The sequence below is a fragment of the Apium graveolens genome, chromosome 2 (genome assembly GCF_009905375.1).
Source record: "Apium graveolens cultivar Ventura chromosome 2, ASM990537v1, whole genome shotgun sequence".
Taxonomy (NCBI): Eukaryota; Viridiplantae; Streptophyta; class Magnoliopsida; order Apiales; family Apiaceae; genus Apium; species Apium graveolens.
Window position 1 is genome coordinate 155,989,906 of NC_133648.1, and position 72,089 is coordinate 156,061,994.

General features: G+C 35.4%; 1 non-coding gene across 1 annotated transcript; it reads left to right on the forward strand.

Moving 5' to 3' along the window:
• The first annotated feature begins 7,757 nt into the window (after positions 1-7,757).
• Positions 7,758-7,864, forward strand: LOC141709839 (small nucleolar RNA R71). Its single transcript, XR_012570396.1, has one exon. It is a non-coding gene; the product is annotated as a small nucleolar RNA R71 (small nucleolar RNA).
• The last annotated feature ends 64,225 nt before the right edge of the window (positions 7,865-72,089 follow it).

Here is a 72,089-nt window from a genome sequence, read left to right on the forward strand (position 1 = left end):
AGCATACACTACCATAGGTCCGACACGCTCCTCAGCTACTGGGACCTCATCCGGGTCCTCCTCCTCTGGAATAGCAATGACCTCTGTCTCTGACTCCTCTGAGGGGTCCTCCTCATCTGAAATAGCAATGACCTCCATCTCTGACTCCTCTGAGGGGTCCTCCTCATCCTCCTCCATCTCAGGCTCCTCCTGATCCTCAACATCTAGCAGTGCCTCATCATGCTCACGCTCGAACATCTCAGGGTCCTCTATCTCAGGCGCCTACACATTAAACGAGCTAAGTTACTATCATGATACTTATAAGGGTTCCCGTAAGGGTTTTAACTATCAGTACTACTTTAAGTAGTCCGACCATGAACTTGGCAAGAGTTCTTATTATCTTTGTGAGGTTGTTATTATATCATCGCATCATCTCTGAGGTTTATAACGCTTAGCTCTGATACCACTTATGTAACACCCCCAAATCCGGGGTCGGGGATCCGGGTTGTCACGAGTTCCATTTCCCTTAATAACACCCAATCTTAATAATTAATCAACTACTCTGTACTGTGACCCCACAATAAACACACACACCACACGTTATAGTCTCAGAGATGAACATCCAAAAATAATCACAAGTCATTTTATTCCACAATTATCTGCCAATACACCTTAAAAGGTTTTCTGAATAAATTTACATTTCTTTGCCATTATTACAATTGATAAAGATACATAAGTCTGGTACATCAAAAGTTGAAAGCCTAGCCTATTGGTAGTTCCTACCTCAGCTACAGCGACATCAACGCCTATAGGAAACTGCGGAACGTTTCCTATCCGCTCGCGAATTGGGAGCTTGGTCCTGTTCATCTTTTCTATCTGTTGTTGTGTGATGAAAGAAGAAAGCAAGGGTGAGCAGCAAGCCCACCAAAATAATATGTATAATGATTAATTATAAATGAGCCTTCTCATAGTACTCATGAAAGTCTTGGTCAAAAGAAATGAACCAAGTTGATATCTTAATGCGATGAAGTCGCAAAATATTCAGTATATATGTATATACTTTTCAAAATATTGGAAGTCCTCTTCCATGCATAATACACACAGAGTTCCAGTGTATAACTGTATAAAAATACCGTTGCAAGGTGATCTCATATATCTAACCTTGTCTCAATGTTTTTCTGAAAATCTTTGTCATGCATAAGATAATCATTTACTAGATATAAGTTTAAAAGATGAAGTTACAAGATACTCCAATATACTTATATCTTTTCCAAATACTACTTGAACTACCACCGTTCAAGTTATAATTAGTTCAAAAGTTCATCACATAGATGAGACTACAAGATAATACTTGAATAGATTCAATCTTTGAAATATTATTAAATGAAATGAAGTTACAAGATACTTCATTAAGTCCCGATATATATGTACACCTATATATATCTCTCATACATTTCCTGAAAACCTCTGTCATGTAAAGTATGAACAGAGTTGCAATATCCAATGAATTTGGAAAGAAAAGAAATTTTGGCATAAACCTGATATCTTGCTGATCAGGCAAAGATACCAATAAGTAACCTTTTCTACTAGTAGATGGATGAATCCCCCACCGGTCATCACCCTGGCCACATAAGGACCTTGTGCTGGACCGCCACCCGGCCTCTTACGCGTTGATGGACTGCCACCCAGCCACTTACACTTTGATAGACCGTACCCCGGCCTGTCGCTTATGCTTACTCAATTAGATGGGCTTACTTCCCGAACGTTGGGTAAGTAATCAATTCATTTGTTTTCTCAAAACAGCAACCACATTGTGAATGTATAATGCACCACAGAGCTGGATCCTCCAGGTTTTGAGCGAGTATTTAAATCCCCTTTGAAAGGAAGATCTTAAATATAAATAAAATGAGTTTTGGGGTCCACTCTAACTTTAAAAATCATTTTGAAGACTTGAAAACATTTTTAAGAATGTTTGGAGTACTGTTGATTTATTAAAATAAATCAGTCCCGATATATTAGAAAATATCTGAATATTATTATTTAAATAATATTCTCATAAAGATAATCCTTATAAAAATAATCGAAGTAGAAGTTTTAAAACTCATACTTGAAATGGATATTAAATAACCAAAGATATACTTATATGAAAGTACTATCTTTATTTGAATAATCGAAAATAAGTTTGATTATTGACACCTTATTCTTTAATAAAATAAAGAATATATTTCAGTAATAAGCGGAGTCATAATACCCCGAATGAATATTATAAATAATATTCATTAAATAAAATAAAGGAGTCATACATCCTCAAATAGATATTCAAAAAAATATTCAATTAATAAAATAAAAGGAGTCATAAGCCTCGAATGAATATTCGAAATAATATTCAATAATAAAATAAAGGAGTCATAAGTCCTCGGATGAATATTCGAAATAATATTCAATAATAAAATAAAGTTATCGAATAAACCTTATTCGATTAATAGTTTTGAAAACTATAACCATATATATATAAAAATATATATATTATACTCGGGAACATCGACTCCCGGTTTAGAAATATGTTCACCTTTGGGTCCCTATACTAAGGGTATATGCAAATTACCGCTATCCTCTAGCATAGGTATTATCAACTGAACCAACAGATATATATGGCAAGAATACGAAAAAGGCATGCATATATATACCATATCAGCATGCTTCAATATATCGCAACATTTGCTAATTATCCAACATGCATCTATCGCAAGATAATGCATATACAAATATACATCACAACAACAGTATAACGGGTAGAAAACTTGCCTGAGCGACTGGGGGTTACGAATGGCTCGGGACGAGTCTGGTAACCTATAAACAACAAGTAAGTTGGAATTAAACCAAAGTCACTTGTAAATCTATACATTAACCAACTTAGACTCTAACGCTCGCTTTGCGCTTACTGATTCTCTTAAGTCACTCGAGTACCCTCGGCTCCACCATTTTTAATAATTTAACCATTACGGGTTTTAAGGCGATTCTTTCGCGAGTACCTTACCAACTGCCTAATCCACTTAACATAATTGTTTCATACCCCAATTAGTCCTTTAAGGTCTTTAACCTATGTTTCAAAGTAAGGCGAGGGGAAAAGTTTCGTTCGCGAAACGCCGTTACTTGAAACGGTCGTTTCTCCTAAACCGTACATCGGAATCAAACGAACTACATATCAAAACGAAGCTCGTAACCTGAACTATCTAAACATGGAAATGGTAATAATCTAGCAGAGAGTTCTCGGGTCCAAATGTTATGAACAAAAGCAGTCTAAAGTAAATCAGACATTACGACGGCTATGTTTACGCGATTTCCCAATTTTAAACCATTCAAAAACCATCACAATTCAACCTCAATCCATTCATACAACCAAAGTCCATCCTTATCACATCATAAAAGCCCCAATCAATTCAATATTAACATTTATACTTATGCCTAAGCTTGAATTTAACTATACTTAAGTTCTTTTAACCAAAACAACAAGATTCACCATTCCATTTCACTACCACTCCAACCCACACTCTAAACCACAAGCATTAAGCTACTATATCACCATAATAATCAAAATCATCTTATTATACATAGGAATCTAGGGTTTGGAGATGATATACCTTCCTTGAAGTGGTGGGAGTTGCTAGGAAGCCTTAAGAAGCTTTGAGAAGTCTTATGGATGCTTGGATCTTAAAGGAAAACAAGAAAAAATTCAAGTTAAAACCTTGAAAACACTATTCATTGTCTTCTTCATTGATTTATTGAAGAAGATTGAGAAAGAATTGAAGGCTTAAACTCATGATATAGCCATAACTATGCATAAGGATGATTAGGGAATTAACTCACCAATTTAGGAAGCTTGGATCTTGGATTTTGAAAATTCTTGCCTTTAAAAAGTGAAAAAGCCGAGAGCAAATGAAGAAATAATGCCTTGGTTCCTTTTTGTTTTGATGAAGAATGAATTATTTGGCTTGGTTGGTTGGTTTTGTTTTTGTTTTAGTTAATTACCTATTTAACCTTGGACTTTGTGTGGTTCTCATTCAACCACACCTCCTTCCTTCCCATGTCATGCTTGTGTCATGCTATGATGTCATCTTTCCCTCCTTGTCCTCTTCTCATTGGTTGGGTGACATCATCCCCACTAATCTCTTTGATTAACTTCCTAATTGTTTGCCTAATGACCGCTGATCTGTTATACGGTTCGCTTAACTTTCGTTTTCGTTTATCGTTTGAGGGATCATACCCGGGATCTTATTACTTAGGTTCCCTTAACCTTTCTCAATATATTATATTCCTTTTATGATCCTCTCTTATAATCCTTTAATTTAAATCCTTTTTATCCTATTACCTTATACTCAATTCTTTCCGTATCTAGTGGATTTCCGGGAAAAATCAAAGTGTTCGGAATTGGATTCTGGTGATCTTTACATACACTTATATACCATGTAGAGTACTAATAAAATCTCAGAATATCCATAACAGAACCCCTACATAGTGTGGCATGAAAAGTTTTCTCATTCAGCTAAAACACTATTCACAAGGGTTACAAAAAGTTCAAAATTTTGGGGGTTATTACATAGGTCCATCGGGTCGTACGAACAGTTGAAAAGAAAGTTTCTGAAGTACTATTCGCACCTATGCCGGAAGGCGAAGGATACTGAATCTCTGGTCCACTACCGATAGAGGGAGAATGAAGAATTGGGAGAGTACCTGGCTCGGTTTAAAGAAGAAGCAGGAATGGTCACTAATCTGGACAAGGTTAAGGCAATGGGCTTCTTGACGGCGAGGCAGGACCCCTATAAAGGTAAAAAGCTTCGCTCCTCTCTTTACGATTTCCCCCCAAAATCCCTAATTGATATATATGTGAGGGGCGAGAACATTCGACAAAAAATGGAAAGTATTGGGGGATATAAGGACCCCCGAAGGGACGACCAATCGAATGGAGCTGATAGATATGAAGGCTCAAGATCAGGCTCTGACCGAAGGGAAGGTTTGATGGAAGGGAGAAAGGATGCGGATCGTGGGGCCGAACGACGCTGAGATAGAGATTCAGCCGTGTTCACACCTCTGAATGTGCCCATCTCCAAGATTCTCCATGAGATAAAGGGTAAGCCTGGGTTCGTTCGGCCGACCAAGATGGAGGTTCCAAATCATAAGAAGAACCCCGACAAATATTGCGACTATCACAGGGACAAAGGATATAACACCGATGAATGTGTTAGGCACAAAACATGCGCTAATAATTCACGCAAGTATACGCGTTCGCAAGTAATATAGAATAATTTTTAGTTCGCTCCCACAGAGACTCTGACTAATTATGTTCAATTAACACTTACTCACCAATGTATGATTACTTCTCAATGTCAAGACAATAACACTTAAGGTTGATTAACTAATTATTAACTACGATTAACTACGAGAATAAAACACTTAAATTAACACTTGAATTAATAATATTAAACACACATGAGATCATTACTTTATTAATACTTCAATCAATAGTTATTGTTATTACCCTTATCATGTAACAGTGATGATATTAATCGAACAACACGAAACTGATAAAAGCCAACTTTCGTTGCACAAATACGATTCTACCAAGCATCCATAATTAAGATAGAAGTTGAATAGGCATCAATTATATTGAGACCCTATTTATCTACAGAATTTGACAACATAACGATTTAAGAGCAAGTTATTCATTATGATTACACAGGGCAAGTAAAACGGTTAGAGTTACCCACTAATCATGCATACAATACATGAACCTATGCTAGCATGGCAAGTTCTAAATCTCAAGATTCACTGTCACTTCACAAGAGATTAACAGGCTATCTTATATGTTCGTGACGCACATAAGACAATGGTAGATGCATCACCTAAAAAAAGCATACCTCAAGTGTTCAGGCAATGGTTTAAGCTTCAAAGTAGATGCTTCCTCAATAGATGGTTTGAGCTTTCCCTCAGCATTCTTGAGATCAGTATTACCAAGAGATTCAAATGGCATGTCTAGCTTTCGCTTCCAAGGAGAAGCATTTAGATATTGTAGTTGCCCATTGCCTTCCTCATCTTCACTGTCAAATTCCCCCAATAAAGCTTTTTCTAAGGCATCAGACCTTAGCACATGATCAAGTTTTGAAGTTACCGCATAATCAATCAAATCCACCTTGAACTCCTCATCTTCTGTAGGGAATTTCATTGCATTGAATATATTAAATGTTATATCCTGATCTTGCACCCGCATAGTAAGTTCACCTTTTTGCACATCTATCAATGTACGACCGGTAGCCAAGAAAGGTCTTCCCAAGATTATGGGAATCATCTTATCTTCCTCGAAATCCAGAATGACAAAGTCTGCAGGAAAGATGAGCTTATCCACCTTTACTAACACGTCCTCCACGATGCCTCGTGGGTATGTAATAGAACGATCAGTCAATTGTAGAGACATATAGGTGGGCTTTGGTTCAGGAAAATTCAGTTTTTTGAAGATAGACAACGGCATCAGATTGATGCTTGCTCCCAAATCGCAAAGGCACTTGTTAAATGACAAATTGCCAATGGTGCAAGGAATGGTGAAGCTAACTGGATCCTTAAGCTTTGAAGGTAATTTTTGTTACAACACAGCACTGCACTCTTCCGTTAGAGCAACGGTATCAAGATCGTCCAGTTTCACCTTCCTTGAAAGAATACCTTTCATGAATTTCGCATAACTAGGCATTTGCTCCAGAGCCTCAGCGAAAGGTATATTGATGTGAAGTTTCTTGAACACCTCTAAAAACTTACCAAATTGCTTATCCAACTTTTGTTTTTGCAATCGCTTAGGAAACGGTGGTGGAGGATAGAGCTGTTTCTCCCCTGTATTACCCTCAGGCAGAGTGTGTTCAACAGTAGTCTTCCTTGGTTCCCCCTCTTTCTCCTTTTGCTTCTCTTCTTCATCTACAACTTCAGCTTTTCCATCTTTTGCTTTTTCAGCTTCAATAACTTGTCCAGACCTTAAAGTGACAGCTTTGACTTGCCCATTAGCTTCCTTCCTGCCTGACACTTCAGTATCGCTGGGAAGTGTGCCAGGTTGACGATTGAGCAAGGTGTTGGCTATTTGACCGATTTGATTCTCCAAGGTCTTGATAGAAACAACCTGACTTTTGCACAACAGCTTTAGCTCCTCGAAATCAGCACTAGAAGGTGGAGCAGCACCTCCTTGTTGAGGATATGATTGCTTTTGAGCATACTGCTGAGGTTGCTGGAATCCAGGTGGATTAAACTGCTTACTTACAGCTTCTTGATATGGTTGCTGAATAGTAATCTGATTGTTGCTCTAGCTGAAATTGGGATGATTTCTGTTATTAGGATGATAAGTAGCTGGCACAGGCTGCTGCGGTTGCTGATAATTGTTCACATACTGAACAGATTCATTAACAAGAGAACACTGATCCGTAACATGAGAGCCTGCACAAAGCTCACAGACCATAGCTATCTGAATGACTCCATAGTTGGCTAAAGAATCGACCTTCATAGACAGCGCTTGGAGCTGCACTGCAATAGCTGTAGCTGCATCAACTTCCAGAATACCTGCTACCTTCCCATACATCATCCTTTGAGTTGGGTTTTGATACTCGTTTGCAGCCATAGTTTCAATGAGATTATAGGCCTCAGTATAGCTTTTGGCCCATAAGGCGCCTCCAGAAGCTGCATCGAGCATGGGCTGAGATTGGGCGCCCAAACCATTGTAAAACCCAGTGATCACCATCCAATCAGGCATACCATGATATGGACACTTTCTCAACATCTCCTTGTAGCACTCCCAAGCTTCACACATAGATTCTATTGGTTGCTGTGCAAACTGAGTAAGAGCACTCCTCATAGCTGTAGTCTTGGCCATTGGATAGAACTTCACCAGAAACTTTTGCGTAAGATCTTCCCAAGTAGTGATGGACTCAGCTGGTAAAGAATGTAACCAGTCCTTAGCTTTATCCCTCAGAGAGAATGGGAAAAGCCTCAGCTTGATAGCCTTATCAGTAACACCATTATATTTGGGATCTTCAGTCGCAGCACCTCCGAAAGAAACAGAATTCTGCACCATCTGAATAGTGCCCGGCTTGATTTCAAAATTATTGGCCTCAATAGCCGGATGAATGATGCTTGACTGAATGTCATCAATTTTAGGCCGAGAAAAATCCATAAGAGCTGTATCTGCTGGAACTATACAATCACCCATGATTACCGGTTCTTTCTTTTCACTTTATGTATCCGAATCTTTAAAATCTAACTTCTCCGGAATGTCTAGAAGTGAATTTGTCTCCTCAGCCGTATCTAGAGTCCTCTTGCGAGTGCGAAAACGTGTTTGCATAAACGCTCGCTAGAGTACCTGAAACACAACCGGAAATAATAAGTAACAAGTCTTAATCAATGAGTCCTAATGACCACTGATGGCAAGTACATAAACTAAACAAATTAATACCGAGTCCCCAGCAGCGGCGCCAAAAACTTGTTAGGCACAAAGCATGCGCTAATAATTCACGCAAGTATACGCGTTCGAAAGTAATATAGAATAATTTCTAGTTCGTTCCCACAGAGCCTCTGACTAATTATGTTCAATTAACACTTACTCACCAATGTATGATTACTTCTCAATGTCAAGACAATAACACTTAAGGTTGATTAACTAATTATTAACTACGATTAACTACGAGAATAAAACACTTAAATTAACACTTGAATTAATAATATTAAACACACATGAGATCATAACTTTATTAATACTTCAATCAATAGTTATTGTTATTACCCTTATCATGTAACGGTGATGATATTAATAGAACAACACGAAACTGATAAAAGCCAACTTTCGTTGCACAAATACCATTCTACCAAGCATCCACAATTAAGATAGAAGTTGAATAGGCATCAATTATATTGAGACCCTATTTATCTACAGAATTTGACAACATAACAATTTAAGAGCAAGTTATTCATTATGATTACACAGGGCAAGTAAAACGGTTAGAGTTACCCACTAATCATGCATACAATACATGAACCTATGCTAGCATGGCAAGTTCTAAATCTCAAGATTCACTGTCGCTTCACAAGAGATTAACATGCTATCTTATATGTTCGTGACGCACATAAGACGAATAAGCACAACCTATGCTAGATATCATACAATTATCACATACCAAGGTATTAAACAATTAACTAAAGAATTCTATAATAAATCCGCTACGACCCCATGATCACGATTAGCCCATGATAGAACTCATCGTTACCATGAGTTCATATAAAAACATGATAATAACACAATGATATAAAATAATAAAAATACTTAATAAAACCAGAGTATGTCACAAGAGTATTAAGGTTCAAAGTAAAGAAAACTAGCATCCACTGTTACAACAAATAAAAGAATCACAAGATAACGTATGCTTCCTCTTCTTCGTTGTGGTGTGCTAAAACGGTCTTCTTAATCTTAAAATACGAAGGGAAGCCCAAGGAGCAGATGATTGCGAGACTTGAGACCTTGGTTCAGTACGTCAACACTAAGCTTGAGGAGATGCCAGCGCACCGGGACCGCACCAGCCAGTATGTCAATCAGATGGTGGCGGATGAGCTCCAGAGCATTGTGAAGACGCTTCGAGAGGAAAAGACTACCAAGCCCCGTTCAGATGGAGTGGAGCCTTAGTTCTTTCCATTTACCTTTCATGTTGTTGTACTATCAGACTCTGTGGAATCCCCAGTTGTTTCCGTTGTTTCCTTTAAATAAGCCTGTTATTCCTAGAATCAGACTTTGTCCTAATCCTATGTATTGTGACCTTTAAAATTTCAATAATTATGTGGTATTGTTCCATTTGCTCTCAACTGTTATTTTACGTTTTTATCATCATATCTGCTTAATTTGGAAACTTGACCCCATATGTAAATGAGAATGCCATGCGATACCCTCGAATCATTTTACCATTCATATCTGTTTTGACACAACTCTTATTTCAGGATCATGCCTCCCAAAAAGAAGAACCCAACAACCACATCCACCACAGACCCAAACATTCTTCGACTACTGGAAACCTTGCAACAGCAGACCAATGCTATAGCTCAACAACAACTAACTCTTCAACAACGAATTGAAAACCAAGATAACTGACATTAGAATTTGACAGATAAGAAGCAAGAATCTAGTTTGTGACTTAGTAATAAGATACACAAAGTAAATTTCTATTTACTGTGATAATCAAAGTGCTATTGCTATGACAGGTAATCCAGTTCAACACTCAATGACAAAGCACATCAGCATTAGGTACCATTTCATAAGGGAACATATGATGGAAGGTACAGTGGAATTGCATTTTGTTCCAACAGATCAAGAACTAGCAGATATCTTCACAAAACCACTATATGAAGCTACTTTTACAAGACTGGTAAATGAACTTGGAATGGTTTCAGGTTCTTTCTCTAAATCTGCTTAGCTTTTTATTCTCATGCATCAGACTTTATGATCAGTGTTTACAGATTGTCTCATCTTCATATAATATGTGCTTAAATTGTAATACATTAAATGCTGATTATTATCTGATGTGGATCTATATACTCTGATAGTGATTTGAATGTTCTGTGACTATTCAATCCAATGAGGATAAATGTGCTAGATGATGACCTAGTAGTCTTTAACATACTAGAAATCCCATGTTTGAATTAGTTGTTTATGTGGAAATTCATTAACACAAGCAAGTTCTGATTTTGAGCTTGCTTGTTACTTGTTACTTGTTTTTGTGAAACGTCTCTCAAAATTACTTTTATAGAAGTTATAGAACTCAAATTAGAAAATCCAGATTCTAAAAATCCGACCCCAGGCGGCCGCCTCAGTTCCCAGGCGGGCGCCTGCATCTCCAGGCGGTCGCCCCACATCCCAGGAGGGTGCCTGCACTGCTTCTGGAAAAATCCACTTTCTGCTCCTGATTTTACTGATTTATTCACACAACTCCCCGCAACTGGTTCCAAGTACCTCCCTAGGCTTATTATGATGAAATCTCCCAACTTACACAAGTTATACCCTGAAATGTAAAGACACTAAAAAAATGCATCAAATACACAAAATACTTGATTTTAAGACATCAATTCAAGCCATTAGAAAATTCTAACCCATAGTCCAGTAACTGATTCTTCATCCAAAGAATCTGTGCACAACAACTTCCTACAACAATATATTCTACTTCTGCAGTTGATGTGGAAATTGATTTATGTTTTTTTGCTAAACCAAGAAACCAATTTGCCTCTAAGAAATTGGCAGCTTCCACTTGTGTTTTTCCTGTCTATTTTGCATCCTGCAAAATCTACATCTGAGTAACCTATTAGCTTAAAATCGGATTCTCTAGGATACCACAATCCTAGATGAGTTGTACCCTTGAGGTACTTGAAAATTCTTTTCACATCTATTAGATGAGGTTCTCTTGGATCAGCCTGAAATCTTGCACAAAACATGTAACATACATGATATCAGGTCTACTTGCAGTTAAATAAAGTAAAGAGCCAATCATACCTCTGTAGTTAGTAATATCTACTGATGAATCAATATCTTTATCTAACTTGGTTGCAGTGGCCATGGGAGTGGATGCAGTTGAACAGTCTTGCATTCCAAATTTCTTCAGTAAATTTCTGGTGTACTTGGATTGATTGATAAAAGTACCTTCTTCACTTTGCTTGACTTGAAGTCCAAGAAAATAACTATGTTCTCCCATCATACTCATTTGATATCTTGACTGCATTAGCTTTGCCAATCTTTCACAGAGCTTGGCATTTGTAGAACTAAATATGATATCATCAACATATACCTGTACCAAAAGTAAGTCCTTTCCATGGTTGAGGTAGAACATAGTTTTATCAATTGTACCTCTGTGAAATCCACTTTCCAGAAGGAATTGAGCTAAAGTCTCATACCATGCTCTTGCAGCTTGCTTAAGGCCAAAAAGTGCTTTGTCTAATCTATATACATGATTTAGAAATTTTTGATCTTCAAATCCCGGAGGTTGTTCAACATATACCTCTTCTTCCAATTCTCCATTGAGAAAAGAACTTTTCACATCCATTTGAAAGACTTTTAAACTTTTTGTGAGCAGCATAAGCCAAAACGATTCTTATGGCTTCCAATTTAGCAACTGGTGCAAATGTTTCATCATAATCAATACCCTCCTGTTGAGAGTAGCCTTTAGCAACCAGCCTTGCTTTGTTTCTTTTAATTATGCCATCACTGTTAGTTTTGTTTCTGAACACCTATTTTGTTCCAATAATAGATCTGTTCTTTGGTCTTGGCACTAGGGTCCAGACTTTATTTCTTTCAAATTCATTCAACTCTTCCTGCATTGCTTGCACCCTATCGACATCTTGAAGAGCTTCTTCCACTTTCTTTGGTTCAGTCTGAGGTAGAAAAGAATGATATAGACATTTATTTGATGTTGCAGTTCTAGTTCTGACACCTGCTTCAGGATCTCCAATTATCAAGTTAGGTGTATGTGATTTAGTCCACTTCCTTGTAGATGGAAGTTGTTCTCTAGAACTGGATCCTCCCCCATGATCCATGATGTCTCCATCAGCATTTTCTGATGCTCCCCCTGTAGTTATGCTCTCTGAAACTTCAGAATTTGAGTTGGATCCATCAAGATTTGAAGTATCAGAGTTTCCAGAATTATCATAACTTGGCTCATCAGAACTTGATGAATCAGAACTTGAAGAGCCAATGACAGGTTCTGATGCTTCTTGAGATTCTTGAGATGTCGTAGTATCATTAGCTTGCTCCTCCTGGGCAGGTGCATTTTCCCTTTTAGTAGTTACCACAGTTTCAATGACATCAGAATTTAACCCGTTAGAACTTACAAGATCAGAGTTTAAGTCATCAGAATTTACAGAATTAGAATTTAAAACTTTATTTTCAAATCTCAGCTGATCATGATCATTGAAATCTTCAAGTCCCGTAATCTTCTTATCATCAAAAGATACATCGATAGATTCCATGACAACCCTTGTTCTTAAATTGTAGACTCTGAAGGCTTTTGTGGAAAGTGGATATCCAACAAAAATTCCTTCATCAACTTTTAGATCAAATTTTGACAGCTGTTCAGGATGAGTCTTAAGAACAAAACACTTGCAACCAAATACATGAAAGTATTTTAGATTTGGCTTCTTTTTCTTCACCATTTCATATGGTGTTTTTCCATGCTTGTTTATGAGTGTCATTCTGTGTAAAACAAGCAGTATGCACAGCTTCAACCCAAAAGTAGGTTGGTAGCTTTGCTTCATCAAGCATAGTTCGTGCAGCTTCAATGAGAGTCATGTTCTTTCTTTCTACAACTCCATTTTGCTGTGGAGTTCCAAGTGCAAAAAATTCCTATTTTTTAATTCCATGCACTTTACAGAACTCTTCCATGATTGAATTCTTGAACTCAGTGCCATTATCACTTCTTATTATTTTAACAGAATCTTTGACCAATTTATCCAGTTGTTTGACATGATCAGTTAGAGTAGATGCAGTTTCATTCTTCTTGTGCAAGAAATACACCCAAGTGTATCTTGTGAACTCATCCACTATAACCATAGCATATTTCTTCTTTGCAATAGACATGACATTGACTGGACCAAATTGATCAACATGCAGTAGGTGATAAGGCTCAAGAATTGAGGATTCAGTTTTGCTCTTGAAAGAAGATTTTCTTTTTTTCTCCTTTTGACATGAATCAAAAAGGCCATCAGGAGCAAATACTGATTTTGGAAGTCCTCTCACAAGATCTTTCTTTACTAGTTCATTTATGTTGTTGAAATTTGAGTGAGAGAGTCTTTTGTGCCAATTCCAGCTTTCTTCAGTTGATGCTCTACTCAACAGACAAATTGCAGAACCATCAGAACTTGTTGAAAGTCTATCTTCATAAATGTTACCATGCCTGTAACCTTTCAGAACCACTTTGTCGGTAGAATTGCTTACAACTTCACAGTGTTCTTCAAAGAAATCCACATGATAACCTTTGTCACAGATTTGAACCACACTTAGCAAATTATGTTTAAGTCCTGAGACAAGAGCTACTGATTCAATGATGACATTCCCAAGATTGATATTGCCATATCCCAGAGTTTTTCCCATGTTGCCATCTCCATAAGAAACTCCTAGGCCAACTTTCTCCACAAAGTCTGATAGCATGGCTTTATTTCCAGTCATATGTCCTGAACATCCACTGTCCAAAACTAGGACATTTTTCATGTTGCCCTGTAATCACAAAGACCATTATTGGTTAGTTTTAAGGACCCATACTTGCTTGGATCCTTTAGCCTTTTTAAGTTTGTTAGCATTTGCAGCGGATTTAATTATAGAGTTTATGCTAACATGCTGTTTATCAGAATTAATATCAGACTTTACATCAGACTTTACACTAAAAGGAATAATACTAACTTTCTTTAAAGAAGGTTTTATTTGATAATAATCATAGTACAAAATATGATATTCCTTACAAGTATAAATGGAATGCCATAAACTACCACAATGAAAACAAGGATTTTGTGGTTTAAACCTAACAAACTGACTCTTAATTCCTGATCTAGGAGGTAAAAAGTTTATATTTTTATTTTTCCTGCAAAAAGAAGCAAGATGGTTAGTGTTTCCACAGTTGTAACATTTCTTTCTAGGAGCAGTAGGAACAGGCATATAATTATTGCTTTTATTCACACCTTCCTTTCCATTCCTATTTTTTCCTAGCTTCCTTTACCTTGTTGACATTCCTAATCTCTTTCAGCTTATGCTTAAGCTGCTTCTTTGTCATTAAGCCTATGTTTACTTCAGCTGGTTTATCCTGTTTTAATTTGTCAGAAGTTGATTTTTTTTACTTCTGTTACAGACTCTTTCATCTTTTCAGAACCAGACTTTACAGTTTTTGCTACAAACTTAACAGGATTTACCTTTGGCTTATCAGTCTGTTTAACAAAAATTGGCTCAATTTGTTCAATTCCTTTCTCACTTTTATCATCTCCATAACCTAAGCCCTCTTTCTAGTTTCCACTACTTAATAAATTCTGAGTTGTTCTGCCAGAGTTAGTCCAAGTTCTGATAATTTCTCTTTCCTTTTCTAACTCAGTTTTTAGAGATTCATTCAATTTTAGCACTTCATCTCTAACATAAAAAGCATCATCTCTTTCTTTCTGAGTTTGATGAAACATAACTAACTCTTTTTCTAAATAGTCATTCCTCTTTTTAAAAGCAAGATTTTCAGATGTTAATCTTTCACATTTTAAAGTCTGATCTCTTTAACTAATGAACATGGTTTTAAGATATAATCTCTACTCAGTAATATCATCAGTATGAAAAGCATAAGTTGTTTGAGGTATATTTAATCAGCAGTTTTAGGACGGCCATAAGCATTTTCCATCAAGGCATAATTCACCTCATGTTCAGAATCTGAAGTGTCTGTCCAACTTTTCTTCTTTGTGATAAGTGCCTTGCCTTTGTCACTTTTTCCTTTCTTGCAGTCAGGAGATATGTGGCCTCTTTCACCACACAATTGTAGCATTTAACATTTGAGTTGTCTCCTCTGTCAGACTTTCTTTTACCTTCAGACTTTCTGAATCCTTTCTTATCAGAACTTTCACTTTTCCTGGAAAACTTCTTGCCTTTTCTGAATTTCCTATAGGCTATCTTTGTGATACCCTTCACCATAAGAGCACACAATTTCATCATCTCTTCATCAACATCCATTTTAGGTAAACTTTCAGTTTCTGAATCATCATCATCAGAATATGATGACTCTGAATCAGACTTTATGATGAGAGCCTTTCCTTTGCCCCTCTTTGAGGCAACAACTTTAGCAGATTCCTCCTCAGTTTTAAGAGCAAATGTCCTTGACTTTCTTCCATGCCTCTTGCTCCTTTGATCCATCTCAAGTTCATGAGTCTTGAGCAAACCAAAAATTTCATCAAGAGTAGTTTCAGTAAGGTCATAGTTGTCTCTTATGGTAGTAGACTTCAAATCCTAATTTTCAGGAAGAGCTACAAGGAATATTATATTTGAATCTTCAATATCATATTCGTTGTCCACTAGTGACAGATCATTCAAGAGTTTGGCAAACCTGTCATATAAATCAGTTAATGACTCATCAGCTTTTGAGTCAAAGTGCTCATACTCTTGAGTGAGTATTGTCCTCCTGTTTTTCTTGATTGCATTAGTTCCCTGGCATCTTGTCTCCAAAGCATCCCATATCTCCTTTGAATTCTTACAATGAATTACCCTGTTTGACATGACATTATCAATGGCACTATGCAGCAAATGCCTTACCCTTACATCCTTGGCAATAGATGAGATGTCTTCAACTGTATACTCACCATTCTCCTTTGGTATGGTCTCTGCTGGTTGATCAGCAACTACAATAGAGAGCTTGGTTGGCTTATGTGGTCCTTCATTAATTCTGTCAAGGTATTCTGGATATGTAGCTTCCAGAAATATAGCTATCTTCACTTTTCATATGGGATACTCAGAAGGTCTCAGTATGGGAATCCTAATAGTCTCATATCGACTGTGGGTTTGAGTGTTTTGAGTTTCTTGAGTTTTGGTGGGCTTGGTTGGAGTTTGTGCTTCTTCAGACATGATTGTTTGGAACTTTATTGTGTGTATGTTAACAGATAAGCTCTGATACCAATTGTTAGGTCACACAACACTGTAGAAGGGGATTGATTACAGTGTTTATACAATCAAATCGATTTAACACAAGTATGTAATAAAGATCAAATATATTAATTAAACTCTGTTACGGTATGAACTGTTGTTCTCTCTCAGTAATGAACAAATATCACTAAGAGCTGTTAGGTTACAATGTATAATCTTCTCGATAATGATAACATATATAGTGTAAACCCTAAGTCTGTGTTTATATAGTACACAGTTACAAGATAACTTCTAATTGATATGGAATACAATTCTGTCTCCTAAAATAGATTAATCAGATATCTTCTACAAGTCTTTCAGTCTTCTAACTCTTTCCATGCATATCTTCTTTTATTTTAGTCTCGATCTTCTACTGTAAATCAACTTCCTTCCTTATATGAAAGTCTTCCTGCACTTAAGTTGTGATATGACCTTAAGTTCTAATATTAAGTTCTGACTTCCATTAAGTCCTGATTTAAGTAAGTCCTAATATGTCCTGTTTGTTAAGATCTGAAAACTAAACATGAATCATATTAGACATGACATCTCAAATATATCTAACACATCATTTAATGGAGAAACGGGTGGAGTTGTAACTTGTCCTTGTGGTGCTTCCAGAAACAAGACAGATGGAATGTTCAGCCTATGAATGTCAATTTCAGGACTTAATCCTGAATCTTCAACTATAATAGTTTCTTTGATTGGAGAGAAAGGAGGTGTGATCACTGTATCTTGAACAATGTCTTCAGTTTGAGGTGGAGGTGGCAAAGCTTCAATCACTATTGGTTCTGATGAGATCAGAGATTCCTGATCCCCTTCCTCAGCTTCTTCAGCATCTTCAAAGTGAATTTGTGCCATATGTACACCTGCCCTCATCTTCTTTGATCTTCTGGATGGTGGAGGAGTTGCTTGAGCAGCATCAGAACTTGAAGTTCTTTTCCTTTTTAAAATACCAGAACCCTCAACTTCATTCTCCTTCTGAGGAGTTACCTCTTCAGCTGCTGCCTCCTACTGAAAAATTTCTTTTTCAGCTTCTAATGTCACAAATTCTAATGCAGGAACCTGGACCTGTTCATCTTCATCTGATTCATCTCTAAGAATCATCCTTCTCTTTCTCCTTGGTGGAGATTGAGGAACATATTTTGCTCTTGAAGATTTGGGTCTGGTTGTTGTAGCAGATTTTACAACTGGCACCTTTTGGGAAGTACCAGAGGTTGGTTTGGTAGTAGGTGTTGATGGTTGTGGTTGAGAAGATTGTGCTGGTTGTAAATAGGTTTTTATGGTAGGTTGTGATTGAGGTTGAGAAGAGTGAGCTGGTTGAATATTGGTAGGTTGTGTTGGTGCTGATGGTTGAGAGGGTGCAACTTCAGGAAATTTGGGTGTGTATGTGTTAGGGTCAGAGTTTATTAAGAACTGTTTTACAGGGTCAGGAATTTGAAGGGATATTAGTATCTCTTTCTTGTTATCAGTAGATAACAAGTCTGTGAAGGCCCTTTTAGCAAGTTTAAAGGTTGAATTGTCTCACTAAAGTTTTGGGGCTTATCAGGGCAACAAAAACTGTAAATAAGTTGACAAAATCTAGCAAAGTAAATAGTATTTGGGTCCTCATTCATCCTATCCCCAATAAAACTCAAAATAGCAGTAGCATAATCAAAGTGAGTTTGATTTAGAAGTGGATACCCTATTTGCTGACTCAGAATGGGAATGGCATCAAAGTCAGAGCATTTGTTGGCAAAAGCTCTGGTAATGCAGTCAAAGAAGTAGCTCAACTCCCTTCTGATGTATGGCCTCTTCAGTTGTCCTAGCTTGGACAGACTTTCTCATAGCCAAGATTGGCCATCATACCCTGTAGAAGTGGTTCTTCAATCTGAGCATTGAAAGTGCAATTTTTTGGCAAGTGTAGAGCTTGTCGAATAGTTGACAAGTTAACTAGATGCTCGTTTTCCCCTGTTGTGAAGATAATGCTTGGGGATCCAGCTTCACCACCATCATCATAAACTCCACTCCTCCAAAACTCCAGTATCTGTGTTCCTGAGAGTAATTGTGGTTGTCTCAAAGAGGGGCAAAGGAAAGGCTCTCATCATATAGTCTGATTCAGAGTCATCATATTCTGATGATGATGATTTAGAATCTGAAAATTTATCTGAAGTGGATGTTGATGCAGAGATGATGCAACTGTGTGCTCTTATGGTGAAGGGTATCACAAAGATAGCCTACAAGAAATTCAGAAAGGGCAAGAAGTTTTCTAGGAAAGGTGGAAGTTCGGAAAAGAAAGGGTTCAGAGAGTCTGAAATCAAAGGAGGAAAGTCTGACAGAGGAGACAACTCAAATATCAAATGCTACAATTATGGTGAAAGAGGCCACATCTCTCCTGACTGCAAGAAAGAAAAAGGTGATAAAGGCCAGACACTTATCACAAAGAAGAAAAACTGGGCAGACACTTCAGATTCTGAAGATGAGGTGAACTATGCCTTAATAGAAAATGTTAATAGCAGTTCTGATGCTGCTGAATTGAAGGTACCTCATCCAACTCTTGCTTTTCATACTGATGATATTTCTGAGCTAAGATTATATCTTAAAACAATGTTCATTAGTTTTAGAGATCAGACTTTAAAAAATGAAAGATTAACATCTGAAAGTCATGCTCTTAGAAACCGAAATGACTACTTAGAAAAAGAGTTAGTTATATTTCATCAAACTCAAAAAGAAAGAGATGAGGCTTTGTATGTTAGAGATGAAGTGCTAAAACTGAATAAATCTCTTAAATCTGAACTGGAAAAGGAAAAGGAGATAATCAAAACTCGGACTAACTCTGGAAAACTAACTCAGAAAATCTTAGAAAATGGAAATTGGAAAGAAGGACTAGGTTACCTAGATTATAAAGAAGAATAGGAAACTGTGTCATCTAAACCAAACTTTACCAAGAAAGCTGAAAAGCCTAAAATTAATCCTTTTAAATTTGTAGCAAAAACTGTTGTGTCTGATTCTGAAAAGATGAAAGACTCTAAGACAGAAGTGAAAGAAAAGTCAACTTCTGACAAAGTAAAACAGGACAAACCAGCTTCGGTAAACATAGGTTTAATGACAAAGATGCAGCTTAAGCATAAGCTGAAAGATATTAGAAATATGAACAAGGTCAAGGAAGCTAGGGAAAATAGGAATGGAAAGGAAGGTGTGAACAAAAGCAATAATTATATGCTTATTCCTAATGCTCCTAGAAAGAAATGCTATAATTATGGAAATTCTAACCATCATGCTTCTTTTTACAGGAAAAATAAAAATATAAACTCTTTACCTCCTAGATCAGGAGTTAAGAGTCAGTCTGTTAGGTTTAAACCACAAAATCCTATTTTTCATTGCGGTAGTTTATGGCATTCTATTTATACTTGTAAGGAATATCATAGTTTGTACTATGATTATTATCAAATAAAACCTTCTTTGAAGAAAGTTAGTGTAATTCCTTCTAGTGTAAATTCTGATGCAAAGTCTGATATAAAGCATGTTAGCATAAACTCTAAAACTAAATCCTCTGCAAATGCTAACAAACTTAAAAAGGCCAAAGGATCCAAGCAAGTCTGGGTCCTTAAAACTAACCAATAGTGATCTTTGTGATTGCAGGGCAACAGGAAAAACATCCTAGTTCCGGACAGAGGATGTTCAGGACATATGACTGGAAATAAAGCCCTGCTATCAGACTTTGTGAAGAAAGCTGGCCCATTAGTTTCTTAAGGAGATGGCAACATGGGAAAGACTCTGAGATATGGCAATATCAATCTTGGGAATGTCATAATTGTATCAGTAGCTCTTGTCTCAGGACTAAAACATAATCTGCTAAGTGTGAGTCAAATCTATAACAAAGGTTATCATGTGGATTTCTTTGAAGAACACTGTGAAGTTTTAAGTAATTCTACAGGCAAAGTGGTTCTGAAAGGTTACAGACATGGTAACATATATGAAGCCAGACTTTCAACAAACTCTGATGGTTCTGCAATCTGTCTGTTAAGCAGAACATCAATTGAAGAAAGCTGGATATGGCACAAGAGACTCTCTCATCTAAATTTCAACAATATAAATGAGCTAGTAAAGAAAGATCTTGTGAGAGGACTGCCAAAATCAGTATTTGCTCTTGATGTCCTCTGTGACTCATGTAAAAAGGCAAAACAAAGAAAATCTTCATTCAAGAGCAAAACTGAATCCTCAATTCTTGAGCCTTATCACTTACTGCATGTTGATCTATTTGGTCCAGTCAATGTCATGTCCATTGCAAGGAAGAAATATGCTATGGTTATAGTGGATGAGTTCACAAGATACACTTGGGTGTATTTCTTGCACAAGAAGAATGAAACTGCATCTACTCTAACTGATCATGTCAGACAGCTGGATAAGTTAGTCAAAGATTCTGTTAAAATCAAAAGAAGTGATAATGGAACTGAGTTCAAGAATCCAATCATGAAAGAGTTCTGCAAAGAGCATGGAATAAAGCAGGAATTTTTTGCACCTGGAACTCCACAGCAGAATGGAGTTGTAGAAAGAAAGAACAAAATTCTTATTGAAGTTGCAGGAACTATGCTTGATGAAGCAAAGCTACCAACCTACTTTTGGGCTGAAGCTGTACAGACTGCTTGTTTTACACAGAATACTACACTCATAAACAAGCATGGAAAAACACCATATGAGATGGTGAAGAAAAAGAAGCCAAATCTGAAATACTTTCATGTATTTGGATGCAAGTGTTTTGTTCTTAAGACTCATCCTGAACAGCTGTCAAAATTTGATCTAAAAGCTGATGAAGGAATTTTTGTTGGATATCCACTTTCCACAAAAGCCTTCAAAGTCTACAATTTAAGAACAAGGGTTGTCATAGAATCTATCAATGTATCTTTTGATGATAAAAAGATTACTGGACCTGAAGATTTCAATGATCATGATCAGTTGAGATTTGAAACGAAGATGTAAATTCTGATTCTGTAAACTCTAATGACCTAAATCCTGATCCTGTAAGTTCTGTCGGGTTAAATTCTGATGTCATTGAAACTGTGGTAACTACTCCAAGGGAAAATGCACCTATTCAAGGGGAGCAATCTAATGATCCTACCACATCTAAAGACTCTCAAGAAGCATCAGAACCTGTCACTGGCTCTACAAGTTCTGATTCATCAAGTTCTGATGAGCCAAATTCTGATAATTCTGGAAACTCTGATTCTTCAATTCCTGAAGGATCCAACTCAAATTATGAAATTTCAGAGAGCATAACTTCAGGGGGAGCATCAGAAAATGCTGATGGAGACAGCATGGATCATGGGGGAGGATCAAGTTCTAGAGATCAACTTCCAACTGCAAGGAAGTGGACTAAATCACACACACCTGACTTAATATTTGGAGATCCTGAAGCAGGTGTCAGAACTAGAACTGCAACATCAAATGAATGTCTCTATCATTCTTTTCTATATCAGGCTGAACCAAAGAAAGTAGAAGAAGCTCTTCAAGATGTTGATTGGGTGCAAGCAATGCAGGAAGAGTTGAATGAATTTGAAAGAAATAAAGTCTGGACCCTAGTGCCAAGACCAAAGAACAGATCTATCGTTGGCATAAAATGGGTGTTCATAAACAAAACTGACAGTGATGGCATAATTACAAGAAACAAAGCAAGGCTGGTTGCTAAAGGCTACTCTCAACAGGAGGGTATTGACTATGATGAAACATTTGCTCCAGTTGCTAGATTGGAAGCCATAAGAATCTTTTTGGCTTATTCTGCTCACAAAAAGTTTAAAGTCTTTCAAATGGATGTGAAAAGTACTTTTCTCAATGGAGAATTAGAAGAAGAGGTATATGTTGAACAACCTCCAGGATTTGAAGATCCAAAATTTCCAAATAATGTCTACAGATTAAACAAAGCACTTTATGGCCTTAATCAAGCTCCAAGAGCATGGTATGAGACTTTAGCTTAATTCCTTCTGGAAAGTTGATTTCACAGAGGTACAATTGATAAAACTCTGTTCTACTTCAACCATGGAAAGGACTTACTTTTGGTACAGATATATGTTGATGATATCATATTTGGTTCTACAAATGCCAAGCTCTGTGAAAGATTTGCAAAGCTAATGTAGTCAAGATATCAAATGAGTATAATGGGAGAACTTTGTTATTTTCTGGGACTTCAAGTCAAGCAAAATGAAGAAGGTACTTTTATCAATCAATCCAAGTACACCAGAAATTTACTGAAGAAATTTGGAATACAAGACTGTTCAATTGCATCCACTCCCATGGCCACTGCAACTAAGTTAGATAAAGATACTGGAGCATTAGTAGATATTACTAACTACAGAGGTATGATTGGCTCTTTTCTCTATTTAACTGCAAGTAGACCAATTCATGTATGCTACCTGTCTTTGTGCAAGATTTCAGGCTGATCCAAGAGAACCTCCTCTAATAGCTGTGAAAAGAATTTTCAAGTACCTCAAGGGTACAGCCGAACTAGGATTGTGGTATCCTAGGGAATCAGACTTTAAGCTAATAGGTTACTCAGATACAGATTTTGCAGGATGCAAAATAGACAGGAAAAGCACTAGTGGAAGCTGCCAATTTCTTGGAGGCATATTGGTTTCTTGGTTTAGCAAGAAACAGAAATCAATTTCCACATCAACTGCAGAAGCAGAATATATTGCTGCAGGAAATTATTGTGCACAAATTCTTTGGATGAAGAATCAGTTACTGGACTATGGGTTAGAATTTTCTAAAATACCCATTTACTGTGATAATCAAAGTGCTATTGCTATGACAGGTAATCCAGTTCAACACTCAATGATAAAGCACATCAGCATTAGGTACCATTTCATAAGGGAACATGTGATGGAAGGTACAGTGGAATTACATTTTGTCCCAACATATCAACAAATAGCAGATATCTTCACAAAACCACTATGTGAAGCTACTTTTATAAGACTGATAAATGAACTTGGAATTGTTTCAGTATCTTTCTCAAAATTTGTTTAATTTTTGTTCTCATGCATCAGATTTTATGATCAGTGTTTACAGATTGTCTTATCTCAGTGTAATCGATGCTTAAAATGTATCATATTAAATACTGATTGTTATCTGATGTGATTCTATATACTCTGATAGTGTTTTGAATGTTTTGTGTGACTATTCAATCCAATGAGGATTACTTTGCTAGATGCTTACTTAGTAGTCTTTAACAAACTATGTATCCCATATTTGAATTAGTTGTTTATGTGGAAATTAATAACACAAGCAAACTCTGATTTTGATCTTAGTCAAATTTACTTCTTGTATCTTATTACTAGGTCACAAACTAGATTATTGTTTCTTATCTGTCAAGTTCTGATGTCAGTAAATCTTAAGGATGAACTACATGCTTGATAAGCCTCACTTATCTGAAGATAATAAAAAAAAATTGAAATCAGGTACTCCTCTGAGATCTAGAGTAAAAATGTGACAGGGAAGACCGAAGTGTATTGCTGGTATTAAGTAATATGCATTAGAAAAGGAAATTTTTCTTGGTGAGTTTTCACATTTTCTGATTACTGGAGAAATATTCTGATAACAACATAAATTCTGATAGCAGTTGTGACTCATTTACACTGAGAAGCCACTGTAAAAAGAATGTCAAAAGATGCATAAAATGAGCACAAACAGTTGAGGTGGACTCTTGTATAAATTTATTCTATCATAGAATTTAAAATTAAAGACATATTTTAAGCATTTTTCTTAGTTATGCCTTATTTTTAAGATATACTGAAGTTCATCAAACTTTAATCTTTATCTGATCATTTGCACATGCACACACTCTCACTCCATATGAATGATGAAAATTACTGTGGTGATTAAGTTGTTTCTGACAAACAGTTAAGTATTATTTGCATAAATTCTGAGGACAAGTTCTGATGAAAGTTCTGATGATTAAACTCTGAAGAAACCAGTCAGTATTTGTCTGAAGAATCATAGAAACAATCATTCACTTTTTGAGTACAGAAGCCATGTTTTGATGACCATTAAATTCTGATAATAGTCAATGTAACACCCCCAGATCCGGGGTCGGGAATCCGGGTTGTCACGGTCTTTCTTTCCACAATATCACTTTACTTAATTAATAATAAATACCCTCATGCTGTGACCCCACACTAACACACACCACAACTCGTTATAGTCTCAGAGATGAAATTGAAATAAGTACAAGTCTTTGAATCCACAATTTAAAAGTTATTACAACCCAAAATGATTACTTGATAAATTTACAGTTAATTGCCATTATCTGCCACAAGTTATAATTATACATAATTGATTCTCAAAAGCAGATGGTCTAATCTACAATAGATCTACCTCTGCAGCTATAGCAGCTACGACATCAACGGGAAGACGCGGAACGCTTTCCACGCGCTTGCGCTGGGTCTGCTGGAGTCTGGTCATCTTTCCTAACTGTTGTTGTGTGATGAAAGAAGAAAGCAAGGGTGAGCAGCAAGCCCACCAAAATAATATGCATAATTATTTACAGTATATGAGTCTACTCATAATACTCATGAAAGTCTTGGTCAAAAGAAATGAACCAAGTTGATCACTTAATGCGATGAAGTCGCAAAATATTCAGTATATATATATACATATATATTTTTCAAAATATTGGAAGTCCGCTTCCATGCATAATATACACAAAGTCCCAGTGTATAACTGTATAAAAAAAAATATATCGTTGCAAGGTGATCTCATATATCTAACCTTGTCTCAACGTTTTTCTGAAAATCTTTGTCATTCATAAGACAATTATTAATTAGATATAAGTTCTAAAGATGAAGTTACCAAATACTTCACTACATTTATATCATTCCCAATACTACTTGAACTACCACCGTTCAAGTTATAATCAATTTCAAAAGTTCATCCCACTGATGAGACCACAAGATAAGACTTGAATAGATTCAATCTTTGAAAGATTATTGAATGAAAAAGTTATGAGATACTTTATTTAGTCCCGATATATATATAACCACATATATATATCCCTTTAAACATTTCCTGGAACCTCTGTTATGTGAAGTATGAACAGAGTTCGAAACATCCAATGAATTTTGGAAAGGAAAAGAATTTTGGCATAAACCCGATATCTCGCTGATCAGGCAAAGATACCAATAAGTAACCTTTTCTACTAGTAGATGGACGAATTCCCCACTGGTCATCACCCTGGTCATAATTAAGACCTATGCTGGACTGCCACTCAGCCACCTATGCATTTGATGGACTCCCACTGAGCCACTTACACAATAATAGACCGTACCTCGGCCTGTCGCTTATGCCGACTCAATGAGAGGGGCTTACTTCCCGAACGTTGGGCAAGTAATCAATTCATTTACCAAAACTGCAACCTTGTTGCGAATATAAAATACACCACAGAGCCGGATTTCCCAGGTTTTGAGCGGGTATTTAAATCCCCTTTAAAAAGGAAGATCTTAAATATAAAAATGAGTTTTGGGATCCGCTCTGACTTTTAAAAATCATTTTGAAGACTCGAAAACACTTTAAAGAGTGTTTGGAGTAAGGCTGATTTAATGAAGTAAATCAGTCCCCAGAATATTAGAAAATATCTGAATATTATTAATTAAATAATATTCCCATAAAGAATAGCCTTTATAAAAATAATTGAAGTAGAAGTATTAAAATTTATACTTGAAACGAGTATTAAATAACCAAAGATATACTTATATGAAAGTATTATCTTCATTTGAATAATCGAAAATAAGTTTGATTATCGACATCTTATTCTTTAATAAAATAAAGAATATATCTCAGCAAATAATCGGAGTCATAGATCCTCAAAGGAATATTCAAATAATATTCAATAAATAAAATAAGCTGAGTCATAATACCTCGAATGAATATTATAAATAATATTCATTAAATAAAATAAAGGAGTCATACATCCTCAAATGAATATTCAAATAATATTCAATAAATAAAATAAGCTGAGTCATAATACCTCGAATGAATATTATAAATAATATTCATTAAATAAAATAAAGGAGTCATACATCCTCAAATGAATATTCAAATAATATTCAATAAATAAAATAAGCTGAGTCATAATACCTCGAATGAATATTATAAATAATATTCATTAAATAAAATAAAGGAGTCATACATCCTCAAATGAATATTCAAAATAATATTCATTTAATATAAAGGAGTCATAAGCCCTCGAATAATATTCGAAATAATATTCAAATAAATAAATAAAGTTAAAGTTATCGAATAAACCTTATTCGATTAATAGTTTTGAAAACTATGCCCATATATATATATATAAGTATATATATATATATCCATATATACAAAATCTACTCGGGATCCTCGACTCCCGGTTTTAGAAAATATTTCCACCTTTGGGTCCCTACACTAAGGGTATACGCAAATACCGCTTATCTCTAGCATAGGTATTATGCAACGAATAAGCATTTGAACCAACAGATATATAAATCAAGAATACGAAACAGGCATGCATATATATACCATATCAGCATGCTTCAATATATCGCAACATTTGCTAATTAACCAACATGCATCTATCGCAAGATAATGCATATACATATATTCATCACAACAACAGTATAACGGGTAGAAAACTTGCCTGAGCGACTGGGGGTTACGAATGGCTCGGGACGAGTCTGGTAACCTATAAGCAACAAGTAAGTTGGAATTAAACCAAAGTCACTTGTTAATCTATACTTTAACTAACTTAGACTCTAACGCTCGTTTTGCGCTCACTGATTCGCTTAAGTCACTCGGGTACCCTCGGCTCCACCATTTTTAATAATTTAACCTTTACGAGTTTTAAAGCGATTCCTTCGCGAGTGTCTTACCAACTGCCTAACGCACTTACCATAAATGTTTCACACATTAATTAACCCTTTTTGGTCTTTAACCTATGTTTCAAAGTAAGGCGAGGGAAAAAGTTTCGTCCGCGAAACGCCGTTACTTGAAACGGTCGTTTCTCCTAAACCGTAAATCGGAATCGAACGAACTACATATCAAAACGAAGCTCGTAACATGAGCTATCTAAACATGGCAGTGGTCACAATTTAGCAGGGGGTTCTCGGGTCCTAATGCTATGCACAAAAACAGTCCAAAGAAAATCGGACGTTACGACGGCTATGTTTACGCGATTTCCCATTTTTTAAACTATCCACAATCAACACAAACCATCCTCAAATCCAACACACAACAAACACCCATCCTTATCACATCATAACAACCCCAACCAATTCAATTCAATCATTCATGCTTATGCCTAAACTTAACTTTAATCATACTTAAGTTCTTTTAATCAAAACCTCAACATTTACCATTTATACTTATTCCTCACATGAACTAAAAGCTTTACTTAGGTTCTTTGACTAATTACCAAGATTTACAACTCCAACAATGCAACAAAACCAACTAATCTCTACAACTCAACCAAACTTCAACCAATCAAGCATCATGCTTCACATATGCTATATCAAACACATTCAATCCTAATTACTCAAAACTAAAGCTAGGGTTTGTAGTTTATACCTTCCTTGGAGAGTGGAGAATCAAGAGGATGGCTTGGAATCACCTTTAAAGCCCTTACCCAAGCTTAATCTAAACAAAACTTCAAGAACACAAATTTTAGTTCTTGAAAACACTATTCACCATCTTCTTTGATGATTTATAGAAAAAGATTGGCTTGGAATTAGAAGCTTAAACTTATAGGAAGTATGTAACTTAACTAGGAGAAGCTAGGATAATTACCTTGGAAAATAACAAGTGGAGGAGCTTGGACTTTCAAATTTTAAGAAAAGGACCCGTGAGCTTCATGAAGAAGAAGAAGAATTTTTGTGTTTTGCCTTGTCTTGATCTTTTGGTTGGTTGATTTGGTTTTGTTTTTGATTTAGCAAATTACTACCTTGCCCTTGAATTTGTGTGGTCCCTAATCAACCACACCTCCCTTCTTCCCATGTCATGCTTACCTCATCCTCATGATGTCATCCTTCCTTCCTTGTATTGGTTGGATGACATCACTCCCATTAATCCCTTTGATTAACTTCCTAATCGTTTGCCTAATGACCGCTGATCTGTTGTACGGTTCGCTTAACTTTCGTTCTCGTTTATCGTTTGAAGGATCATACCCGGGATCTTATTACTTAGGTTCCCTTAACCTTTCTCAATACATTATATTCCTTTTTATGATCCTCTATTATAATCCTTTAATTTAAATCCTTTTTATCCTGTTACCTTATACTCAATTCTCTCCGTATCTTGTGGATTTCCGGGAAAAACCAAAGTGTTCGGAATTGGATTCTGACGATCTTTACATACACTTATATACTTCATAGAGTACTAATAATATCCCATAAGATCAATAACAGAACCCCTACATAGCGTGGCATGAAAAGTTTTCTCGTTCAGCAAAAACACTATTCATAAGGGTTTCAAAATTTCTCAAAAATTGGGGTTATTACAGTCAAGTTCTGATGCAAATCCTAATGGAAACTCTGATGCTTACGTGGCATTATTTATTTACTTGACTTATTTTTAGTTTTTACCGTAACAGTCATTTTTATCAGAAAATAATTAAGTAAGAAAAAAATAGTGATAATCATTTGATTAATGGGTTGTGTGTTTGTTTTGATAACAACATGTGAGCAATAATTACTGCACGTTTACCGTGTCCACTCATTACTGTTTTGACTATTTCCATGCTGCCAGGTGTAAAAAGTCTGTTCTGCTTCATAAAAATAGTCGTTGTCATGTGGAGTGTATAAATAAGAGAGTTAAAAGATTTTACAATCTTTTACCTACTATTATTATTTTCTAACCTCTCTTATTCTCTCGCTTTCTAATATTCTCTGAAGCTATTTCTTAAAGGCATTTTATCAAACACCTTTCGTACACACAACTTTTCACTTAATTTCTTACAGAAATGGCACCCAAGGACATCATCTTTTATGGAGCCAAGTTCATCCCTAATAACTACATGGCTATTCTCAGCAAGGATGATGCTCCATCAGATCTTCATTTTATTCAAGATTTTCTGGCTAACAGTGAGATTGGGTATGCTTTGACCCAACCACAATTACTCTCAGGAACACAGATACTGGAGTTTTGGAGTAGTGGAGTTTATGATAATGGTGGTGAAGCTGGGTCCCCAAGCATTATCTTCACAATAGGGGAAGATGAGCATCTAGTTAACCTGTTAACTGTTCGACAAGCTCTACACTTTCCAGAAAATTGCACTTTCAATGCTCAGATTGATGAACCACTTTTACAGGGTATGATGGCCAATCTTGGCTATGAGAAAAGTCGGTCCAAGCTGGGACAACTGAAGAGGCCATATATCAGAAGAGAGTGGAGCTACTTCTTTGACTACATCACCAGAGCTTTTTCCAACAAATGCTTCAACTTTGATGCCATTCCCATTCTGAGTCAGCAAATAGGGTATGCACTTTTAAATCAAACTACCTTTGATTATGCTACTGTTATTTTGGGTTTTATTGGGGATAGGATGAATGAGGACCCAAATACTGTTTACTTTGCTAGATTTTATCAACTCATTTATAGTTTTTGTTGTCCTGACAAGCCCCAAAACTTTTGTGAGACAAGTCAACCTTTTAAACTTGCTAAAAGGGCCTTCACAGACTTGTTATCTACTGATAACAAGAAAGAGATACTAAGACCCCTTCAAATTCCTGACTTTGTAAAACAGTTCTTAGTAAACTCTGACCCCAACACATACACACCCAAATTTCCTGAAGTTGCACCCTCTCAACCATCAGCACCTACACAACCTACCAATACTCAACCAGCTCACTCTTCTCAACCTCAACCACATCCTACCATCAGAACCTATTTCCAACCAGCACAATCTTCTCAACCACAACCATCCGCACCTACTACCAAACCAACCTCTGGTACTTCCCGAAAGGTGCCAGTTGTAAAATCTGCTACAATAACCAGACCCAAATCTTTAAGAGCAAAATCTGTTCCTCAATCTCCACCAAGGAGAAAGAGAAGGATGATTCTTAGAGATGAATCAGATGAATATGAACAGGTCCAGGTTCCTGCATCAGACCCTGTGATATTAGAAACTGAAAAAGAAATTTTTCAGAAAGAGGTAGCAGTTGAAGAGGTAACTCCTCAAAAGGAGAATGAAGCTGAGGTTTCTGGTATTTAAAAAAGGAAAAGAACTTTAAGTTCTAATGCTGCTCAAGCAACTCCTCCACATCCAGAAGATCAAAGAAGACGAGGGCGGGTGTGCATATGGCACAAATTCACTTTGAAGATGTTGAAGAAGCTAGGGAAGGGGATCAGGAATCTCTGATCTCATCAGAACCAATAGTGATTGAAGCTTTGCCACCTCCACTTCAAGCTGAAGACACTGTTCAAGATACAGTGATCACACCTCATGTCTCTCCAATCAAAGAAACTGTTACAATTGAAGATTTAGGAATAAGTCCTGAAATTGACTTTCATAAGCTGAACATTCCATCTGTCTTATTCTAGAAGCACCACAAGGACAAGTGACAACTCCACCTGTTTCTCCATTAAATGCTGAAATACCAACTACTCCAATTCTGGATGTGGAAATAGATGAAGTTGTACCAGAATCTCCTACAGCCACACACACTCTTGTATTGTCAGAAGATGATGAGCTTCTCTCAAATTCTGGAGACAGTGCTCCTGTTAATGCTCCAATTCTTTGAAATGAGGCACTGATTATAAAGTTTGTTGAAGAAGATGCTCATGTTCCATGGGAAGAAACTCATAGAGGAGTTGAATGGACCAAGAAGTGGAATGAATCTGACTTCATTCCCAGCTCAAAAGTTCTGTCAGATCATATTGCAAAAGCTGATGAGTTGTTGACAAATTCTGACTTCAAAGCTCAACTTAAAGTCACAGATCTCAGTACTAAAAGTCTTCAAGGTCAACACTCCATTACTCATGCCAAGGTTGATAAACTACAGGGAAATGCTGATAAGCTGGACCTGATGCTCAAGCTAGATAAGAACAGGTTTATCAGACCTATTCATGAAAAAGTAGAGGCTATTGAGAAAGTTCAAGAAAAGTAACAGGCCCAACTGAATGAGGTCCTGCAGAATCAAGCCTCTCAACAGACTCAACTGAATGAAATCCAATCTTCAGTGGAACTTCTTCTCTCTCTACTCCTATGATGCCAAAAAGGGGGAGAAGGTAGTTAAGTCCAAATGCTCAACTATTCAAGTACTGAAGAAGAAGGATGATAAAGAAGATGACCAGGGAAACCCTAGCAAGGGCAAGGGTCAAGATCAAGTTCAAAGTAGTAAAGTTTCTTCAAAGAAACTAATTTCTGATTCTAGCAAATCTTCTACACAGAAGAATACAAGTTCTGAAGCTGTGAATGCTCAAGTTCTGAAAGCAAGTTCTGATGATCAAAGTCTGATGTCAAGTTCTGATATTCTCATTCAAGGAGGAAGTCAAGACTCTCAGAAGTTTTTATAAACTCTGAAGCTTAAGGGAAGGGAGACTACTGTCTACTATAAAGATCCTAAGATTCAGACACTTGATAAACAGATTGATAGAAGATTATTTCTCAAGCATAATCCTGGAATGGATTTAGAGACTCTAAAGGAGGAAAAAGCTAGATTTACAGCTGAGAAGACAAATCTTAAGTCTAAAGCTTCTAATACAAAGAAACCTCCAAGGCCTAAGGTAAAAGGCATTGTGATCAAGGAAAGGTCAACTTCTGAGGCTTCAAAGCCCAAGACAAGGTCACAAGGTGAGATTGATACCAAAGCAAAAGGGAAAGGAAAGATTGATGAACCAATAAAGAAGCAGGAGATGAAGATTACTGTTAGGAATGTATGTGCATTAGTTTGATGATATGTTTAACAAAATACTTAAGTAGAAATTTAGTGTCTGTAGCCTCAACGGATAAGACCACTTTGGCTATCCGTTGATGGTGTAGCTTTACTTAGAAATAAGTCTAGTGTTGTAGCATATTTCAGTCTCTGTATTTAAAATGTAATTCTTGGAAGTTGAGAGAAACTATGAGTCATGTTGACTACTAGATGATATGCAGATAGGAAGGCCAATTGTAAATACTTCATGCCTTGTAATTTTGTATAAGTGAAGTGGTATCAACGGATGACTTAAAGACCTTCAACGGATGAGAAGCTAAGCTTCAACGGATGTCTCTAAAGCTTCAACGGATAAAGTCATCAACGGATAACATCCTTCAACGGATGAGTGCATCAACGGATGAAAGCTTCAACGGATAACATCCTTCAACGGATGAGTGCATCAACGTATGAAAGCTTCAACGGATGTTCTGATGATTAGCCGTTGATAAGGGGTAGTTGTACCTACAAACAGAGGCACATGGGTTGATAGAGACAACTGAGATGTGGTAGCCGAATTTCAGGAACAACAGAAAAAGCAGCCGTTCTTCTTTAGTACAAAGATGCAATAGTCAACAAAGTACTGGAGTGAACAGGAAAAGAAGCAAGTGAAGATCTTATTTTATTACTGTATTTTATATTGTTCTTCACTTGTACACTTGGTAATATATAAACCAAGTAGAAGCTAGTAATTAGAAGAGAGATTTTCCAGAGCTGTTTAGAAAAATATTGAGAGAAAATTCATCTAGTTTGTACTAGGATGCAGCTGTGATCAACATTGTTTAATCACAGATTTTCTAAAATACCATCTCTGGTGGAACAACAAATCCACCAGAAAAGTTTTTAAGGTCTGTTGTGTTCTTTACATTTGTGCTTGAATATATATCTGTCTGTATTAGCTTAAAGCAATTCACACACTTGTTCTTCTTGAACACACAACTTTCATAAACTGCTCAAAACTTGAAAAAGTTTTGAGATTTACATTCAACCCCCCTTCTGTAAATCTCATTGTTAGTCCACTAGGAATAACAATTGGTATCAGAGCAGGCTCTTGACATACAAAGAGTTTAAAGATCTTGGAATCTAACAAAGATGAGTAAGAAGGATATTGGAGTAAAGATCCCAGTTCTTGACAAAGACAGTTATCACCATTGGAAGGTGAAAATGCACCTTCATCTAATCTCCCAAGATGAAGGTTATGTAAACTGCATTGAGAATGGTCCTCACATTCCCCACAAAGTAGCAACAGTTGCTACAGCCACAGTTGCTGTTGGTCAATCCATTCCAAAACCTAGAGCAGAATGGACAATGGAAGACACAGAAGAAGTCCACAAGGATAAGAAGGCTATGAACATTTTGTTTAATGGTCTTAACATGGATATGTTTGATAATGTGATAAATTGCACAACTGCCAAAGAGGTTTGGGACACAGTTCAACTACTGTGTGAAGGTACAGAACAAGTGAAAGAAAACAAAATGCAGCTTCTCATTCAACAGTATGAATACTTTCATTTTGAAGAAAATGAATCTTTAAATGAAACATTCAATAGGTTCCAAAAGCTGTTGAATGGACTGAAGCTGTATGGAAGAGTGTACCAGGTGAAGGATTCAAATCTTAAATTTTTAAGATCCTTGCCAAAGGAATGGAAACCCATGACTGTCTCCTTAAGAAACTCTCAAGATTATAAGGACTTCACTCTTGAAAGATTGTATGGAATCTTGAAGACTTATGAACTAGAGCTGGAACAGGATGAGGTATTGGAGAAGGGGAGAAAGAAAGGAAGTTCAGTTGCATTGGTAGCTGAAGATGAGAGGAAATGCAGACAAGAAACTGCGAGATCTACATCAAACTCCAAAGTTGGAATAAGAAATCAGGAATCAAGCAAAGGGAAAGAGCAAGTTGCTGAAAATGAAGACAACTCCAGCCAAGATGACTCAGATGGTATTGATGAGCATCTTGCATTTCTGTCCAGAAGATTTGCAAAGATGAAATTCAAGAAAAACACTAGAGCCACTAAACCTCACAAAAACACTGTGGACAAATCCAAGTTCAAGTGTTTCAATTGTGGTATAAGTGGACACTTTGCAGGTGAGTGCAGAAAGCCAACTTCTGAAAAGAAGAAATTTGAGCAAGTAGATTACAAAAAGAAATATTTTGATCTACTCAAGCAAAAGGAGAGGGCTTTCATTACTCAAGAAAGGGACTGGGCAGCTAATGGAGATGAAGAGGATGAAGATGTGGAGTATGTCAACCTTGCTCTCATGGCTGATTATGAAGAAAATGAAGTTAGTTCATCAAGCAATCAGGTAATCACTACTGACTTAACACAGCTTACTAAAGAAGAGTGCAATGATGCTTTTAATGACATGTCTACTGAATTGTATCATTTGCGTGTGTCTCTTAAATCTCTTGCTAAAGAAAATAGTAGGATTAGAGAGAACAATCTGTTTTTAAGTAATAGAAATGCTTTGTTAGAAGATAAGATGATTGACCTAGAGAAAACAAAGTTGCATTGTATATCTGTTGAAAATGAACTAGCTGAATCTGTTAAGAAAGTAGAAATACTTTCCAATCAATTAGAGAAAGAGCAAGAGGTGATTAAAGCCTGGAAGACATCTAGGGATGTAAGTGCTCAAATTGCTAAGGTCCAAGGAATTGAATCATTCTGTGAAACTGCCTGGGATAAAAATAAAAAGAAACTGGAATTAATTGATGGGCTGTCAACGGATGTGGAATCAACGGATGATGAAAGTTATCCGTTGAAGGAAGAAAAGGAGCATCCGTTGAAGGTTCCTCAATCAAAACAGGCAGATGTTTCTAAAAGAGAGAATCTAAAGAAACTCAACAAAAAGTTTGGTTCAACTTCAAAGAACTTTGTCAAAGAAGAAGCAAGCACATCCAAAGATGTCAGTAAGGTGAATGTAGGGCACATGACCTTAGAACAGTTAAATAATAGGCTCAAGATGGTTGAGGATAAAAAGGAATCTAAAAGAAAATCCAACAGAAATGGGAAGGTAGGAGTTAATAAACACAACAATTACACACCTGATAGGTATGCTCCTAGAAAAAGTTGTGTGCATTGTAGTAGTGTTAATCATCTATCTGCTAGTTGTAAATCCATTAAGAAGACTCCCATAACTGTACCCTCTTCTATGCCTAATATGTCTGCATCACCTCTGCATGCTATGCCTGTTATGTCTCAACAAAATCCTTATGCACATTTTGTAAACATGCCATATTTTAACAATCCTTATCTTGTTGCATTTAGTATGCCTCAAATGCCATACAATATGCCCATGTGGAATAACATGTTTGCACAATCAATGCCTAATAATTTTACAAATGTGCTAAATGATTTTGTGACTAACCCTACACCTCAACCAACTACATCTAAGATCAAGGTTGACTCAAACTTACCTAAGTCTAAAGATGCAGGAGGAATGAAGTCTAGGAAAAAGGCTAACAAGAATGGACCCAAGGAAACTTGGGTACCAAAATCAAATTGATTGATTTTATGGTGTGCAGGGAAATGGAAGAAATCTATGGTACTTGGACAGTGGTTGTTCAAGACACATGACAGGAGATTTCTCCCTGCTCACAGAGTTCAAGGAGAGAGCTGGCCCTAGCATAACCTTTGGAGATGACAGAAAAGGGTTTACTATGGGATATGGCTTGATTTCAACAAGGAATGTCATCATTAATGAAGTTGCATTAGTTGATGGTCTCAAGCACAATTTACTGAGCATCAGTCAACTATGTGATAGAGGGAATACAGTTTCCTTCAATTCTGAAGCCTGTGTTGTCACTAGTAAGAAAGACAACAAAGTGGTTCTAACTGGAGTTAGAAAAGGAAATGTGTACATAGCTGACTTCAACTCTACAGATGCAGAATCCATTACTTGTCTCTTCAGCAAAGCAAGCACAGTTGAAAGTTGGCTATGGCACAAGAAGCTATCTCACTTGAATTTCAAGACAATGAATGATCTAGTCAAAAAGGACTTAGTTAGAGGAATCCCTCTAGTTGAATTCTCAAGGGATGGTTTGTGTGATGCTTGTCAGAAAGGCAAACAAAGGAAAGCATCATTCAAAAAGAAGCTTGAAACAACAATTGATGAACCATTACAGCTGCTACATATGGATTTGTTTGGACCAGTCAATGTATTGTCTATTGCAAGAAAAAGATATTGCTTAGTGATTGTAGATGATTTCTCAAAGTTCTCATGGGTCTATTTTCTTGGATCAAAGGATGAAGCAAGTGAAATCATCATCAATCACATCAGGCAAGTCAACAATCATCCTGACTTGAAGGTTAGAAATATCAGGAGTGACAATGGAACTGAGTTCAAGAATTCGACATTAAGGCTGTTCTGTGAAGAAAATGGAATCATGCATGAGTTCTCAGCTCCAAGAACACCTCAGCAAAATGGGGTTGTTGAAAGAAAGAACAGATCTTTAATTGAAGCTGCCAGAACAATGCTTGAAGAATCAAAGTTACCAACATATTTCTGGGCTGAAGCTGTTAATTGTGCCTGCTTCACTCAGAATATTTCTTTGATCAATCAAGCTAAAGGCATGACTCCTTATCAGTTGTTCAAGAGAAGAAAACCAACTCTAAACTTTCTTCATGTCTTTGGATGTAAATGCTTTATACTGAGGAATCAATCTGACCATAAAGGGAAGTTTGATGCAAAGGCTGATGAAGGGATATTTGTTGGTTACTCAGCTGGAAAATCTTATAGGGTCTACAATCTAAGAACCAACATTGTTATGGAATCTGTGCATGTTGTGTTTGATGATAAAAAGATTGATGGACTAACAGATGAGGGACATAATGAGAAACTCAAATTTGACAACATTGAGATATATTGTGATGATAGTGAAGAGGAGACTGATGAAGATGACACTTCAAAAGGGATTCAAAACATGCCCTTGGATAATGCACAAAATACTGCATCCGTTGATAGAGGCAATGCAGTATCCGTTGACAGACATAGTGCATCATCCGTTGAAGTACAAAATGAAGCATCCGTTGATCATAGTTCATCAACGGATAATTGATTTACATCATCAGTTGATAGAACTCCAAGTTCCCTGCAAAGGACCAACAACTCAGGGGGAGTTTCAACCAGTCAACACTCTGTCTCACATCATGACAATACTGAGGCCACCTCATCTAGAGCACATCTTCCACCACAAAGGAAATGGACCAAGAATCATCCCTTTGAACTGATCATTGGTGATGCATCATCTAAAGTGCAAACAAGAAAAGCCACTCAAGATGAATGTCTGTATAGTAGTTTTCTGTCTCAGGAGGAACCTAAGAAAGTGGAAGAAGCTCTATTGGATCCAGATTGGATATTAGCTATGCAGGAAGAGCTGAACCAATTTGAGAGAAACCAAGTATGGAAGCTGGTACCCAAACCAAAGAACAAGAGTCCTATTGACACAAAGTGGGTATTCAGAAACAAGATGGATGAAAATGGCATTATCATAAGGAATAAAGCCAGACTGGTTGCTAAAGGCTATTCTCAGCAAGAGGGAATAGATTTTGATGAAACATATGCTCCTGTTGCAAGACTTGAAGCCATCAGAATATTTCTAGCCCATGCAGCCCATGCCAATTTCAAAGTCTATCAAATGGATGTCAAGAGTGCATTTCTAAATGGGAAATTAGAGGAAGAAGTCTATGTAAGTCAACCTCCAGGATTTGAAGATCCAAATTTTCCAGACTATGTGTATTATCTGTTGAAAGCACTCTATGGACTGAAGCAAGCACCTAGAGCCTGGTATGAAACATTATCAAAATTTCTTTTGAAGAATCACTTCACTAGAGGTACTGTTGATAAAACTCTCTTCTTTAGGGATGTTAATGGCTCTAGTATACTTGTTCAAATTTATGTAGATGACATAATATTTGGCTCTAAAGATGATAAACTTTGCAAAAAGTTTGCTAAGCTAATGCAAAGTAATTATGAAATGAGCCTAATGGGAGAACTAACCTATTTTCTTGGTTTACAAGTTAAACAAGTTAGTGATGGAATTTTCATTAGTCAAACTAAATATATTTATGATCTTTTAAAGAAGTTTGACTTAATGGAATGTTCATCTGCAAAAACTCCCATGGCCACTGCCACCAAACTTGAATTAAATAAGACTGAAAGGTCTGTGGATATTACAAGTTATAGAGGCATGGTTGGTTCACTTTTATATTTAACTGCTAGTAGACCAGATATAATGTTTGCTACATGTCTTTGTGCTAGATTCCAAGCTGATCCTAGGGAGTCTCACTTAATTGCTATCAAAAGGATTTTCAGATATCTCAAGGGTACACCAAATTTAGGTATTTGGTATCCTAGAGAATCTGGCTTTGATCTAATTGGTTATTCAGATGCAGACTATGCAGGTTGCAAAATAGATAGGAAAAGTACAACAGGCTCCTGCCAATTCCTGGGAAACAAGCTTGTATCATGGTTTAGCAAAAAGCAAAATTCAGTCTCTAATTCTACAGCTGAGGCTGAATACATTGCTGCTGGAAGTTGCTGTTCTCAAGTGTTATGGATGAGGAACCAACTCCTTGACTATGGACTTCATGTTGATAGAATTCCTATCTTTTGTGACAACACAAGTGCCATAGCCATAACAGAGAATCCTGTGCAGCACTCAAGGACCAAGCACATTGATATCAAGTACCATTTCATTAGGGAGCATGTCATGAATGGTACAGTGGAACTACATTTTGTTCCAAGTGAACAACAAATTGCTGACATATTTACCAAGCCACTTGATGAATCAACATTCACAAGATTGGTAAGTGAGCTAGGTATGCTTAATTACTCTTAAAATTCATGTCTTTATTGCAATTTGATTTGAAGCCTGAAATATATTAGTTGCTAAGAACAAATTTGACTTTTAACATAGTTTATTCCATCAACGGATGTTCCCTATCCGTTGAAAGTCAAAATTGCTCTATCAACGGATAGTCATTATCCGTCGAAAGACAAATACATTTCTGGAATTTTTATCCGTCAACGGATAAAACTGAAGTACCTTTCAACGGATGACAATTTGCCTTATCCGTTGAAATGTCACATCAATCGATTCAGGTGTTTAACAGCCGTTGATTCTATTCTCTTAACCGTTGATACTCATACATACATCTGTATGTATTGGTTTTAAAGGTAGTTTTTAGAATACTTACAGTTTATTCTTAAACGGCTGAAATTCACTAACGCATATTTATTGATAAATCTTTATTTTATATTTTTGTTTATTAATTTGAGAAAGCATATAAGTCCTTCTGATTGTTCATTTTTACTTTACGCTTTCTTGAAATTTCAAACATTTACCATTTTCTCTCTGCAAAAACTTCAAGTTATTCTCTGCAATTTCTACTCACAACAATGGCACCAGTCGTGAAGATTATGTCTCAATCTGGGTTCATCTATGAAAAGAACAATTTCATAGCTTTGGTAGAAAAGAATGAAGCCCACTCAGACTATCACAAAATGATGGACTTCATCAAAAACTGTAAACTTAGCTATGCAATGCTGGAAGCCCCAACAATTTTCTGTGAAGTAGTTGAGGAGATTTGGACAACTGCTGAGTTCAACTCCATGGATATGACTATCTCCTTCACTCTCAAAGGTAAAACTCACTGTATTAACTGTGATGATTTACAAGCATGTTTTAAATTGCCTGAGAACAATGCCATGACACCACACACTGATAGTGATGTATCCAGCATGTTAGATTCCATAGGTTATTCTCTTAACTCTGCTAATTTAGGGAGTATTAGAAGAAAAGGCCTTAGGAAAGAATGGAGTTTCCTTGGGGATGCCTTTATAAAGGTTTTCTCTGGGAAAATTAGTAATTTTGATGCCATAACTTCATCTCTGGTTAATATGCTCTATATGCTTGTTTCTGATAGGTATTTTAACTTTAGCAACTATGTGATGCTAGAATTAGGTACTAGATTAGGTAACAAAGCTAATAGACCTAATAACATCTATTATGCTAGATTCTTTATGTTATTGGCTAACCATGTTGCTGAAGGTTTAGTCATAATCAATGAGAATAATAAACTCAAGTGCTGGGCACAAGAGAAAAGAGTTCTTGCAGACTTGATGAGAATGGATCTTAACAGCAGTGTGCCATTGGTATATTTACCAATCATGAATGCACCTCAGGTAGGTGAGGTAATTGCTTCTACAACTCCTACTTCTTCCAACCCCTCTATTTCTTTATCTTCTAGTGTGGCCATGAAATCTGTGATGCCCCAACAGATTTCTACCAAGGTCACCAAACCTAAACTTTCAAAATCAAAGGCAAAGAAATCCACCTCTGTTGTTTCTCAAAAGACAACAGTTGTAACACCAACTATTAACCCTGAGGTGAGTGAACAGGGTGTGAGTGGTGAGGGGAGGGGTGAACATCAAAGAAACCCCCAGGATAAGGAAGGAAAGTTGAGTGCTTCCCAAGCTAGCCAAGCCACAGTTTCTCAAAAAGCTGTGGTGGTTGAAAAGGTATCTAGCACATCCCTAGTAGCATCCTCCCAAAAGGATGTTACTATTGAAAATAGTTCCAAACCAGGAACACAGAACAAACGAGGAAGGGACACTAAAGCCAAACACTCACCAACAAAAGCCTTTATTAGAAGAAAGAAGGCTATAACCCAATCTTCTACACAGGGTGCACACACTGCACAGATACATCCATCTGTATCTATGCCTTCTCAAACTCAGTTTGATGTGACTCCAATAAATGTGGAGTCACAGCCCCATTCTCTCACAATAATCACACATCAATCACCAAACACTTCATCACCATCTCTGGATGTGGATATGTTATTCCCATCAATTCCTGATTCTCCCTCTTTACAACTCAGGGAGAAGCCCCACTCAAATACAGGTGATCATCATCTCTTAGATGATTTGTTGGATCACCCGCAAATTCTTTCAGATATAATTGAAGGATCTGTGTCACCACATCTCAAATCAATCTACACAGATTCAACAGTTATATCACTTTCAATTTCAACTTCTTTTCCTTCTTCAACGGATATCACTCATCCGTTGACAAGTGGTTGTTCTTCAACGGATAAGCTTAACAGCAGTTATCCGTTGATAACATCAGTTTCACCTTCAACGGATATTCCACATCCGTTGACAGTCTCTACATAAATAACTGAATTAATCCCAAGTGTAGAAGACATGAATACTGTGCAATCACTCTTAGGATTGAGGGAAGGGAGTGACAATTTGAGTGAGAGGCTGGGTTGCTCCCAGGCAAAAGGAGAGATTGAGAGCTCAAAAATGCATGCTATTTCTTCCAGCATGGCAAAAGTAAGTGAGTGGAGTACCACCTTAGTAGGTGAAGGTGAGGGAGTGAGTTGTGTGAGCCAGGGGGAGCCCCTGATGCAAGAACATAGAGAAAAAGAGAGAAAAGCAGGTACAGTAGATACAAGGGTGGAACCAGCCATTGCTAATGAGTCAATGATTGTGGATGATGCTGAAAAGGAAAGACAATTTCAGCAACATTACAAAGCTGTAATTGATAACATTTCCTTGGATGCTGACACTTTTACTCATCCTGTGACAGCCTATCAACTGTTGGCTGCTCAGGGCAATGAGGAGGCAGAAAGGTCACTACATCTAGTGCACACAACACAATCTCTTCAAAGGGATAAAGCTGCCATTCACAAAATGCCTTCTACAGCTGGTGAGCCATCTGAGGAATTTGGAGCAAATTCTGATGATGATGACTCTATTTCTTTTGATGGAAGCATGGACTTAGGGGGAGATGAAGGCCCTAGTTCAATTCCAAATCTACCTGAATGGGCCTTGACTAAGGAGTATAGATCAGGGGAATTCAATGTCTCTTTAGTCAAACAAATCAACACTATTCAACAGGCCATTCAGAATACTTCACATGCAAGTATCAAGGCTATCCTTCAAGCTCACCTGGACTCACTGCATCTCATGAAGCTGCAGCAAGTGAAGCAGAATCTGAGTATGGATGATCTCAGGAAGGATATTGCTGACTTGAAAACCTATACTTCAGAAAAATTGGATTCAGTCATTCCCTATGGTACATTGCAGGACTTGGTTTTGAGATTGAAGAAAGAATCTGTTACTGAAAAACGGTTGGCCAAGTTGGAAGACAGAGTTCAAGTTATTGAAGATTCTGTGGCCACCATTCTTCACAATCAACAATCTCAAACCAGTCTCCTAATGCAGCTGGCAAAAGCACAAGGCTTGACCCCTCTCCTTGATGATAACAAAAAGGGGGAGAGTAAAAGGGAAGGGGAAGGAGAGCCATCTACAAAAGTCAACATATCTAAAGTGCTAGTTCCTGCCATCACTACTTCTCCAATCATTCAAATCAAGGGCAAGCCTGATGGAATTGATTTGATTCAGCTAGCAGCAGCTGAAATTCAAGTGAAAGAACAAAGGAGGAGAATTGATGAAAGGTTGCAACTGTTGTTTGGTTCTACACAAGACAAATCAACATCTGTGAGATACAGCACAAAAATTGAACCAATCAACATGGAGCTCATGCCAGTAGGGAGTCATAAGGATGGAGAAGCTTCTTCCAAAGAACTACAAGCTATAATTCTCAAGCCCAATAAAAGATCCAATAAGGACTCAACAAAGAATCCTTTAAAAGAAGTGGACTTTCCTCCTCCAAAAGCTGATGAGAACAAGATTTTAGGCAGGAGTATTGCTTATCTCAAAAAGACCATGGATGAGGCTGTAAGGAGAAATAGAGCTATTATCATTAGAGAGGGAAAGAGCATATGTGTGATGCAAGGACATCCCAAATTCTCAATAGCCAAGAAGGAAGAAGACAAGCAATTAAAGGCTGACAAAAGAGCACAAGCAAAGCTTGAACAACAGCTAAAGTCAAGTCTAGTTGAAAAAGAAAAAGGGATTGAAGTCAGGGGTGAAGACAAGACTACAAACCTAGATGAGGTTTTAGGGAGTATATTTGGTGAGAGTGTGGAAGAAAGAGAGGAATGGCAGAAGGGAAACAGAAGAAAGGCCAAGGCACATAGAAGGAGTGGAGATAACACTGAAGTAACCAAATCTATATCTAAACCACTACCTTCCATACCTGAACCCCTTGTTGCTGATCCCACAATAAACATCCATGGTGAACCAATCATTCCAAAAGAGGAACCTATTGATTGGGACACTATCAAATTGCCTACCTTTCTAACCACTCTTCCACTACCAAAGAAACAGAAAAGAAAACCAAAATCTACACCTCCCATAACCTCTAAGAAATTCACTCAAAAACAAAAACCTAAGCCTAAGTCACCCATTTCTAAAGATGATTATGTTCACATCTGTGACATAAAAGAAATTTCAGACATTGAACTCTATCTGGATGAGCTGGAGGATGTAAGGGGAATAGCTGCCTACAGACAGCTACCAGAGAGATTAGTGTTCAGATATAAAGGAGCTGGGGAAAGAACATGGCCTCTCCACAGGATTCTGGATGAAGGGTACTCTACCTTGATTAGAGTCTATTCAGCTATACAAAAGGATTCTGGCTTTACCAGAACTGCCAAGACTGAAATTCTCAACAAGATAGCCAATATAAGGAAAACTTGGAGGGAGCCCAATGCTTTACCCAGGACTTTACTCATTCAAGAAAGGGAAATGAAAATTCACAAATCACCTCATTGGTTGATGGAATTTAGAGATGATAAAGGAGTCAGAAGATTTTTCAGACTTGAAGACCAACTCAAGATTGCCAGCAATGAAACTCTCAAAGAAATGCAATCTAAGTTGGATGTCAGTGTTGAAGATGAAGCTGAATTCTTCAGACAACTCCAACTCCAAATTGAGGTAAATGACAAAAGGCTAGGAAAGAAAACCAGGGAACAAAGAAGAAAAAGATGATTTGCTCAGACTAAAGGAGTGTCCTTGGAAACACTGTAAATCTTCAATTATCTCCTAGTACATACACTTTTGCAGCATTTTTAAATTTCTACTTAGTTTCAATTCATATATCTGTTAAGTGTTTTGTTATCATCAAGTTAACCCTGAATTTATGCCTACAATTCTTATAGACATAAATAGGGGGAGATTGTTAGGAATGTATGTGCATTAGTTTGATGATATGTTTAACAAAATACTTAAGTAGAAATTTAGTGTCTGTAGCCTCAACGGATAAGACCACTTTGGCTATCCGTTGATGGTGTAGCTTTACTTAGAAATAAGTCTAGTGTTGTAGCATATTTCAGTCTCTGTATTTAAAATGTAATTCTTGGAAGTTGAGAGAAACTATGAGTCATGTTGACTACTAGATGATATGCAGATAGGAAGGCCAATTGTAAATACTTCATGCCTTGTAATTTTGTATAAGTGAAGTGGTATCAACGGATGACTTAAAGACCTTCAACGGATGAGAAGCTAAGCTTCAACGGATGTCTCTAAAGCTTCAACGGATAAAGTCATCAACGGATAACATCCTTCAACGGATGAGTGCATCAACGGATGAAAGCTTCAACGGATAACATCCTTCAACGGATGAGTGCATCAACGTATGAAAGCTTCAATGGATGTTCTGATGATTAGCCGTTGATAAGGGGTAGTTGTACCTACAAACAGAGGCACATGGGTTGATAGAGACAACTGAGATGTGGTAGCCGAATTTCAGGAACAACAGAAAAAGCAGCTGTTCTTCTTTAGTACAAAGATGCAATAGTCAACAAAGTACTGGAGTGAACAGGAAAAGAAGCAAGTGAAGATCTTATTTTATTACTGTATTTTATATTGTTCTTCACTTGTACACTTGGTAATATATAAACCAAGTAGAAGCTAGTAATTAGAAGAGAGATTTTCCAGAGCTGTTTAGAAAAATATTGAGAGAAAATTCATCTAGTTTGTACTAGGATGCAGCTGTGATCAACATTGTTTAATCACAGATTTTCTAAAATACCATCTCTGGTGGAACAACAAATCCACCAGAAAAGTTTTTAAGGTCTGTTGTGTTCTTTACATTTGTGCTTGAATATATATCTGTCTGTATTAGCTTAAAGCAATTCACACACTTGTTCTTCTTGAACACACAACTTTCATAAACTGCTCAAAACTTGAAAAAGTTTTGAGATTTACATTCAACCCCTCTTCTGTAAATCTCATTGTTAGTCCACTAGGAATAACAATTACTCAAATCCTGATGAAACCTGTATGAAAGTTGGTTCAAGTCTTTGATGATGCTGTTGCTGAAGATGAAACTGTTGAAACTCTGAAAAGAAGAAAGGTGACATAAGAATCTAAGATAACCTCTGACATAGCTCAAGTTGTTCAGAGTGAAGACATTTCAGAACAACAAGGTATAAATGAAACAACAAATTCTGATTAAGTCATCAAGACATCAACCTCTGACAGAGCTCAAGTTGATTTGAACAAGATGAAAATTACTGATAAAAAGAAACTCCTACGGAAAAATGTTCAACCATCAGATCCTAAGAAAAGTCAACTGCTATCTGATCATCTTCAATTATCTTTGGAATAAATTTTGTAACCCTTGATCTAGAGATTCTGGATTTATCCCTTATGGTCTTCATGATGAAATTTGACCATCTCCTAGTAATCTCAGACTTTATCTCCAAAAGATAATGAAAGAATTTAAGTTATTTCAGAGATTTGTTCAGCACATCTGATTCTGACATTCTGTATGTTCTTCCATCTTCAAGAAATAGAATCAGCTTTTCCTTTACATTACTCTCATCATGAGCATCCAGTACCACTTTAGGAGATTCCTCCTCAGCTTTAAGTGCAACTGTCTTTGACTTTCTTCCATGCCTTTTGCTGCTTTGATACATCTCAAGTTCATGAGTCTTGAGCATACCATAAATTTCATCAAGAGTAGTTTCAGTAAGGTCATAGTTGTCTCTTATGGTAGTAGACTTCAAATCTCAATTTTCAGGAAGAGCTAAGAGGAATTTTAGATTTGAATCTTCAAGATCATATTCCTTGTCCACCAGTGACAGATCATTCAAGAGTTTGGAAAACCTGTCATATAAATCAGTTAATGACTCATCAACTTTTGAGTCAAAGTGCTCATACTCTTGTGTGAGTATAGTCTTCCTGTTCTTTTTTATTGTTTCAGTTCCCTGGCATCTTGTCTCCAAAGCATCTCATATCTCCTTTGCAGTCTTGCATCCAATTACCCTGTTTGACATGACATTATCAATTGCACTATGCAGCAGATGCCTTACCCTTGCATCCTTGGCAATAGATGAGATGTCTTCAGTTGTGTAATCACCTTTCTCCTTTGGTATCATCTTTGCTGGTTGATCAGCAACTGCAACAGAGAGCTTAGTAGGCTTATATAGTCCATCATTAATTCTATAAAGGTATTCTGGATCTGTGGCTTCCAGAAACATAGCCATCTTTACCTTCCATATAGGATATTCAGATGCTCTCAGTATGGGAACCCTAATACTCTCTTATCGATTGTGGATTTGATTATTTTGAGTATCTTGAGATTTGGTGGGCTTAGGTGGAGTTTGTGTTTTTCAGACATGATTGTAAACTGGATCTCACTGTTTGTATATCAACAGAGAGGCTTTGATACCACTTTTTAGGTCACACAAAACTATAGAAGGGGGTTTGAATATAGTGTTGATACAATCAATTTAGAACACAAGTATGTAACAGTAATCAAGTATATGCAATATAATAAACTCTGTTATAATAGAACAATTATTCTCTCTCAGTGATGAGCAATACCATTAAGAGCTGCTAGGTTACAATTAATAATGTTCTCGATAATGATAACACATCTAGTGGAAACCCTAAGCTGTGTTTATATAGTACACAATTACAAGATATCTTCTAATTGATATGGAATATAATTATGTCTCCTAAAATATATCAATCAGATATTATCTTCTACAAATCTTCTAGTTTTCCAACTCTTCATGCATATCTTCTTTTGTTTTAGTCCAGATACTCTCCTGTAAATCAGCCGCATTCCTTATCTGAAGTACCCGCACTTAAGTCCTGATATAAATCCTAACAGACTTAAGTTCTGATAAAAGTTCTGATTTCCAGTAAGTCCTGATATTAAGTTCTGAAACTAAACAAATCATATTGGACATGACATCACAAATATATCTAACATACCTCTTTATCTCTTTCTTTTTCTCTCTCTTTATCTTTCTTTCTATTCTTTTTTCTCGCAATCAGTAAAAGTGATTCTACTAAGAAATTGGTCAAAGGATGTGGATGGAACAATGGTGTAGAGTGAAGCTTTCATGATAACTGTTCAGTGTTATTGGAAATTTTGAGAAAAGTTATGTATGCGAGATTGGGAAGTTGGTAACCAGACCCTTAGTACTTTCTTCTGCTGATTCTGAGGACGGAATCCTTATAAGGGGGTTAGATTGTAATATCCCATATTTTCAGATATTATTATTATTATTTGAAATTGTTTATTTGATTTTATGTGAATTTTAGTGAATTATATGATAATTGGAGTTGATGTTTTGGATGTTTATATATGATATTCTTTGAGTATTCTAATTTTTATATGTTCAGAATAAAATATGGATAATTATGATATTTTTATGGTAATTTTTGGACTGTTATATGATTTTATAATGATTTATACATTTAATATTTATTTTCTGAGTATTTATAAAACTAATTTTGTAAAGCCGGGAATCATCCAACCTCAACCATCTTTCCATTTTTACAACCCGAAACTCTTCAGAAAACTCCTTCCTAACCTAATCTAATAATTCGAGACATTTTTCATGTTTTGACTTTTTCGATCCGGATTACGGTTTGACCCGTGCGAGTCCCGGCGTAAAATTTTCAATACGATAAATGTTTTGATAAATCAACAAAACCCATATTCTCGAAAGGCGGGATATTATTACATTATTTTCGTATAAAGTATTTTATAAGAAGCCCGGTTTTGATGATTATCAAAAATTGATACCAAATTGAATCATTTTATTAGTTACTTAGCGTCTAAGTAACCTATTTTCGGATCCAATACGATCGAACGGGTATCAATATTTCATAAGTATAAATAGTCATTTCTTATTTTAATTGTATACAGATATTCATAAGTAAACAGTTAAAACATATGATTTACAGAGAAAATCTTTAATATTCGTAATATTTGGGGTATTTTAATATATGTAAGGTATTTATTTAAAAATATTATTTTAAAATCATTTCCCGTAAAGTATTATTGTTGGGTCTACTTGAATTAAATTACGAGTTCAATACATCGTTTATTAATAGTTGGGGGATATTATTTCCAAAAATATATATAGCTGGATTTATATATTTTTATTATTATTCATAATTATCCAAAAATAGAACATCAAGTTTTGGGGGTATAAAATTCATTCTTCATCTTTATCTTTTGATTTCCAGAGCTACAGATTATGGTTTTTGATGCTCTATACACCAAATCGATGCTCGTGAAGAGCCCTTCAATTTGATACCAATATCATCGAATCAGGTCCATTATTTTGTAATTTCATTTTTCATCATAATGAACTCAAATTGGGTTTGTGATTTTGGATGATTTGTAGATGTTTATGATGTTAGCAATAGTTTCAAAATGATTCCACGGATCGATTTCTATAAATTTTGCGATGTTGTAGTTTGAAATGTTTATAGTCGAATTTATAGTTTTTGATCGATTTTAATTTCAATTTTCTGACTTATGAACTGATTGTTTGATGTTCTTGTTGTTGGGTTTAAATTGTATGAATCGGTAGCTACGTTTTGGTATATCATACATCGATTTTGGCTAAGTATCCTGGAAATTCACCTTCGCCGGAATCTGAGCTCGAGCTCATCGGCTTCAATGGTGGTTGGCCGGATTCCTGTCTGGGAGATTAATTTGTTGTTATTGATGTATCTGTTAAGCTTCTGGATTGTCGCTCGTACGGTTTAGGATGCAGAAACGGGATAAAACGGAGCCGTTTGGCTCGTTCTTGGTCGCTGGAAAACCGGGGCTCGCCGGATTCTGGTAACCGGCCAGCAAGTTCTTGAGATTCTTGGCCGAACCGAGATACCCGTTTTCTGACCCGACTTATACCAGATTTTAATTCATTTACCCCTCATTCCAGTTTAGAAAATATGTTATGCAGATTTTTGATTTAAAAATAATTCAAAAATCCATTTTAAATTCTTAAAAATTGTTTTTAAATTCAAAAATGAATTTAGTGAATTATTGTAAATAACTAACTAAATCATTTTCATTCCAAAAATTAATTTCCTTTATTATTTTCGAAAATACAAAAATTTTATTTAATTATTTCTAATTTATTTTATTTAATTGTTTATGAATTTAATTAATTGATTAATCTATTTAAACAATTAATTTTATTCATAAATAGTTAAATAAAATACAATTATTTATAATTGATTCAAATAATTCCTAAAAATCACTTTTAAGCTTTTAAAAATTATATTTTAGTATTTAAAAATCATTAATATTATTATTAATTGATTAGCTGGCACTGAAATAAAGGAATCTGCCATCGTTGTTATCTGAAATCATATCGCAAAATAAAAATCTCGAACCACAACGGGAATCATACTAACACCTATTATACAGTCGCACTCAACCTCTCGACGTTCTATCTTTCTATTCCTTACTTTTAATCCTAACCCTCTACCCGTTCCCGTCAATCTAGGCTTGTGTCAGTGATTTATAACCTGTAGCTCTGATACCAAACCTATGGCGCCCTCCAAACCCGGGTCAGAAGTTTGGGGTCCACAACACACACACACCATATATAAACCTGCTTATAACAATAATAAAGATAATAATAATATGCAGTGACCCTACTTACCAACATCCATGGATCACAACAGGTTAAAGTATGCACACAAACCACACACACGCTTATATTACAAATGTTCAAATCCCAACTATTCAACTTACAACTGAATATTAAACATTCTTACAAATTCTTCAAACTTAAACTATGACAAAAGTCTTCAACTAGCTTATTCCTCTTAACCTGGAATCCTAGCTCACACACTTGATTGGGGATCCTCGCTACCAACAAGTTCCTTCCTAACTGGAAAAGAACATAAACAGAATCGCACAAATGAGCTAACTAGCTCATCAAGTCACAGTGACAATACGGAGATTAAACAATGATCAATTGAAATTATGAAGGTATCAAGTTTATGGATAAGCAATGATTTAGATTTGGATATTAAATTTTCATTTTAAAAACCAAGGTAGGCTGTTGATCAGTCACGCACTAACCCCGAGCAAGGCACACAACTCTGCTCTAATTACTGGATTCAAGACATACATTGGCCTAACTTGACCACCAATCTGGTCTGACCACCAATCTGGTCTGACCACCAATCTGGTCTGACCACGAATCTGGTCCATATTTTATAAAATAATCCAATTCTATAGAAATAACATAATAAATAATGTAAAGCAATAAACAGAATCATAAACAACATTGGGTTTCAAACATAAGATGGTTTTTTATCCTCACAAGGGAACAATATGGCAGTTATCAGAATTGGCTATCCGCCGGTACAAGAATTGGATAACAAAAGAATCAAAGTCTTATGGGTATAAGGATTTGGTCTTTTAATGTATAAGGTATAAAGTTGAGTGTTTAAGCAATTTTGGTTAAGTGTCTGGTATTTAGTTCTGTTAGTCCTTAACAATGCAACAATAATTATAGAAGGGGGGTTGAATGGAATTCTTGAAACTTTTTCTTTGTTTAAAAATTGTTCTACCTTAACAATATATATATCAGTGTGAATTGATTTGCAGAGTGCGGAATAATAACTTGTAATGAATCAAAACATAAGTATTTAAAAACACAAGTCTTTAAAAACTTTCTGGTGGATTAGAATGTATCCACCAGAGATATATATTATATATCAAGAGAGCCCTGTGTAGCAATAAATGCTCACAGCTGCTTACAAATGAACAACTAAGATTACAGAGAAATGCTAAGGGTGCAGCTTACAAATATTTTTCTGAGAAATTCTTGCTTAGTTGTTTGTTGTTCTATTTGCTACTTCTTGGTTTATATATCACCAAGATTACAAAGTAATAAGACAAGATAATAAAACAAAACCTATCTAGTCTAATACTATGCTGCTTCATTACTCTATTACAACATCTTTTGAATATCTTCATAATAGCATGGAAATGACAATGCTTCTTTGTTCTCTAAAACTCAGTTGAATAGGCTTCCACATTCCATTTGCATACACTCGACGCATGTGACTGTGTTGTAACTGTCAATAGATATTTGAATTCTTTATCCGTCGGGTTCATGATCATCCGTCGGGTTGCCTTGTTGATCATCCGTCGAGTCGCATTGTTGTTTATCCGTCGGGTAGCAATTTGGCACTTGACTTCATTTCATTTATACAGAATTACAAGACATCATATATGTACAATTAATCAACCTATTCTGCATATCTAGTTAAATTCAACATGACTGGAGTACTACTTACAAAATCTAAACAATGTGTATGCAGAAATGTGCTACAGACTTATTGTTACACAAGCTATTCACTTGATGGATAATAAATCATCATACGTCGGGACTGTATTGGGTTATCCGTCGGGACTATAATCCTTATCCATCGAGTGCTACATTTTTCACTAAGTAAAATCTACCAAGGTGTTTTGTTAATGAAATCATCAAGTTCACAACATATCCACAACAAGTTCATATGTATTTAGGAAGTAGTATCCTATATATATGGTTCGTATCCGGGTATTTAACAATCAATGGTTCAGAAAAAATAAGGCTTACGGCTCAAAGATCAATAAATGGAATCAAGGTATAGGGTTCACTGCTTCAAAGCAGTTGCAATATAAAACTGAACTATCAATTACTCGCAATATATCTTGAGAAAGTTCGGAACACGTGCCTTGTCTTATCTTGCTAATACTTCACTGGCTTTCAATCACTGTCTCTTATTCCTCGACTATTAGCTTCCCTTTCCTACGCCTTGCTTCTTCTGCTCAGATATCACACGTATCTATTAATACTCTTCTCGCTTGATTCTATTCGATATAAGCTTCTATCTACCCTTCGTTTCACCCAAATTCGATTTACGGATTGAAAGTTACGATTAAAACAGTCAAACAATACACATATACGCATATAACACGTCAATCAGTTCATATATAGCACATAACACATAAGATATTCGATGAAAATACTTTTTCAAAGATGATTTGATGTTAAAATGATTTTTCGGATATCTAATACGAATTTTTAAACATTTTTCACAATTTAAATTGGTCGAATCTGGCTTTAAATTAATTTTATAATAATTATAGAGCCTTGAAAATAATTTAAAATAATATTTTAAAGCTTGAAACAATTTTTTAGAATTTCTAAATCAAAATAAATAATTATATCTAATTAAATAATTAACTAAATTCAATTAACAATTAATTAAATCAATTAATCAATTAATATTCAAATTAATTAACCAATTAACTAATTAATAATTAACTAAAATTAACTAACCAATTAATTCAGATTTATTTTTGAATTAAAAATAATTTTTGGAATTAAAATAATAATTTTTAGAATTTTTAATAATTAAAAACGAATTTCTGTAATTAAAATAAATAGAAAATATGATTTTTAAATAATTTAAAAAAAGGATTCCAATTTTTGCAAATTTTAAAAACCACGGGAACCAAACTGTATCTTCTTGAAAACTACAGGGACTAAAGTGCAAATTTTGCACCCCGTCGCCGGAAAACGCCCTGTCTCGCCGGAGACGGCGTTCTCGGAATCCCCACATCTCCACAAGCTCCAGATTTGTTCTACACAACACCAGGAACATAACCATGCAATTAAATCTCATCAATAACCCCAGAGTTGGCCGGAAAAGCTCGAAGAAAACTCGCCGGACGGCGAGTTCTTTCTTGCGCCGACCAGCTCGATTCCGGTATCGTTTGTTGACGAGACCACCACCAATCGATTCCTCTTTTTCAAGCTCTACAAATCTATACCAAGCAAACAATCTAATAACCCCTAGAACAAAAACCACCAAATTTCAATTAAGAACATTCATAGGGGTTATAAACCCTAATTTTATAATTCGAAATTAAAACCTAATTTTGAACATGTTATTGAACTCTAAATCAGTCATATAATATATCAAAATCATCAGGAAGAAAAGCTCTACAACATGCAATCATCAAATCATACAAACAACATCTCGAACAAAAATTCATAATTTAAATCAAAATAATTTGAATTTAAATAAAAATATAGAAAATAAACCTTTGATTCTGCAGTAGTATAAGCACATATTTTGAAAGTATATTTCAAGAACTTTGATTTGAGTACTCGAGCTTTCCAAACGGATTTCGCTAACGCCTTGAAATTGAAGTTTGATTTTTAGGAACTATTATGAAATTAAGGTTTTCTCTGTAAAATTATATAATTAACTGTTTGCAAATGATTTTATGTACGATATAAAATACAGTAAGGGCTATTTATATATACGGAACATTGGTACCCCGTTGGATCATATCGGATATAAAATATTACGTTTAATTGAGAAAACAGATCCAAAACGGTACCGATTTTAGGATTATTATCCAAATCTATTCATTTTGTATTACGGTCTTCGTCTCAGTACTCTGGTTACACGTACTACGAGATGATAATTATAATAGTTTAATAAAAAGATCCCATATTTTGACTTTTTCGATCTGGATTACGGTTTGACCCGTGCGAGTCCCGGCACAAAATTTTCGATACGATAAATGTTTTGATAAATCAACAAAACTCGTATTCTCAAAAAGTGGGACATTATTACATTATTTTCGTATAAAGTGTTTTATAAGAAGCCCAGTTTTGATGAATATCTAAAATTGATACCAAATTGAATCATTTTATTAGTTACTTAGCGGCTAAGTAACCTATTTTCGGATCCAATACGATCCAACAGGTATCAATAGTTCATAAGTATAACTAGTCGTTTCTTATTTTTATTGTATACAGATATTCATAAGCAAACAGTTAAAATATATGATTTACAGAGAAAATCTTGAATATTCGTAATATTTGGGGTATTTTAATATATGTAAGGTATTTATTTAAAATATTATTTTAAAATCATTTCCCGTAAAGTATTATTTTTGGGTCTACTTGAATTAAATTACGAGTTCAAAACATCGTTTATTGATATTTGGGGTATATTATTTCCAAAAATATAAATAGCTGGATTTATATTTTATTATTATTATTCATAATTATCCAAAATTAGAACATCAAGTTTTGGGGGTTTAAAATTCATTCTTCATCATTATCTTTTGATTTCCGGAGCTATAGATTATGGTTTTTGATGCTCTATACACCAAATCGAAGCTCGTGAAGAGCCCTTCAATTTGATACCGATATCATCGAATAAGGTCCATTTTTTTGTAATTTCGTTTTTCATCATAATGAATCGAATTGGGTTTGTGATTTTGGATGATTTGTAAATTTTGTGATGTTGTAGTTCGAAATGTTTATAGTCAAATTTATAGTTTTTGATCGATTTTAATTTCAATTTTCCGACTTATGAACTGATTGTTTGATGTTCTTGTTGTTGGGTTTAAATTTTATGAATCGGTAGCTACGTTTTGGTATATCATACATCGATTTTGGCTAAGTATCCTGGAAAATCACGTTCGCCAGAATCTGAGCTCGAGCTCATCGGATTCAACGGTGATTGGTTGGATTCCTGTATGGGGGATCAATTTGTTGTTATTGATGTATTTGTTAAGCTTCTGGATTGTTGCTCGTACAGTTTACGACGCGGAAACGGGAGAAAACGGAGCCGTTTGGCTCGTTCTTGGTCGCCGGAAAACCGGGGCTCGCCGGATTCTGGTAACCGGCCGGCGAGTTCTTGAGATTCCTGGCTGACCTGAGAGACCCTTTTTTCTGACCCAACTTATACCCAATTCTAATTCGTTTACCCCCATTCCAGTTTAGAAAATCTGTTATGCAGATTTTTGATTTAAAAATAATTCAAAAATCCATTTTAAATTCTTAAAAAATGTTTTTAAATTTAAAAATGAATTTAGTTAATTATTGTGAATAATTAACTAAACCATTTTCATTCCAAAAATTATTTTCCTTTATTATTTTCGAAAATACAAAATTTTTATTTAAATATATCTAATTTATTTTAATTAATTGTTTATGAATTTAATTAATTTATTAATTTATTTAATCAATTAATTTTGTTTATAAATAGTTAAATAAAATATAATTATTTATAATTAATTCAAATAATTCCTAAGAATCATTTTTAAGCTTTTAAAAATTATATTTTAGTATTTAAAAATCATTATTATTATTAATTGATTTATTCTTATTTTATTCATAATAAATAAATTGTTCGTCCGTTTAATACGAAAGGAACGCCTCTAGACTCAGAAAAATATTATGATTTCATTACAAATACTTTCGAGACCCAAAATCTTTTGTTTCGAAAGGTCTCTTGTTTTACGAGTCATTCTGAGTCGATTTTTGAGCGATAAATCATATTTTTGACCTGATTTTAGTTTTAAGCGTACCTAGTCGAACCTTTTCACGAACCGAGTAATGTGTGATATGAATTATGCGATACGTGAGTTATGTGCTTACGTGCTATGTGAGTTACGTGCGTGTGTGGGTCAAGAGTCTTGTTGCCCAGTGAAGATACAATTGTTTAAGGGGGTTGGATACAATTGTATAAATGTTTCGAACAAGTAATAAAATATAACAGCTTTTTATATATCTGATAAAAACTGTTACAAAATCCTCTCAAGAAATACTGAGGTTGTTGAGAGCTGCTAGGTCGAATGATAGTCGAGATCGATACACTAAGTGATGACCTCAACTATGTTTATATACTATACAGCTACAACAAATCAATCTAAGATATGCATTATTAAAAGCTAACTGAAACTGATACATATCTTTAACTGAATAGATAAAGTCCTAAAACTCAGACGTGAAAAATATCTGCTCCACATTATAAGGAACAAAACAAATCCTTTAAGCAGACTGGCTTCAAATACTGATGACATCCAAATGCTGATGATGTATCAAATCCTGACGATACATCAGATACTGATGCCACCCGAACAGCCAGATCCTGAGCTTCTTCTGATCATTGAGAATTCAATATGTAACAATCTCCCCCAATTTATGCTTAATGTAATGAAGCACAAGTTCCATTCTCAATGATGCCAAAACCAATCTACAAAATGTACAAGGAGTAAAGCTTACTTCAGTATCTTCAGATAACTGATAGTTGTTCCCAGAAAGTTTTTCAATCTTTCTTCCTCCTTGTCTCGTAGGACTTTAACAAGCTTTTTCTTCAACTCTCTCTTCTCTTCAGTGTCTTCTCCAAGATCATAGATAGTTGATCTCAACTTAGAAATTGAGCTTTTACTTATCTCAAGATCACCAATCAGCATGTAGCTTAAACTGACATATTCATAATCAGGACTGAAGGATAACTGAGGACTGTTGAGAAAAAATTGTAGCACTGCAGCTCCCTTTTCATCTGCATTTCTTGACCAGTATAAGTTCTGTACTCAGGAACATAATCACCATTGTATTTATCATCTTTTGTCATGACTCTTCTTCTGATGACTTCAAGTATCATAGAAGACCAGGTTTTGGTGACACTGTTCTCAACTCTAAGGAGATAGTGAATATATTTCAATTCTGCCACAGTCTTCATTAAGAGTTGTTGCAATGTAAAGTTCTTTACTTTACCATCCCTGAAAAAGTACAGAATCTCTTCTCTGACATCATTGTCATTTATCTTTCTATGAACAATCTTCACAACTTCAACTTTCTCAAGATGTGAAGGAGAAATTCTTTCACCAAGATTCTCTATCAGAGTATTTGTATCCAGCAGATCAGATCTTAAAATCTCCATATTAGAATGACCAATGCCTCCTCTGGTTCGAGATTTGATAAGTTTCAGTTTTTCATTGTATTCTACCCAAGAAAGTTTCTTGATGGACTTATCAACATCTTCCTATTCTGATATAAAATCTCTTAACCCAACTGACATAAATATAACATGCTTGAACCCTTTAGGATAATCGAATGTATGAATATCTTTCCATCTTCTATCCTTCTTGCTGAGAGGAGCATAACTTGTAGATAGTTCACTAATCTTCCCTTTTGTTTTATGCCATAGCTCTCTCTTTGATTTTAAAATTCTCTACAAATATTCCTTGCATGCTTGATCAACTTTCCTCCTATCAACCTTTTCTTTTTCATCAACCTCTGAAGTATGAGGAGTGAATACTGGAGTAAGGGCTGAATCATTTAATGCTTTGATCACCTTTTCATCAAAGTCAAAATCAGTTATCAGGTTCATAGCATCAGGATCTGCTTTTACCTCAAGATTTATATCTGGATCAGGAGTTATATTCTGATTTGTTGTATCAGCTTGATCAATGTCAGTGGCCGATCTTTTCTTTCTTGGTATAATCAACTCTTCTGGCTTCTAAACTTCTTCATTTTCTTCATGACCTTCATGTCCTTGTACAGGAACATACCCTTCTCTGGATAAAAAATTCAGAAAAGTAGAATTAAATGCAGTCACTTGACTTGGTTTAGAAGTTCTTCCTCCTCTTCCTCTTCCTCTCCCTCTTCCTCTTGTTATTGCAGATCTACAACCTCTTTTTCCTCTTCCCTTAAAAGTGTTAGCTTCAACTTCAATTTGAGAAAAAAATCTCCTTTTGTTGTATAACTGCTTCTTCAGGTGTTAGATCAGGAAATTTTTCAGTTATATACCCAAGAGCACTCCTAGCATTCTTTTGCTCAAACTTCTTGTGTTTGTAATACAAGACAATCTCTTCACCTGTTTCCTTATTCCTTTAAGGAAAGAACAACCCTTTAGCATCTAATAAATTAGAGATTATAATATCATCATCCTCAGGAGCACCAGTAGTAGTCTTGTGCTTGGCTTTATAAGCACCAGTAGACTTTCTTTATCCTGAAGGATCATTCTTCTTGGAATGTTGAGGTTGTTGAGCAGTAGAAGCAATTTGAACATCTGTAACTGGATTATTATCATTTTTATCACCATCATCATCAATATCTTTATCCTTTGTCTGAATAAAATCTGGTGTACATTTTGTAGCAACTATCTTCTCCCTCTTTTTGGCATAGTATTTGAAAGAAGAGAAAATAGAGCATCCAGTTTGTCACCTATAGAAGAGACCTTTTCTTCTAAGGAGGAAATTCTAGAAGACATGTTGTATTGAGATTCAACAACATCTATGATAGTATTTTTCACACATTTGAATTCAGCTGAAGTAGGTGTTTGAAGTAAAAATCCATCAATTTTCTCCTTGACAACAACATGAGATTTCTTCATTTAATCAAGATCAGAGTGAATTCCTTTAAAAGAAATGGTTGAGGCCTTAAGATGCAACTTCAGATCAGAAGTTTGAATTTCATCATAAGCACGATGAATATGTTGCAGTCCAACAACAGACAAGATAGAAGAATTTGAAAGTCTCCATTTATAATCCCATTCTGTCTATCTAAAATGCTCATCATCAGCATTATAATAAGAAGGATTTTCATTGAATTTCGAAGAAGAACCAACACTGGACTTCTTAGATGCATCAATTGCAGACTTAAGCTGAGCTGAATCAGAATCATCTTCATCACTGTCATTATCAGAATCAGACAATCCATAAGAAGAATTTGCAGAGTCAGGCAGAATTGCCTTGCCTTTATCCAGATTCTTTGCAAGAGATGCATGTGGCTGATGAGATTTTGAAACAGAAACATAGTAACACCTAAATCTCTCTGTTCTTTTCAAGTGATCTCATCACTTCTCATACAATGTATTACTTTTAAGAGTAATATTATTCTCACAGAAGAAACTTTATAAGTAAAAAAACTTATAAGATTCTTGTCTCAAAGCTACCTCCCATTTTTCTAGTACAGGAGATTGCCACTCAAATTTTTTTTTAAATCTGATATTTTCACACAGTCTCACAGAAAGGCTCAATCACACATTTAGCAAAGAAATAAGAGATGGCTGAGAAGAGTTGTATGCTTGTCATATAAATAGAGGTAACCTCAAAGAAGAGACTATTTAAAATCATACAAACATGAGAATGTATGAGAAGTTAGCAATACCTGAAGGTGAGTCCTCAAGTGGAAGTGATGAAAGTGGAGGAACAATCAACACATCAGGATGCTTTTTCAAACTGGCAACCAGTAATGGATCATCAATAGTAGCTAGGGCAGTTGAATGATGATTTTCAGTAGGAACTGTTGTAACATCAGGATTTGATCTGTCAGGAGAAGGTGAAAGACCAGCATCAGTACTTTGAACTGATGGTTCTTATGGAGTATGAGACATGCGAGCTGCTTCAGCAATGCTTGGTGAAGGTTCTTGTGTGCTCTTCTCAAAAATAGGATCGTTTATGATTGCATCCACCTTTGACAGTATCTCCTGATGAGTTTGCTTTTCCTGTAGTAGTTGAACAGAGTCGACAAGAAGATCACTCTGAGCAATAGTAACAATAATATGTGCAGCCTCATTGTCTGCATCTTCCCTTTGAGAAGATGGTTCTTGTGTGACCGGATGTGTTGCAGTTGCTAAATCCCTTTGAGACTTAGGTTCTTATGTACTGACATCCTTGGCAAGAGGATGAGTCTTCTTCTTCTTTCTGATGTATCCAACTACTTCTTCACTTTCTCTTTTTGACTGACTCCTTGAATTTTTCTTGTGTTCAGCAGTTGCTTCAATTACTGGAAGCTTGTCAAGCAGAGCACTAGCATCAATAGTTGGCTCCTTGGTTCCAGTAGTGTCAATCACGTCATCAGGATGTTGATCAATGGACTTCTTGATTTTTGATAAGGACCCTATTGGCATCTGATCATCTGAGTCGGAATTATTTTGTATGATCAGTCTCCTTATCCTGATTGGAAAGCAGTCTTCTTTCTTCTCACTCTCACTCAGTGAGGCTTATTTAACTTTATGTCCAGATGTGACAGATTTCTTAAACAACATTTTCTTTGTTACAACTGATGTCTTTTGAGAGACAACAGAGGAGGCTAATTTATGAGCTTGATGTGTTTGCTGTTTGGAAGAAGAAATGCTTGGGTTAGAATTAAGATGGGTGGTTTCTTGATTCTCAGCATCAGGAACTGTGACAGAGGTGCCAGCATCAGGATTTACAGGCACTTGTGTAGGAGTAGGTCTATTTTTTAACAGAAATTGCCTGACCTCTCTAAGAAGAAAGGGTGGTCCGGAAAATTTGTTCTTTTCATCCCTTTTAATATGATCAGTGATTGCTTTTTCCGAAATTGAAAAATAGGGAGTAATTCATCTTCATCAAACATAGCATTAGGGCATAGAAAATTAAAAATCAGTTGTAAAAATCTAGTATACCCTATTACTACCAAAGCATCTGCTCTCCTAGCAATTATGAACTGTAATATAGTATTACCATAATCAAAATTACCAGAGTAAAGAAGAGAGTACCCAATTCTCAGAGAAGTGGATGGAAGGGCATCAAAGTTTGTTTTCTTATTCAAGAAACACCTACTGATGCAGTCATAGAAAAAATTCCACTCTCTTTTCAGTTTAGTCCTGGCCAGTTTTCCAATGGTTGTGATTTCTCCTTGATACCCTAAAGTCCTTAGCATATCAAATAGCTGCTCAGTGGTATGAGTATCAGGAGCACCATCCAGGGCAGGCAATCTCAAGGCTTGAAGCAGAATATCAGCATCAACTTCATATCTTTGGCCCTTATATTCAAAGAAGAAGCCAGTGTTTGTTGAATTTACCACAGCTGCATTCCAGACCTGCATGACAGCCCTGTATGACACCTTAACAGGATTCGTAAGTGCATACCCAATGGGACATTGAAGTAGAAAATCATGAATATCATGAAAAGGTGATGGTAGCTGCTGATGTGTAAGCAGAGCTAGGTAATTGTTAGTGCCAAATATATTTCCATGAATGATTGTGGTTTGACTGAAGAGTGGTGAAGCTTCAGACATTTTCATGATGTGTATAGCTTGTGAGAGAGAGTTTTCCATACTGACCCTATCTAGAACAAATTTATCATTTTCATCTTTAACTTTCTTTACTTCTCCTTTAAGGTCTTCGACATCAAGCAGAGTACATCTTAGTGTAGTACTCAGATTTCTATACACTACTTTTACGGTATCATGTTGTTCAATGCACTCCTTAGTATTACATCGTGCCTTAAGATAGTGATGAGAAACTGCATTTCCATACACTAGGATAGTCTGCCTGAAGGTGACACAATGTTCATTCTCACATAAATTATCAGGAGGTAAAGCTTGAACAGTTGGAAATTTTACCTGAGAAGAAGATTCTGCCATCAATGCTAGATTTCCATATTTCTCTTCTTCATCATCGGTGTCATCCCAGCTTTTCCCTTTGTCTAGCTAAGATTTCACTGTATACTTCCTTGAGCTACCTTAGTTCTTCTTCTGATAAGCTTTTCCTTTATCCTTTGCTTGCTAAGACTTTCTGCAGTCAGAGGCAAAGTGCCCAACCTCATCATATTTGTAGCATCTAAACCTGCTTCTATCAACCATCCATGTCTTGTACCTGATCCAGAAGATGAACTTGACCTCTGACCACGGTTGGTTCTTCCAAAACCCTTAAAGCCTTGCTTCCTTCTAAACCTAATGTCACTGAACATCCCAGCTAAGTTGGCCATAGTAGGGTCTTCCATTCCTTGCAGCTCCTCAATGGTGTAGTAGTCACTAGTATTACCAGAGAGGTTTCCATCATCCATCTTAGCTTCAAAGAGCTCTTCATCTTTAGACTTAGGCTTTTTAGCAGTAATGTCAAGCTCTTTTATTCCACTGGCTACAAGAGCAGTTGTCTTGAGTAGTTCAGCATTTTTGCTATCAACTGTACCACCACCATAGATGATCTTCCTTTGTTCCTGCTCCATCTCATGTGTCTTCAATTTACCATACAACTTCTCAAGTGTCATGGTTTCAAAGTCAACTCGTTCACGAACAGATGAAGCCTTATTCTCCAGATGGTGAGGTATTGTTAAGGCGAAAAACACGCGCTAATAACACACGCAAGTATACGCGTTCGCAAGTAATATAGAGTACTTTTAGTTCGTTCCCACAGAGACTCAAACTAATTATGTTCAATTAAACTCACTCACCAATGTATGATTACTTCTCAATGTTAAGACAATAACACTTAGAATTGATTAACTAATTATTATCTACAATTAACTACTATAATTAACCACTTAATTAACACTTAAATTAACAATATTAAAACACTCATGAGATCACAACTTCATTACTACTTCCTCCAATAGTGATTATTATTACCCTTAGCATGCAACAGTGATGATGTTAATCGAATAACACGAAACTGATAAAAGCCAACTTTCATTGTACTAATACCATTCTACCAAATATCCACAATTTAGATATAAGTTGAATAGACATCAATTATGTTGAGTCCCTATATGTCTACAGAAATTGACAACATAACGATTTAAGCACAAGTTATTCCTTTTGATTACACAGGGCGAATAAAATGGTTAGAGTCACCCACTAATCATGCATACTAATACATGGACCTATGCTAGCATGACAAGTTCTAAATCTCAAGATCCACCGTCGCTTCACAAGAGATTAACACCCTATCTTATATATTCGCGACGCACATAAGACGAATACGCACAACCAATACTAGATATCATACAATCATCACACACTAAGGTATTAAACAACTAACTAAAGAATTCCATAGTAAATCCGTTATGACCCCATGATCACGAATAGCCCATGATAGCACTCATCGTCATCATGGGTTCATATGAAAACATGATAAATAAACACAAGAGAATAATAACTAAAACTACTTATATTAAACCAGAGTACGTCACAAGAGTAAATAGGTTCAAAGTAAGAAAACTAGCATCCAACGTTACAACGAAATAAAGAATCACAAGAAAATATGCTTCCTCTTTGTCGCGGTGTGCTAAAACGGTCTTCTTCCTTATCTCCTTCGCTCCTTGATTAATACTACGATCCAACCTTTGTGAAACGTCTCTGAAATCTACTTATATAGGAGTCCCATAAAACCCAGATAACTCAGAAGTTGGAAGCCAAACAGAAATAGGAGTCTAAAATATTTATTCTGAAATTACGACCCTGTGCGGCCGCTCAGCTTTCCCGAGCGGGCGCTCAGACCCCTTCTGGAAAAATGATCTGTTTTGCTCAGTTTCTTCGCTGCAATCTGCTCCTATCTTCCCACTTGCAATGCTGAACACATGCCAAGGCTTATTATTGATGAATTCTCTCCTGAAATGCAACTAATACCCTGAAATGCACAAACACTAGAAAAGCGCATCAAATACACAAAATACTTGATTTCAAGACACCAATTTAAGCTATTATAAGACGTTCTAAGTGGTATAAAATGCTACTTATCAGGTAGGACTAGCATAAACTTCTTGTTGACCTCTCTCTGAGTATAAGTCTTGCCATAAATACCCAATTCATCTAGCAACCTGTTCAGTCTCTAAAAGACCTGCGTTATGCTTTTTCCAGGAAAGGACTTAAAAGCCTTATATTGTGAAGTCAAGATATCCAGTCGATTCTGCCTGACATCTTGAGTTCCTTTCATAAGCAATTTTATGGTCTCCCACATGTGATTGGAACTTTCATATACGATTATCTGATGGCTCATATCATCATCCATTGAATCCACCAAGATAAGCTTCAGGCCTTCATCCAGAGCTATCAGTTCTTTGTCACGAGCACTCCATTCTGCTTCAAGACATGACATCCTCATATTAGGCAACTCCGGATGATCCTTCATCGGCACATGTCTTCAATCTCTTAATACCCTCATATACTCTGTATTTGACACCCAAATATATAAAATCATTTTCTTCTTCCATAGATTGTATCTCGATTTATTGAACTGAGGAACCTTAATACTACTGACCTTTTGAGAACTCATCTTTTCAGATCTAAGAAAAATTCGCAATATACTATCTCAAAATATGATAACCCAGTCAGTCAATAATACCAAACCAGTCAAGTCAAAACAAACAAACCCAAAATCAGATCTACACACCAGAAGCACTCCCAGACTCCGTACAACCAAATTCAACAACAAAACTTGCTAATCTAACAGATCAGATTTGTATATCGATCAACAAGCTCTGATACCAATTGTTAGGTCCAAAAGGTACATACATAGAGGGGGTGAATGTATGTTTTTCATTTTTATCAAATCAATTACAATGGATAATGAAACTATGTAAATGAAATAAGCACAAACAAATACTTATGGGTAAATATGCTTTTATTCAAGGTATAAATACCCGAGGGTTTGCTTACAACTTCAAATACAAAGATCCGAAGCAACAAATATAAAAAAACCTAATACAAAGGCTATCAATCTAGGGTTCTTTTTATCACTCTAAAAATTAAAAGTTCCTATAAAATGATATTGAATACAATCAATGAAGCTTTAAATAATGAGTGTTACAAGTTTGTAAGGATTTAAATGGCGTGAATCAAATTGGACATGACCTCAATTTGTCAAATCAAGCTTTTAAGAAGTGCTGAAATAAACCTGCAAGAGCTTCACACTTTGTAAAAATGGACGGATATAATATTAAATCTGCATCTAATTGTTATATAGGATGATAGGTTAAGATGAGAGAGAAATGATACGTGGAAGCCTCAGGACCATATGTTTGAATTGTGATAACCTGTAAATCATGTTTACTTGCATCCACTATAGCTTTCCATTGATAACTTGTGACTAGGAGATTAATAGATGAGATGCCCTAGTCAATTTCCATTACTTGCGACCTGGTTGGCTAGTAGAAGGTAGATTTTACTTAGTTTCTATGCATGACCATCTAATTAGAGACTCCAAGGGATTTGACAATGGCTAACTGGCGACTACTTCCCTTCCTGTAGGCTAACTTGCGATAGTAATGCTCCTTGGAAATCTAACCTGCGACCCTAGCATGCACAAGGAAGTGTCTTGAGACCATGAGCACTTCTACTAGCTTAATAACGACTTATACCATCTTGTTGATCTTACTTGTGACTTCATGCAGTTAGGAAGGTGGTAACTTGCGACTTGTATCTTTAGAAGCCTTAGAAATGATGTCGTGGGACCTAGCAGCATATGGTTTAAGTTTCTCACTCATCCTCATTTCTTACTTGCGACCTATAGTATCTACTGTAGCTAGGGAGTGAGTTTTGACTTAAAAAATTATCCATGCTATGCTGAGAAACCTAACTGGCGACTAGGAGTGGTGAACATGCACTTGAACTTTCATTTTTTCTCCTGTTTATTCCCTGAGGCTCGTACCAAGTCAAGATCAGTTCCTGTAATTAAATATTGAATTGTATTACCAGGATATTGGTTCTGACGTCCAATATAATGATTAGGGTGACTCCTACTACAAGGTAGTGATCACTTTGACTTAGTTTATGTAGAGCACTGCAATCCCAAAGTTGTCATGTCTTCAAGTCTTCTCTCTTGAGTCTTCATCTGAAACACAAAACCTGTATTCCCATATACGAATCCTCACTTGATAATCTTCCTAATGATAATACTCAGTTTCTTTTCACGAATCAGTAACACCTAGTGTAATGGTCTGGTTCACAGGTTACTAGTTTCACTCTCAGGCCTTCGTACTATATCTTCTCAAATCATTGTCAAGTCTTCTATCAGATATAAACCACTTCTCTAAGAACCCTTGAGGTCTTCACACTGATTCTGATAAACTGTTTTGAATGACTCCAACCTTATTCTTCCGATGCCTGAACATATTAATGAACTTCATACGGATCACTGTTGACGTTGTTAGGTCCCGAAAAAGGGCTATTTTAAGCTAGAAGGGGGGTTAAATAGCTTAATTACCAATTTAAAAATTATTATGGTGTTTTAAAAATATTTATCCCATTTAAAATATTTACCGATGGAGATTATATATGCGGAAATAAAAGACAAGGAAGAAAATACCACATAAGAGATTTATCCTTGTTCGTGATGGTGCACCTCTAATAGATTCGCTCACCCCTACGTCCAGTCCCCGAGCTCCCCTCCAGGACCCGAGTTTTTCCCTTAAAATAACCTTGCTCCTTACGTAGGCGGAGAAGCCTTTACAACCTCACAAATATTTGTCTTGGTGCGTAACTCCAGGTTGCCACCTAAAAATAAATGTACGAGCCTACACAACCTATCTTAGACAATAACACCCTGTAATTTCTTCAAAGTTGATGTAGAACCCTTGGTGTAGTCTTTGTCCTTTTAAACTTTTTCCGGTCTTGGATCTCAGTAGTTGGTCTTGGGTCTTTCCTCTTCCTCACGGTTCGAAGACTAGTAACGCCCCGTTAGTACGCCTAAGACTTGGGTCTTAGAACGAGAATCACCTCACTATACTTCACCTCACTGCAAAACGAAGAAGATAATATCTACAAAACAATACAAATTGTAGATAAAAAGAGTTTGGACTAGTGATATTCTTGACTAGACCGGATGACGTACAAATATTCTTAAAATAATATTAATGTATACTTTTCTTTAGATCAAATGAATGTTAGAGTATACTTGGTATTACTTTGTTTTGAGTAATATATCTTATTTCCGAAGTAATAAATATATCAAGTCTTTGGTGAAGCATTATAGCTTTCGGATCTTTGATTAAATAATTTCTCGTTTAAAATAGTCGTGTGTAAACTTTTATAAATCAAGAACGTTACACTTATTCTTTAACTATTTGCACTTATAAAATATTTGGCCGAGAGAATAAAATGAGCGTAATTTAAACAAAATATATAAAAAAATATAAGAGCAGAGTTTAAATTATATTAGCACAATTTATATGTGTATATATATAGTACAATATAATTTTTAAAATTTTCCCACGAAACACTGAAGATGCTAGTAAAGGAAGTCGCTTAATTCTTCTACGATTATATATGTACTTATATTTACTTAAAAGATTTAAGATCTTCCCACGAAACACTAGAGGTGCTGGTAAGGAAATTCACTTAAATATTTTAACTAAATATAATAAATATGTATATATTTATACTATAAGCCTTAAGTTTTTCCCATGGAACACTATAGGTGTTAGTAAGGGAAGTCGCTTAAGTCCTGTTAAACAATTATAACAAATATATCAATATATGGCCAAAATAAGTGCATTTAAGTTTAAAGAATAAAATTCTAGCTTTTTAATTTAATTTCCATAAAATACTAAAGGTGCTAGTTAGGAATATAAACCAAGCGTTGTATGAAATTATCATTTCGTGCTAGAAGTGTATAATTTGTAGAAAACAATCCTTGTACAGAATTGTTTTTCTTTAAGTTATTCTATATAAGAGCTTGTAGAGATGAATAGAAGGTGGTACTAAGCTTCTTATATGAATATTAAGTGTGGTCGGTTAAGACTCGGACAAAAGCTAAGAGGTTTACCACTTTTAAGAGATGAACAGAATAGTTCGCCAGAGGTTCGGCCATATTTTGGTTTGTTGGTTGAACTTGGGAAGCCCTTCAGGAGGTACGAAAGTGGTATGGATGAGCTTTGCTTGGGACGATAGAGCTTGGTTGGTGGAACTAAGCTTGAAGATCAAAAACCTTGAATATATGATATATATTTGTAAGAGAAAAGGTTTTTGAGATGGAGTATTTGGGTTTTGATTTTAGAGAGTGTGTAGAGAGAATACTTCTTGAAAATTCCCAGAAATTATTAGCTCCTAACTTGTGTGAAAAATGGTGGGGGTGGGTGTTTATTTATAGAAGGAGTTAGGTGAAGGGATTGGTTGAGATTGAGTTAAAATGAATGGTGGATGAAGATAGTGGTGTCGATTGATGACATGGAGGATAAGGTGTGTTTGTTTGAAACTTGCATATAGGACAAACAAGAAAAATCCCAACAACTATTAATTATATAATAATGGTTTTTAGCTTTTTCAATTAATTACTTAATTAATTAAGTAATTAAATTACTTAATTAATTAAGTAATTAGCACCATTAAATATAATGACTTTGAAAACCCATTAATAAATATAACCAAAAATATGATAATTACCTAGATATCATAAAATGATGATCCATAATTTTTGGTCAATTTTGGTCAAAGGTAGCTAGGTCAAACATTCGGTCAAACGCTCGGTCAAAGTCTTGGTCAACACCTCGAAAATCAGACTCGAACAAAATTTCTCAAAAAATTATGAAACTTTAATCATGCATAAAAAATACCATTTAAGTGAAAAATCTTAAGTTTCAAGATTTTATAGCAAGTGGAAGTATTTTATTTGGATTTAAAATGATTAAATCAGGGTTCGGTTCCAAATAAAATATGAACGTTCTTTTATGAAAGCATATAGACTTTGTTGGCTCAGTTTGGGCTATAATAAATACTTAGAATATAATTCAATAAATATAAAAATATTTTGATAGTGTTGGAAATATTTTTAAGTATTTAAAAGTATTTTCTGTGATTAAATAATATATTTGAGATACGAGAGAAAATTATTTTAAAAAATATGAGAAGGGGGATAAAATGAGATATTAATATTTCTTTATCAAATATTAATTTTTAAGAGTGTAAAAATATATCTTTGGATTTATAAATATTTATGGAGTGAAAGATATATATTTTATCCCTTTAAAAACATCTATTTTTGAAATAAATTTAGTACGAGCATTCTAAAGAATATCCAAGTTCTGATATTCCTTTTTCAAACTTGTTGCATTATTAATATTGCAAGAGAACCTAAGAAATATCACATTCCGATAATTCTTTTACTATCTCATTGCTTTAGAGTATATTCCTTTAAAAATATGTTTTGATATTTAGCAAATTGGAATATCTCTTATATTTATATTTAAAAATATAAATACACTTTGAAATTTTTTTTTGAAATTTTTTTGCTAGATATGGCTTTTCACTTTTGATTATGTCAATTAAATTCATGCCTATTTGGAGAGGATATATGTGTTTTAAATTTTATGTTAGATTATGCAAATACCGAAATAAATAATTAATCGAATATGTCCTTTTAATCTTCCCCTTTTTGGTATTTGCCAAATAAAACATAAAATTTAAAATTTTCTAAGTGTGTGCTTCCCCTAAATGTATGCCATGTATTTTGAAAAATATTTTTCACATAAATATATAACAAAGAAAGTCTTGTTGTATATCCCTTGAATTTAATTCCTGCAAAGCTGATCAGCTTATCAGAAAAATATATTTTGATGTAGATTTTATGTCATTTTAGCAAGAATATTCAAAATTTTCAAATTGGGATTCTAATTTTTTCTTCCCCTTTTATTTGGATAATAACAAAAAGATGTGAGAGTGCTTCCCCTTAATGTATTGTAAGTGATAATTTTGATTCAAGAATTCTCTTATTTTCCTAACTTAATCTTCTCTTTTTTTTTAAAACCTTTTCCCTTAAATAGAATGTCCTTGTTTATTTAAACAGGATGAACTTATATACCATTTTTGGTTCATATTTTTATGAGTTAAGTGATGAGAAATGAAATTTCACTTTTATTCACTTAAGTTTTATTTGATTGAAAACCAGTATCTTGATTTATTCTATTTCAGTGTTGGTTTTCACTTTCAAATGTAGTGAGACTGTCTAGTAAACTGATGTCAGTGATCTTTGTTCAATTGGCTGTATAAGTATAAGCAACCAATTTTGTAAACAAGATTATATTCAGATTTTTATGACAGTAATCGAAAATGTAGATCATTTTATCAAGTTTAGATAGAACAACATCATAGATTATTACTTGATTAATCTATTTATCTGTCCAAGTTTTATTGAGATTAATATATTTCTTGTAATAGAGGAAAGAAAACAAGTCGTGGAAAAAACTTGATAATCCTTTTTGACTGCAAGCATATTTGCATTTAGATTTTAAGTTTTTCTTCTGCTAATGCATAATTTGCTAACTTGTTTAAACAAACTTGCGATTTTTTTTTGTAAAAATCGAGTTAGTTAGTTTGGTCTATGAATGTCAGCAAGTTAGTCAGTTAGTAGGTTAGTGTTCATCAAATGATATAATCGGTTTTTCTATACGACTATTCAATTTATACAACAAAATGTTTGATACTAATGTAGTTAACAATTTTCAGTTCTCAAACTATTATATATATTTTATACTATCTGTGATAAAAAATTTGATCTGCTGAAGTTCCAAAGTGATGCTGAAAGTACGTGCATATATATTTTCAATTTTGCACAAAGTATAGTTTATTCAAACAATAGACTTTAATAAAGAATAGATCACATTTCAGGTTTTTATCAAAATTAGGTGAAATCCTGAACTTAACTGTTTAACTTATATCAACTAGATACCACAGTTATTATAGAACTGAACATGTTAGGATCCAAATTTGACATAAGATAGTAATCCTGAGAATATGCGAGGATAAGTTTATATGCTAATAACAGATTTATACTCCAAGTTTGAGATTTAAGAACATAACAGAGTTTATATATAACACAACTCAACTGGATATCTGTTAAAATCAACCAACTGCATTACATATAGATATGACAGCATAACAACAACAGTTTTCTTTTTATTTTTAAGATGATAATAATAAACAGACTGAATTACAACATACCAATCAACAGTTTTTAAAGTACAAGAACTGGAATTAAGGAACATCATCAACCAACAACCACACTGGAAACATGACTTAAAGAAACTGAAACAACAACAATGAAATACAGATAATGATTAGCCATCAAGCAGAAAAACAAGTAACATAGACACACAAAAGAGAATTGGTGCATCCATGTAAGCATATAACAGATTACTCCTTGACAGGAGATTTGTTAACATCAATAAAACCCAGATTTCCATCAGTCTCACACAACTCAGAAAGCACAGTAATATCTGCCAAACCAACAAACTTATCATCCTTCTGACCAACACCAACAAACTTATCTTTCTTCTTACCAACACAAACACTCACATGCTCAATTGCCTCCTCACTCACATGCCTTCTTGAGGTTGCTTCAGAATCCTCAAGTAAAGCCTCTTTCCTAAGAATCTTTTCTTTTAAGTAATTAATCCTATTGACCAACTTAAGATTAATTTCTTTAAGACTGTTTATTTCAACTTTTAGCACTTTAATCTCATTGTTGGTTTTCTAAAGATTAACAATTTTAGGCATTTTGATCAGATTCACAGGTTGGGGCTTACACACACTCAAAGGGACCTTATCTTGTTAAAGAGTTTCAACATTAAAGTATTCAATTTGTTGATCAAAGGTTTTGATTAGTTTTTAATTTCAAACAGGGAGGTTATAAGCAAGGCATATGGCATAAATTCTGTATAAAACCCATTTATAATATTTAAAATTATGACATAACTCAAGTTAAACTAAACCTTATTAGTTACTAGTTAAAATATTACCTTAAGATCAACAAAATCAAAAACCCTATCTTGCTTTGGTTTA